Consider the following 72,089-nt stretch of genomic DNA (forward strand, 5'->3'; position numbering starts at 1 on the left):
CCTCCAAAATATGGAAATGTAAGATATATTTTTTGGGAGGGAGAAAGTAGAATCTTTTGGTAATGTGTCACTTTGTGTCGGACAAATAGTCTTTAACAATATTGAGACTTGAGAGAAACATTATGTTAGACACATTATGTGTAACTACTGTTTCGTTTAATTCATGTTAGAATTATTTGTTTTGTAAGTTTAGTAAGGCTTTAGCATCCTTCCATGGGAAAGGAGAAGAGGGGGAAAGAGCATGGGAGAAGGAGACCATGGTGGATGAGGAGGAAGAGAAGGAGGGGGAGGAGGAGCCGATGGCAGTAGAGGAATGATGGAGGACGGGGTTGTTGGGATGAAGAGGAGGCGGCGAAAGAGGTGGCAGTAGGGAGAAGAGGCGCGTGGAAATATGCGCCCGTAGAAGGGTGGACAAAATAACTAAAAATCAAACATCCGATCCAAATCAAACAAATATAAAATTTGGTTCGGTTTAAACTTTTGGCTAATTTTGGTTTTTCAATTGGGCCGGATGAAAAAATGAAAACTTAATTTATTTTTAATATTATGTACTCTTTCAGTTCCATGTTAACAGAGTCATTTTTCTATTATGTGAAGTTTCAACATAATCGAGTCATTTTATTTTTGGCAAAAAGTAACTCTCTCGTTCATTTTATTCTCTCTTCATCTCTTACTTTATTCACTATTTATTTAACACACTATTCTTAAATTTCGCGTCGAAAAAATCCTCTATTAACAAGGAATAAATGCAGTATATATTATACTCGTATAATACTCCTAAAACTCCCTAAAAACATTGATTTTTGTCATAATTGTAGTTGTTTGTATATGTTAATGGGTTGATTTGATATAATTTTTGTGTATAGAAAATAAATTTTTGGATTTTGGTTTGATTTTTTGGATATATTGTGCAATAGTTGGTTTTCGGGATCGGTTTTTGTAGTTTGGATTCCAATTTTTCGGTTTTTTTAATATATTTATAAAATTTTGGTTTTTACAGTTCGGATTTCGACTTTACGGTTCAATTCAGTTTGACAAAAAACAAAGTGTAAACCGAATGCTCGGCCCCTAGCACAGTGCCATATTATGATGTGTGTCGCGTGCGTCTAAGGTTTTGTAACTTTTGTTTCAAAAGTGTGCAATGTGGTTTTGTGATGCATAAGAGCATCTCCAATAGAAATAGCCCAGTCATAGCCCAGCCATAGCCTAGCCACAAACTCCTCATACCACATCAGCATCACTAAAAACTCCTCCTGCCACATCATCAGGACAAGCAACTGGACAACCAATAGGCCAGCCATAGCCTAGCCACAATAAACAAAATTAGAAAAATAAATAATTAACAATCACACAAAATACGGAATTAAATTTACAACACAGATACGGGAAAACTCAATAATAATATTGAAATTTTAAAATTTACATTAATAAAAAAAGTACATTAATTAAAAAAAATTACATTAATCTAAAAAAAAATCCCCCGCCACACACGAGCCCCCCGCCTCCGTCTCACTCCTCGCCGTCGTCGCCGCCTCCGTTGTCGCCGCTATCCGGGACCCCCAAATCTGCGGCTCTGAGCCCCCCACTCTGTGCGCGGCGGGAATTTCAATCGGCCGCAATCACGAGCATTGCGTGAAGAAACTCTTCTCCTCGGGTAGTTGCGCCTCTCATATCAGCTAAGATCTTGTTATCTGATGCTCCTGCGTTAGTTTTGACGCGTCGAAGAAGAGGAGCTGCGACTGTCGACGCGCCAGACAGGGGGGATGCCGACTAGACTCCTGGGGGCTGGGAGCCGTTGGCCCACGCTTTGACGCAACCGGGCGTGCGGCGAGCAAACGCGGGAGGGGACGGGAATCCTGTACGTCTCGGAGATGTGGGAACGCGCTTGGCTGCGCGTGTATAAATCACCGATATAAGTTTCAGGCGCTGCTTCTTTGGAGCAGATGACACCTACCCGAACTTCTCGGAGTCATCAGCAGCCCCATAGAAGTTCCAGTAGGTGACTCTTATAAAGCCCGGGCAGGGGAAAGTTTCTCCGTATCACCTGCATGTCGTCCTAGTTTGGCAACTGGTCTCCATTGGGAGGGCGTTGGTGTACAAGCGAATTTCGAAGACCCAGCCTGATCGGTCCCACCCTCCGGCACTCCCCCGCTGCGTTTGGTTTTCGATTCAAGAAGGTATAACTAAATCTTTTCCTCATCTTCTCCATTGAAATCTTGTTCTTGATTCATTCATTCATATAGTGAGTGTAGGAATCACAGATCGCAAAATTAATCGGTGGGAATTTGTGTTTGTATGAGAAAAACTGTGAATATGCGATTGTGAATGAATATGTGTAAAGTTTGAATGATTCATTGGTGAATGATGTGTGGTTATATGTGTTTGAATGATTCATTGGTGAATGATTGTGAGAACCTTTTGAAGCATGTTTGTGTGTGGGAAGCCTGAAAATTGTGTTTGGTTGAATGAGGAAGAAACCCTAATATCGAAATTTTGAGACCTGAAAACTGTGGTGTTCGGATAGTGGATTCCGACGTGTGTTTGACTGACCAAAGGATCTTATTTTGGTTCGAATATTAACTGAGTAAACTTCAAGGTGTTTTCTGTGTGGTGTGTAAATTTCAGTCCCTTTTGACGAAAGATAAATGTTTAATAAATTTTGAAGTCGACTGCGCAATTCTGCCAGAAACTTGTATTCTCGCCCAGAAAGTTTCGTTTTCTATTTGACCGACCAAATGGCCTCATTTTGATGTGAATTTGAACTGGATGAAATTTGAAGTGTCTTCTGTGTTTTTGAAAATTTCAGCCTCATTGGGCATCGGATGAATGTTTGGTGAATTTTTCAAATGAACTGCGCAGTGCTGCCAGAATTTTTATGTTCCGACTAGAGAGTTGCATTAATGTTTTGACTGACAATCGACATGATTTGAGTGAGAAATTTTAACTGGATGAACTTGAATGTGTCTACTGTGTTGTGTCCAAAATTTTAGCTTCATATGAGGTCGGATGGATATTTGGTGATTTTTACAAACAAACCGCGCAGTTCTGCCAGATTTGTTGTTATGTGGAAATATCACTTGTTGCCAAGTTTTAAAGAATTATATGATGCATGTATGATTTGGGAAGGTATCCTGTGACGTGATTATGTGTGACACGTTGAGAAATATTATGGCATGTTTTCCATAGGTTGATGAATGTTGGGATGGGTAAATTAAGGGAATGATAAAAGGAACAATAGGACATGCATGGTAATGTGAATTATGGAAGGCTGATTTGTGTTGTGATGATTGGCAAGGGTTATTGTGTGTACGTGAGCACAAGGAACGAGGGTTGCCTTAAGTGGATATTGAATTGATTAAACCAACGAGGTGGGCTTCTTTACAAATCTTTTTATTTTCCGAAAATATGATGTGTTGTTATAAGGGTGGTTTAACATGTTATGTCATGCCATGGATTGTTTTGATTGAGATTGTGTGCCTGATGCCTAGTTCGTCTGAGTTTACTCCGTTAGGCTATATGGCTGTATTGTGAAACGAATTCGGGTCTGAGTAGGGCCGCAAACCCTATCAGGCTGTGTACACTAGTGAGATCGGGAGCCGTCCTTGCTAGTCGGCCGGTCTCGTAGGCGAATAATGTGGCCACACTTTCGTCGCACTGTGGATGATGATTGTGATTGATGATTGTTGAGAAAATGGAGAGATTATTTGACTGGCCAGTCTATAAACGTTTTTGTGTTCTCGATGATATTTCTTTACTACGTATAAAACTCGAGATCACTGGTATGGATGACATAACTGTATAAATGTTTCGGCATGAGCCCATTGAGTACAACAAGTACTCAGCTCTGCATATGTTTTTCCCTATGTGCAGGTTGAGCGGGATGTTGCGGTGGATGGTTGGTTGCCTAGGAACTTTGGATGCGTTGTGTCTTCATACATAGACGTCATCCTTGACTCTCTTTAAACCTTATTTCCGCTGCTATATTTTTGAACTATGCCTCAAGACTTTATTCTGTTTCGTACTGTGTTTGAGCATGTTTGATTGTGTTAGGCGTTAATCTGATGTTTACCCTGTTACTCTGAAATGGTTTTTCGTGAACTTAACCAAATGTTTTCTTTTGGAAGTTAATTGGATTTTAATATTTATTTTCTCCGCTGTTTCTTTTGAAAAAAATCCTTTGCCATAAGTCGTTGCTAATTAATAATAAATTTATAACTTTAAGTATCTTTAAACTACAAATTTATTGTCTAAACTTTTAATGAACTAAAATATTATTCCTTTAAGCTAATTAAGTTTTCATATAAAATGTTATCCTTAAATGTTGTCTTTAATGTTATCCCGTGGTCACGATCGCCTCGTTTGTAGTACCCCTAGTTTGGGCGGTCGTGACAGAGTGGTATCAGAGCTTTGTTCTTTCGCTCTGGTCCGAGAGTCTTCTTTCACTTTAAGTCTAGATTAGTGAACCCTTATTGACTAGAAGTGTCACGAAGGCTCAACATCCAAGCATCACGCTCAACCAAGGAAAGTGAGGTATGTTTTAAGTTGTTGATGAAATATGAGAACGATGTATAAGATTGATGATATGATGAGGATGGTTTGGGCAAAAGAATGCATGAGCATGTAATTACGTGATGATGTGATGTGATTCTAAATTCGTGAACAAATGATGTGAAAAGGACGTAAATGTGAGAATGATTTGCGTGATGATCAAACACGTGTTATATGTGTGAAAACGATGTTGTGATAGTGTGATTATGTGGAATATGAGCATGATTGGCAATATGATCTAAGCACGTGTTGTATTGTGAATATGATATTGTTATGGTATGATTATGTGGGACATGAGCAAGATTGGCATGATGACCTAAGTATGTGTTATATGTGTGAAAGTGATGATGTAAGCATGTGAACATAGGAAGATGGAGTGTTTTATACGAAAGATGAAGATTGATGAGTTGTTTTGAGAATGTTATAACTTTTTTTAAAAAATGTTTGTTTCAAACATATAGGTGAAGTGCATGGTGTCTGATTATGTGAAAAAAAACTTTGAGGTTGATGTTTTACAATGGTAAGGACTAGTTGTTCATAGTGGAATTTGATTGACAAAACCTATAACATGTTATGGGAAATTGTTGAAAATTTTGGAAAATCTTTGAACCTTGAACGAAAGCATGTTAGTTCGTTTCTTTTGGGAAAATTTAGATATGGAAGTGAATGAGGAATATGACGTAGTTATGCATGGCGATATACGTTTATGCATGTTGAATCTTTTGGTATGTGAATCATGTTTTAAGTGATGAATTATGAACGTAAAAGTGTGAGAAGAAAGTATATATAAAACTTTGTTGCAAACCTAGAATGCCCAATGATGTCTGTTTGAAACGAAATACCGAACTTAGTTGTTACAACTACAATATCACTTTTCTGAGGGATAAGATAAATGGAAATATGTAGTGTGAATTTGAACTCCATTAGATGATTACAAATTCACTATCGTTTTTCCTGAACGATAAGAATAAAGAGAATACGAAGAGACATTACGTACAAAAAGAACTTCAAGAGGAGATGCTAAATGATTTAATCCTAAGATCATACTTGTGATCTAATATGTAAACTCATTCTTGCGTCAAAAGTGGTGGTGCGACGAAGATGACTGTTATAACACGTTGGGAGTGCGAGTAAAATTGCGATGTTTTAAGAGAATGGTTTTTATGAGGTGAAAAGAATATTATGAAGATATGGATTCCGACGAATTATTAGTGGCAACGATACGAAGAATCTCAGCGTGGAACCCACAACTCCTAGAGCGATGTTACAGTTTCGGCGCGAAAGATGAATGAGGAGGTGCGATTTTAAAAGCTAGAACGAACTTTTTAATCAACAGTTCTTACTTGGATTCTAAGAAGTTGTCTTTCAGGACCTTTCAAATAATCGTGAGCCCCTGTCTATTTAACATCTTGTTTCACTCACTCTTTGCAAGTAACGCTTATTATTTCTTTTCATCCATTTAGTCATAACGCACTTTCAGTTCTTGGAAAGTGGTGTTGCCTTCATAACTTGGACACTTGGATTGATTGTAGTCTTCCTTGACCTATTAATTACGAACAATATTTTGACCTTCTGAGCCTTTGCTATTAAACTTCATTTCTAAGCTGCTTGCAGTTATGTCCTTCAACATGTTCACGTTTCGCAGACATGTTTTCTATGGGATATTCTTCTTCGAACTTTTTTTTTCAGCCTTTCATTCTGTAACCATGTCTGTTCAAGATCTTTCTTACAGAGTGGAATTCTTTTGGTTCTGTTCCACTATACGTATCATTTCCATATTATAACTTTTCTTTTTACAAAACAAAGTTAAGGCCTACATTTTGTATCTTGCCTTAACGAATTCAATCCACTAGATTTTCTTTCAAAAGTTCCTTGACCTTCGTAGCCTACTACGAGATTTGAGATTTAATTCGATTCCACCCTATATTCATGATCTATCTTATGTTCTTTCAAGCTCCGTGGAGATGATCAAAACCAATTGTTGCAAGTTAGTGAGACCTGGAAGAGTCGAGCTAGAGATGTTTTTTATTCTTGATTAATTCTGTAGCCTTTCTGCTTAAGACACTTTCAGCAGTGTAGCTACAATTTTGAAATCAGTTCATATCCAAGTAAGACTGCTTGATCATTTTTCGAGTTCTTAATGCTACACTTGGAGGAATGGGTGAGGTTGAGCTTTTCGAATGCACTTTATGCGGACGTGTTTGTAGACGGGTTGAATTGGGTTTGAGGTTGTCTTCACCGGTTGGAGGTTTGATTGATTTTGTGCGAACTTGCTCGAACATAGAGTTTGTGTTTGGAGAACGTAGACATAATTTTGGGAATGGATTGGCTTACCGAGAACCATGCAACGATTTACTGTAAAGAGAGACAGATTTCTTTTAAAGCCCTGGGCAAAGAGCCGACTACCTTATATGGGATCTCCATGAACCGACGAACCTCCATAATCTCCGCATTGCAAGAAACAACAGTGATAAGAAAAGGGCGTCCGGCGTATCTTGTGTACTTGAACAGAGAGGTAAAGAAGGATTTGAAAGTGGGAGACAAGGCAGTAGTACGAGATTTTCCCGATGTGTTTCCTGAAGCTTTGCCTGGACCGCCACCCGACAGACAGGTAGAGTTCACTATTGATTAGGAACCAGGGTCTGCGCCAGTATCAAAGGCGCCATACCGAATGACCCCTAAAGAGTTGGCAGAGTTGAAGATCCAGTTGCAAGAACTGTTAGACTTGGGTTTTATTCGACCTAGTGTGTTACCGTGTGGAGCGCCAGTGTTGTTCGTTAAGAAGAAGGATGGAACAATGAGAATGTGCATCGACTGTCGTGAGCTTAACAAGATGACCTTGAAGAACAAGTACCCACTGCGGATTGACGATTTGTTTGACCAACTTCGAGGAGCGGGCGTATTTTTGAATGGACTTGAGATCGGGATATCATCAACTAAAGGTCCGACGGGAGGATGTGCCTAAGACTGCTTTTCACACTCGTTATGGCCATTATGAATTCGTCGTGATGCCATTTGGGCTGACCAACGCCCTGGCCTTCATGGACTTGATGAACCGAGTATTCCACGAGTACCTTGACAAGTTGTGTTAGTCTTCATCGACGACGTTTTAGTACACTCGGAGAATGAGGAGGAACATGGATGGCACCTGCAAACTGTGTGGGTACGTTACAAAAGAGAAGCTTTATGCCAAGTTCAGTAAGAGTGAGTTTGGTTGACTCGAGTGAACTTTCTTGGTCCTATCGTGACGGCTAATGGAATTCAAGAGGACCCAGTGAAGGTCGAGGCTGTGCAAAATCGGAAGTCGCCGAAATGCCGAGTGAAATCTGTAGTTTCTTGGGATTGGCGGGATACTACCGACGTTTCATCGAGGGATTCTCTAAAATCGCGAGACCAATGACACAACTGTTGAAGAAAGGAATCAAAGTGGTTTGGACGCCGGAGTGCGAGGCGAGTTTCCAACTGTTGAAAGAGAAGTTGACTACACACCTGTTCTAGCTGTACCGACAGCCGACAAGGACTTCGCCGTCTATACTGATGCATCGAAAGTAGGACCTGGATGCGTGTTGATGCAAGATGGGAAAGTGATAGCATACGCTTCCCGACAGTTGAGACCGAATGAATTGAATTTTCCGACTCACGACTTGGAACTACCAGCAGTAGTGCATGCACTGAAAATTTGGAGACATCATCTGTATGGAGTGAGATGCGAAATATATACAGATCACAAGAGTCTCAAGTATTTCTTCGAGCAAAAGGAGCTAAACATGCGGCAGCGACGTTGGTTAGAGATCGTGAAAGATTACGACTGTGGTATTCACTATCATCCGGGCAAGGCAAACGTAGTAGCCGATGCTTTGAGTAGGAAGAACCAACCGCAGTTGGCTTATTTCCTAACGCAAGAGGAAGCGTTGATTCGCGAACTCGACAGAATGAGATTTAGTGAACGCGCCCGAGACAGTAGGAGGAAGAATCGCGACACTAGTGATTGAGCCAGATTTGAGAACCAAGCTCATAGAAGCCCAACGATGTGATGAGAAGTTGGAAGAACGTGTAAAGGTGAGAGTCGAGAAGCTTGATCACTACCGTGAGGAGGCGGATAATGCTTTGACGTACGATGAACGATTGTGTGTGCAGAGCGATGAGGTGCTAAAAGATGAGATTTTGAGTGAAGCGCACGACACGCCTTACACAGCTCACCCCGAAAACACGAAGATGTATCGAGTTTTGAAGCAACATTTTTGGTGGAATGTAATGAAAGGGGACGTAGCGTCGTATGTGGAGCGATGTCTAGCATGTCAACAAGTGAAGGCGTTACACCAACGGCCATATGGGAAATTGCAACCACTTGAAATTCCTGAGTGGAAGTGGGAGCATCTAGCTATAGATTTCGTGACGGGTTTGCCAAAGTCACAAAAGGGCAACACTGCGATATGGGTAATTATCGATCGACTTACTAAAAGCGCGCACTTCTTACCCATTAAGATTATTTATGGAGCGGACAAGTTAGCTAAACTCTACGTGAGTGAGATTTACGTTTGCATGGAGTGCCAAAGACCATTGTATCCGACCGCGATACGAAGTTCACATCGAAATTTTGGATGAGTTTGCAACGGGAATTGGGCACACAATTGAACTCCAGCACTGCTTATCACCCGCAATCACGGGCAGTCAGAGAGGACGATTCAAACACTTGAGGATATGCTGCGAGCCGTTGTCATAGATCGAAGGGAAAGTTGGGAAACTGTTCTACCATTGGTTGAATTCGCCTACAACAATAGCTATCAAGCGACGATCGATATGGCTCCATATGAAACTTTGTATGGCAGGAAGTGTCAATCCCCACTCTATTGTATGGCTCGCACTCGATATGGCTCCATATGAAGCTTTGTATGGCTCCAATAGAGCGAGGCGAGAGGAAGATATTAGGACCCGACGCTATAAGGGAAATGACAAAATTGTACATCAATCCGCGTAAGAATCAAAGAAGCTCAAGCTAGGCAGAAGTCGTATGCTGACGTGCGTCGAACGAAAATCAAATTGTAAACTGATATTTGTGTGGGCAAATCTCACCAGAATACTTGGACTTAAGTAAAGAAGACAGAAACTTGCTCACGGAGAGAGAACAAAAACGTTCCTCTCCTTAGACTAAGGGGGGACGAATTTTTTTTTTAAAAAAACAAGTGTATTTTCTGTCTTCTTTATTCTCCTATTATATTATTTATTGGCCCAGTCAGGATCCAAGGAAGAATTTTTCAAAAATTATGGTATTACTTGGAGAGAAATATATGTGGTCTAAAGAAGGAAGAGTCAAATTGTAACATCCCAAATTTTGTGACATTTATTTAAGATATGTCGATTGGAAATTTAATTTATGAAATTTAAATTGTTGCTACGTGATTGAGTTTGATTATGTGGAATAAATCGTCATGGGTAAATTGGAATGAAGTGCTAGTTATATTTAATGTGGGGAATCAATTTAAATAAAGATCATGCATCTTGTTCTAGCCAAATAAAGTGGCTATTGTCGGCCCCTCCAATTATTGGAAATTTTCTTGGATTTAATTAATTGTTTTGGGATATTCATCCAAATTAAATCCAAATCAAATTATCCCTAAATTGTGCTACATGAAACTCGAACTCTAACCTATTATTTTTGTGAGTTTCAGATATCCTCTACTTGAATTAAGAGGATGAATTAGTTTCTTTGATAAAATTGGTACCTTGTTGATTCCTTCATTTATTTTAAATCCAATTAAATCTTGCCACATTTTATTCCCTCACCCCAATTAAATTAAGAGTTGCATTATTTCCTTGTGGCTAATTAGGCCAATTTTCGGCCCCTCTATTTGTAGAGAAGAATATATTTGTTTCCTATTTTGTGGAATTCCCTTTATTCAATACCAAATTAATACCTAAGCCAAATTAATTGAGGATGTGAATATTTTGCTTCTATCGTGTCTCCATCCCACACTTTTTTTAGCTTAATTTCCTTGAGGGAAATCTATTTTATTGCTGCCTATTTTATGAGAGTCTTTTCCTATAAAGAAATTACCAAATTTAAATCCTATTCTATTTAATTGAGGATTTAAATAATTTCCTTGTGCACACCATCAAGATTTTCGCCCCTTACCTCATTATTTCCTACTTGGAGATTTAATTTATTTTGTTCCCTTGTTTATGGAATATTCATTGACTTATTTCCTAAATTGTGAATATATTTCTCTCCAAGTAAATACCAAATAAATTCCTTATTTAATTTATTAACCTAATTTTCGAAATTTTGCCTTCTTTTTAATTGTGGGATTATATTTATTGGCCTCTATTTTATTCCTCCACAATTAATTAATTAATTAATTTATGGGGATTAAACCTAGGACTATATAATCACCTAAACTAAACTGATAAGGTTCCTTGTGAGGGAATCCTTCCATGTGCCCAAGAAATACCCAAAGTAGTGTTTGATCTCACTTTTTAGTTAAGATAAACAAAGATAAGTTGAGCTAGCCACAAAAACTAGGCTCAAAATGGATTTTGATGGAGAGAAAAGAAGGTGAGAAGAAAGTGTAAAGAAGGAGGAATCCTCTTTGAGGACCTATGACCTCCCACAAGAAGATGTGGGCAACCCTAGGCTACTTTCACTCAAAGCAAATACTCCATTGGCTCCACATTCATGACTACACAACCATAAATGCATACCTATACTTGATTTAGCCAAGTGAACATAAAACAAGCAACCTACAATGTAGGAATTTGGATAGAAATCTCACATGGGAGATGCTCTCAAAGGAGTCTTCATAATAACATTCATCAAAAGTCCCCCAAATAAATGTCTCACAAATGGTATTTATAGTTAGGGTTGGAAACATAAGAAAATGGCCCAAAATAAGTGAAAAATTGGCAAAAACAGTGCCGACGCCCGACCGGGCGTTTAGAAAACGGAAAATCGCCCGACCGGGCGAATTTTCTGCCTAAATTCTTAAAATCGGACACAAACGCCCGACCGGGCGTTTTGCATAAGGGAAAACGCCCGCCCGCGCGTTTTGTTCTGTATTGCGCGGCTTTCTTCAAACGGCCATATCTCTCTCATCCGAACTCCGTTCGAGGCGTGAAACATACTCACGCGACCCTCTTTTGAAGACGAAGACATCGGTTGCCTTGGAAGAGAATTTGGAAGTCATTTGATTTGTCAGATCACTGCTTGAATCAGACCCCAGCTACATCTTAGCTCCTTGTCATGGCCTTTTCATCGTTCTTGGACCCCAATCTACCCAAGGCTCATGGAGTACGAGTGACTCTTGAGGCTCGGAACTTGTGGTCGTATCATCCTATCCTTCTTTGGAAGGATTTGTCCTCAAATCCGAGCGTTCTTCTTTCCTATCATCCTTGGGAGGCCATCATTGGACCCCAATCAACCCACGGCTCACGTCTTCGGAGTGACTCTTGATGCCCGGCATACGTGGTCATATCATCATCCTCTCCTTGAAAAGGATTTGTCCTCAAATCCCGCCCGCGCGTACCTACAAGAGTGAACATGAACCAATCAAGTATCATGGTACGATAAAAGGGATTAAGACCACCACAACATCCAAAATATGGTATCACACCAATAAGGTGGGTATAATCATGCACAAAACCAAACGGCAAACTAACATATTCATGCTTCATCAAATTCAAGACCATGTAACAAGAAGTATGAGAACATAAATTCATGAATTCTTTCATGTCCAAAGCACAACCATATGAAGAAAAGTCTTTAGCAAGGTTTCCATAAATTATTACCACTCCATTGATTGGGTTAATTGATGCATAATAGAAACCAAGCATAAGCCAATTCATCACATTCTCAATTCCCTTGTCGTGGATGATTCTAACATGCATAGCAATATGATCAAATGAACCAATCTCATTCAAGAATACATAACATCTATTCCGCTTACCAATCGACAAATGTAGGTTTTCATGCAAATAGACATTCTCAATAGTTAACATGTGACCAAGGATATTAGAACACTTCAAATAGCGATCACCATAACAAAATACATCAAGCTCATCAAGATATCCTTCATGCCAATACTTAAATAATTTCAAAATATCGGCACTAGATGTGGGTGCACATAAGCCTATACATTCTTTAACAATGAAATCCCAAACAAGACCACTAGAAACAAAGTGTTTGATAAAAGGACCATAAAACATCCCAATTACGTTGAAAGGCTTGATTGACATGCAATAAAAACAACTAACATGCCAAAACACACATACCCCAAGCACTTTGTTTCTATTTGCTCAATCATCCCTACACTATCTATGCCCAAATTCTTGAATATCTTTACAAAAGATTTGACATTCACATTAGGGATAAAGGTACATAGTCGAATATCACCAAGAAAAACCTAAGCACAAAATCTCTAACCTCAAGATCATACAAGGGAAGACCATCAATAATCATTAACACATCATTCTTGCTCAAATAAGGAATACTCTTCCTCAAATTGACAAACTCTTGTCCAACACATAAAGTAGGTTCATGACAATTCACATCAAGCTTGCAAGAAGATATGTCAATCAACAAACCAATTTTATCAAAAAGGATTTCACTCAATTGCCCCAACAATCTCAAAGCATGAGCACAAATATGAGAACGATACATTGTTATGCCATTAATCACAACACAATCTACAAGAGACATATGAGAGGAAAAATCCTTCACAAAACGGCCATAGAACACTCCAATCCCATTGAAGGGTCTAACCACCTTGCATTGAAAACATAGCCAATACCAAGTTCTAAAGTCACTATCCATGTCACTTCTCTTCGTCCTACTATTCTCATCTACATACTCATGAAGCTCAAAGTTACCAACAAATGAAAGCTTAGGCATCTTGGCACGAAAGGAAGTCACTCCAACATTCAAGGTAGATTTCACAAGAGAGTAGTCATGTCTATCAATGCTAGTATTTAACCCGAAAGGATCAACATGTGAGGCAAAAATAGATTTAACATCCAAAGATACAAGCTCATGAGCCCACTTTTTACATAAATCATCATTAACAAATCTATCAACACAAAGGGACTTTTCTAATGTAATCACACTCAATGAATCATCACAAGTAGATAAAGATAGTGCACTTGAACCTTGGGCAAGGAGTTCATCCACTTGCCCTCGTTCCTCTTGATCCTTTTCCGGGGGCATAGTTTCCAAGCCATGTGCAACTTGATACTTCACTTCCATGTCTTCAACTTTACTCACTACAAAGTCATCAACACAAGAAGACATACAAGTAGTGTTAGTAGGTAAAAACTTATTTTCCTCACCAAGGGGAAGAGGCAAAGGTTCATTTGGTGCCCACCCAAGGTTGGCCTTAGAATCTAACAAACACCCTTTACTCACTAGTGCTTGTGGTTTTTCTCTCATTTGATATTTTTCTTTTCTCTCACCCCAACCACTCTCTCTTGACTTTTTCACCTCACACTCTTGTCTTTTATCATGCTCTCTTGGCTTTTTAGACTCACTTTCACTCTCAAGCCTTTTTTCTCTCTCTCAGTTCTTTCTTCTATCACTTTGGATTAAAATCGATGAAGATGAGGCATCCAAACACAAACCATGAGGCACCTTCGGGGTATGGAACGAAGAGGATGTGCCCTTACAACTTAATGAGGTGAATGTTTGGTTTATGTCCCCACCACCATGTCGATCAAAAGGACCAATCCGTACACTACATGGAACTTTTCTTTCAATTTCCCTCTCAAGCCCCGGAATTCTACAAAACTCTCCATTTTTGCTTCTACGAGGAGGCTCTTCATAACGCCTTGAGACTCGTTCCCTTCTAATCCCTCTATTAATTACATTATCATGCCCCCTTGACACATAATCACCTCTACCATGCCTCTCTCGACTATATCCTCTATAGCACTTATAATCTTGATGAGGTCTTTCTTCATATTCCAACTCTTGCTCTCCTCGATCCCAATTATCACAAGCTATCCTCCTTTCACTCCTCAATGAGTTAAGTTGCTAATCACGGACCTTAGTGTAAACATCCATAAAGGTGTACCTACACAAATAACAAACAATACACTAGGAGCTAGTCCAAGTGTGGTTAGCAAAAACACAACTCACCCACACAACAAGAGGAGATTTTAGTAAGAGCTCACTTCCCAAATGATAATCCCACCCCCAATTCACTCACCAATGTCACTCGGAACAAGGCTTAGAATATAGTGATGGCTAGGTTCACTCACTCTCAATATCCAACTTCCAAAATGCAAGTGCTAAGACAAATCAATCAAGGTATACACATAGGCAATATAACCAAGCAAGTAAAGCCAATCAAGCATGTGAAAGTAAGGTTCAATGCCTAAGGAAGCTAACAAACAAACTTAGTTAAGATGAAAATTTATGTAACTCTTGGCTGATCTTTAGGAATTTTTTTGATATGGCTACCCAACCCCAAAATTGATGAAACTTAGTAGATAACAAGATTAAAGGGTTTAGAATGAGGGAAAAATATCCCCAATATAGCAAGTTTTCGAGAAGACCCTCGATTTTACGTTTTCCCCAAATATGTCAAACTAGGGCACAAAACAGGGCAGCAACTTCTCACATTAATTTGACCTATCAAATGATGGAATTTTTGGCTGAGATTTTGCAGGAAAATAGTTCATATATCAAGGTTCACGCACACCAAAAATCAGCTCAATCCTACAACAATTGACCAATAAACAAGCAAAGGTCAAAACAAAAGAAATAAGGAAAAAAAACAAGGAAAATGAAATTTCATAGAGGTTTAAAATCAAACACTTGGTAGGCACCTAGGCTCTGATACCAAATGATAAGGTTCCTTGTGAGGGAATCCTTCCATGTGCCCAAGAAATACCCAAAGTAGTGTTTGATCTCACTTTTTAGTTAAGATAAACAAAGATAAGTTGAGCTAGCCACAAAAACTAGGCTCAAAATGGATTTTGATGGAGAGAAAAGAAGGTGAGAAGAAAGTGTAAAGAAGGAGGAATCCTCTTTGAGGACCTATGACCTCCCACAAGAAGATGTGGGCAACCCTAGGCTACTTTCACTCAAAGCAAATACTCCATTGGCTCCACATTCATGACTACACAACCATAAATGCATACCTATACTTGATTTAGCCAAATGAACATAAAACAAGCAACCTACAATGTAGGAATTTGGATAAAAATCTCACATGGGAGATGCTCTCAAAGGACTCTTCATAATAACATTCATCAAAAGTCCCCCAAATAAATGTCTCACAAATGGTATTATAGCTAGGGTTGGAAACATAAGAAAATGGCCCAAAATAAGTGAAAAATTGGCAAAAACAGTGCCGACGCCCGACCGGGCGTTTAGAAAACGGAAAATCGCCCGACCGGGCGAATTTTCTGCCTAAATTCTTAAAATCGGACACAAACGCCCGACCGGGCGTTTTGCATAAGGGAAAACGCCCGCCCGCGCGTTTTGTTCTGTATTGCGCGGCTTTCTTCAAACGGCCATATCTCTCTCATCCGAACTCCGTTCGAGGCGTGAAACATACTCACGCGACCCTCTTTTGAAGACGAAGACATCGGTTGCCTTGGAAGAGAATTTGGAAGTCATTTGATTTGTCAGATCACTGCTTGAATCAGACCCCAGCTACATCTTAGCTCCTTGTCATGGCCTTTTCATCGTTCTTGGACCCCAATCTACCCAAGGCTCATGGAGTACGAGTGACTCTTGAGGCTCGGAACTTGTGGTCGTATCATAAACCCTAGCCCCCATTCTCCCTCATAATTTGCGTGCCTCACCTCTCCTCCCTCTCTTCAACCACTCCAAAATTTCTTCCATCCTTGTTCTTACATCCATTGAAGTTTTATTTTTCAAGAGATCCCGAGGAATCGCATCAATCTTTGCTTCTACCGTTTGGTTTTCGATTCAAGAAGGTATAACTAAATCTTTTCCTCATCTTCTCCATTGAAACCTTGTTCTTGATTCATTCATTCATATAGTGAGTGTAGGAATCACAGATCGCAAAATTAATCGGTGGGAATTTGTGTTTGTATGAAAAAAAACTGTGAATATGCGATTGTGAATAAATATGTGTAAAGTTTGAATGATTCATTGGTGAATGATGTGTGGTTATATGTGAACATGATTGTGAGAACCTTTTGAAGCATGTTTGTGTGTGGGAAGCATGAAAAATTGTGTTTGGTTGAATGAGGAAGAAACCCTAATATCAAAATTTTGAGACCTGAAAACTGTGGTGTTCGGATAGTGGATTCCGACGTGTGTTTGACTGACCAAAGGATCTTATTTTAGTTCGAATTTTTAACTGAGTAAACTTCAAGGTGTTTTCTGTGTGGTGTGTAAATTTCAGTCCCTTTTGACGAAAGATGAATGTTTAATAAATTTTTGAAGTCGACTGCGCAATTCTGGCAGAAACTTGTATTCTCGCCCAGAAAGTTTCGTTTTCTATTTGACCGACCAAATGGCCTCATTTTGATGTGAATTTGAACTGGATGAAATTCGAAGTGTCTTCTGTGTTTTGTGAAAATTTCAGCCTCATTGGGCATCGGATGAATGTTTGGAGAATTTTTCAAATGAACTGCGCAGTGCTGCCAGAATTTTTATGTTCCGACTAGAGAGTTGCATTAATGTTTTGACTGACCAATCGACATGATTTGAGTGAGAAATTTTAACTGGATGAACTTGAATGTGTCTACTGTGTTGTGACCAAATTTTAGCTTAATATGAGGTCGGATGGATATTTGGTGATTTTTACAAACAAACCGCGCAGTTCTGCCAGATTTGTTGTTATGTGGAAATATCACTTGTTGCCAAGTTTTAAAGAATTATATGATGCATGTATGATTTGGGAAGGTATCCTGTGACGTGATTATGTGTGACACGTTGAGAAATATTATGGCATGTTGTTCCATAGGTTGATGAATGTTGGGATGGGTAAATTAAGGGAATGATAAAAGGAACACTAGGACATGCATGGTAATGTGAATTTATGGAAGGCTGATTTGTGTTGTGATGATTGGCAAGGGTTATTGTGTGTACGTGAGCACAAGGAACGAGGGTTGCCTTAAGTGGATATTGAATTGATTAAACCAACGAGGTGGGCTTTCTTTACAAATCTTTTTATTTTCTGAAAATATGATGTGGTGTTATAAGGGTGGTTTAACTTGTTATGTCATGCCATGGATTGTTTTGATTGAGATTGTGTGCCTGATGCCTAGTTCGTCTGAGTTTACTCCGTTAGGCTATATGGCTGTGTTGTGAAACGAATTCGGGTCTGAGTAGGGCCGCAAACCCTATCAGGCTGTGTACACTAGTGAGATCGGGAGCCGTCCTTGCTAGTCGGCCGGTCTCGTGGGCGAATAGTGTGGCCACACTTTCGTCGCACTGTGGATTGATGATTGTGATTGATGGATTGTTGAGAAAATGGGGAGATTATTTGACTGGCCAGTCTATAAACGTTTTTGTGTTCTCGATGATATTTCTTTACTACGTATAAAACTCGAGATCACTGGTATGGATGACATAACTGTATAAATGTTTTCGGCATGAGCCCATTGAGTACAACAGGTGTTCAGCCCTGCATATGTTTTTCCCTATGTGCAGGTTGAGCGGGATGTTGCGGTGGATGTTGAGTTGGCCTAGGAACTTTGGATGCGTTGTGTCTTCATACATAGACGTCATCCTTGACTCTCTTTAAACCTTATTTCCGCTGCTATATTTTTGAACTATGCCTCAAGACTTTATTCTGTTTCGTACTGTGTTTGAGCATGTTTGATTGTGTTAGGCGTTAATCTGATGTTTACCGTGTTACTCTGAAATGGTTTTTCGTGAACTAAACCAAATATTTTCTTTTGGAAGTTAATTGGATTTTAATATTTATTTTTTCCGCTGTTTCTTTTGAAAAAAATCATTTGCCATAAGTCGTTGCTAATTAATAATAAATTTATAACTTTAAGTATCTTTAAACTAAAAATTTATTATCTAAACTTTTAATGAACTAAAATATTATTCCTTTAAGCTAATTAAGTTTTCATATAAAATGTTATCCTTAAATGTTGTCTTTAATGTTATCCCGTGGTCACGATCGCCTCGTTGGTAGTACCCCTAGTTTGGGCGGTCGTGACACAAATCCTAATTAAAATAGGATATGGAGAGATTTAATTGGATTTTTAATTCAATGAAGGAAATAAGTAAGGTACCAATTAAATCTACAAAATAATTTATCCTCCTAATTAATAGGAGATTCTGAAAAAAACCAAGAAATGGGTAAGGGGTCGGAAATTATGTAGAATAACATAGGGATAATTTGGTTTGGATTTAATTTGGATATTTATCCCAAAATAATTAATTAAATCCAATAAAGAAAATACTATTTCAAATAATTAGGAGGACCGAAAAATATCAAATAAAATGGCTAGAAAAATATGCATGATCCCATTTAATTTAATTCACATATTGGAACATAATTCGTATTATTCCACATAACTCACAATAACTAATTCCACATAATTAACTCAATCCAATAGAAAATCAATTTCCATAAAAGAAATTCCCATTCAACATCCGCATTGTCGCAAATTTTTCGGGGTGCTACATCCTTCCCCTCTTAACAGAAATTTCGTCCCGAAATTTGGTCGTCTCACAAAAACAATTCGGGGTACTTTTCTTTCATTCTATCTTTTAACTCCCACGTGGCTTCCTCGGGACCATGGTGTTTCCACAACACCTTCTCGGATGCTATTGACTTGTTTCGCAACTCTTACACCTTTCCATCTAAGATTGCTTCGGGGCTCTCCTCGTAGCTCATATCGGGGGTCAGGACAACCTCTTCTTGATGAATCACATGCTTGGGATCAAACACATACTTGCACAACTGCGACACATGGAACACGTTGTGCACATTCCCAAAACTAGGAAGTAACGCCAGGCGATACGCTACAGGACCTACTTCATCAATAATCTCGTACGGCCCTACAAAACGCAGTTTCAATTCGCCCTTCACTCCAAACCTCACAACTCCTCTCGTCGGGGATACTTTCAAGAAGACTTTGTCACCAACATCAAATTTGATTTCTGTTCGGCGCACGTCAGCATACGACTTCTGCCTATCTTGAGCTTCTTTGATCCTGCACGGACTTGATGCACAATTTCGGTCATCTCCTTGATAGCGTCGGGTCCTAACAACCTCATCCCAATAGAGTGGGGATCGACATTTCCTACCATACAGGGCTTCATACGGCGCCATATCGATCGTTGCTTGATAGCTATTGTTGTAGGAGAATTCAACCAATGGCAGAACAGTTTCCCAACTTTATCCTCGGTCTAGGACAACGGCTCACAGCATATCTTCAAGTGTTTGAATCGTCCTTTCCGATTGCCCGTCAGATTGCGGGTGATAAGCAGTGCTAATGTTCAATTTCGTGCCTAGCTTTCCGATACAATGGTCTTTGGCACTCCATGCAAACGTACAATCTCACTCACGTAGAGCTTAGTTAACTTGTCTGAACAATAGGTAATCCTAATCGGTAAAGAAGTGCGCGCTTTTAGTGGGTCGATCGATGATCACCCAAATCGCAGTATTCCCCTTTTGTGACTTTGGTAATCTTGTTACGAAGTCCATGGCTAAATGCTCTCACTTCCATTTGGGAATTTCGAGCGGTTGCAATTTCCCATACGGTCGTTGGTGTAAGGCCTTCACTTGTTGACATGCTAGACATCGTTCCACAAACGATGCTACATCACCTTTCATTCCATTCCACCAAAAATGTTGCTTCAAGTCTCGATACATCTTCGTGCTTCTAGGGTGAGCAGTGTAAGGAGTGTCGTGTGCTTCACTCAAAATCTCATCTTTTAGCGCCTCATCGTTTGGCACACACAAACGTCCATCGAACGTCAAAGCATTGTCCGCCTCCTCACGAAAGTGGTCTTGTTTCTCGGTTCTCACCTTCGCACGTGTCTCTTCCAACTTCTCATCACATCGTTGAGCTTCTATGATCTTGGTTCTTAAGTCTGGCTCAATTACTAGCGTCGCTATTCTTCCTCCTACTGTCTCGGGCACTTTCACTATTACCAAATGCATCCTATCGAACTCACGGATCAACGTTTCATCTTAAGTTAGGAGAGAAGCTAGTTGCGGTTGGTTCTTCCTACTCAAAGCATCGGCTACCACGTTCGCCTTGCATGGATGGTAGTGAATACCGCAGTCATAATCCTTCACGATCTCCAGCCAAACGTCGTTGTCGCATGTTCAGCTCCTTCTGCTCGAAGAAGTACTTGAGACTCTTGTGATCCGTATAAATCTCACATCTCACTCCATAGAGATGATGTCTCCAAATCATTAGTGCGTGCACTACTGCTGCTAGTTCCAAGTCATGAGTCGGAAAGTTTAGTTCATTTGGTCTCAATTGCCGGGAAGCATACGCTATCACCTTCCCATCTTGCATCAACACGCATCCAAGTCCTACTTTCGACGCGTCAGTGTAGACGGCGAAGTCCTTGTCAGTTTTCGGCACCGCTAGGACATGTGCTGTAGTCAACTTCTCTTTCAAGAGTTGGAAACTCACCTCGCATTCCGGCGTCCAAACTACTTTGATTCTCTTCTTCAACAGTTGCGTCATCGGTCTCGCAATTTTAGAGAATCCCTCGATGAAACGTCGGTAATATCCCCCCAATCCCAAGAAACTGCGAATTTCACTCGATGTTTTCGGCGATTTCCAGTTTTGCACGGCCTCAACCTTTGCTGGGTCCACTTGGATTCCATCCGCCATCACTATATGACCAAGAAAGTTCACTTTATCCAAACAAAACTCACACTTACTAAACTTGGCGTAAAGCTGTTCCTTCCGCAATGTTTCCAACACGGTTCGCAGGTGCCATCCATGCTCCTCATTGTTCTTCGAATAACAACACATCATCAACGAAGACTAGCACAAATTTGTCAAGATACTCGTGGAAAACTCGGTTCATCAAGTCCATAAAAACTGCCGGGGCGTTAGTCAGTCCAAACGGCATCATGATGAACTCGTAATGGCCATAACGAGTGCGAAAAACAGTCTTAGGCACATCCTCTCGTCGGACCTTTAGTTGATGATATCCCGACCTCAAGTCCATTTTCGAAAACACGCCAGCTCCTTGAAGTTGGTCAAATAAATCATCAATCCTTGGTAGAGGGTACTTATTCTTCAAGGTCAACATATTGAGTTCACGATAGTCAATGCACATCCTCATCGTCCATCCTTCATCTTCACGAATAAAACAGGCGCTCCCCACGGTGACACACTAGGTCGAATGAAGCCCAAATCTAGTAGTTCTTGCAACTGAATCTTTAATTCGGCCAACTCCTTGGGGGCCATTCGGTATGGTGCTTTCGATAGTGGCTCAGATCCAGGTTACAAGTCAGTGGTCTTAGCAAGAAGCGCTTATTTATTATTCATAGAGTAATCAAACTCCAACTAGCTAGGTTCCGAATAATAAAACCTTATTTCGAGCTCCTCTTGTGGATGTTATCAAACGAGACTCACCTCGCGCATGATTCATATAATATAAATCCTAGCACCGCTAGATATTAATCGCCATTACCCAAGATACCAGGATCGTTGGGTTACGAAAAACCCGCACCTATTGGTAAGTCAAAGTAGTAGATAATCAATATCGTATGCTCAATGCTAACGTACATTGATTAAGAAATAATTATCAAGACCTCGTCTTTCAGTAGATAGCATAAAGACTCGTCTTGCCGTTTAGATCCATTTCAGTGCTATACCACACCAACGTCATCTTATTTCAATAAGGCTTAGAAATATGCGGACTGACATTGCAACCTTTCACGATAGGTACTCTAGGCCTATCTAGGTTGTGAAATTCTTATTTTTCTTTTTCAGAACTGACCGTGTTACCTTAAAGTGGACTACGCCCACAACCGGTGTACTAAAACAAAGACTTAGACTTTGTTACGTTCGCTTATACATTTAAATATACAATAAACATCCATTAATTGTAAAACATAACAACATTATGACAAAAAATAATCTTTCATTCATTGGAAAAGAATATATATAGTTTACAGTATTCACTCACTCGAAAGGTGATTTCTAGTATACAAAACTCTAACAAAACGAGCTTCCATTTCAGCCCTATAAGAGAGCTAAATTCTTGAGAGAGGACGACGAGCAATTGAAGAACCGGTTTGATAAGCTTGAGAGAGCATTCAGTTCAGTGATTGAGTCAAGCCATCTACAAGTTCCCTCAATCGAACCCCATTTCCAAACTGATCAAGTGAGTCATCGCCTGAATACGGGAGTGATTTTGAGTTCAAATAGGAGTTGGAAATCCTGGGGGCAAGCAGAGGAATGCCGACATATATACCTCTACTATGGAGGACAAGAGAGCAGCCAAGCCCCACCTCAATGGAGCTGGTCTGAGGAAAATACTCATCTCCCACGTATTAGTCAGAAGCATATCCGATTGCCACCCAAATGCCCAAATGGGAAATTGGATATCCAAACCACCAACCTCACCCTGATTCTCACGTCTATGAGCCTAGTCAACAGACTTATCAAGCACACTACCCCAGCCACTATCCATCTTTCCAAGATCAACCCCATAGCCCATGGTTCCCAGATGCAGAGGATTATATCCCAACATGGCAGGGTGAGGATTGGCAAACTCAAGATCCCCAGTGTTACCAGAACCAAGCTTGTCCTGATCAACATCAATATCAACCTCAGCTTCAACAGAGTCTTGAACCACCCTTGATGAGAATCATTATGGAGACTATACAAAAGAAAGGATCGGAGGATTGAACGTATCCTAGCAGAGCATGAGGCGTTGCTTAAAATCAAATGATGAGCTTACCCTGGAAACGCAGCAGACGTATGATGAGAAAAAATTCAGCATGGATGAAATGATTAAGCAAGTCGCCCTGCTAGCTGATATCATGAAGGGGATACAAGAGGACTGATCAGAAGCTAGGGTGAACGAGAAGAGGGTAGAAGAAGAAGGTGTAAGTAAACCTGAAGAAAAGGATCCATCAGAGGCTGAGCAAAAGTCGGAGGGATTACTGGAAAAGCAAGAAGGAACATGGGCCGTTGAAGCCGAACCAACAAAGGAGAAGTCTTAGCAGAAGAAGAAGCGATCGCTGCACCTCTCATGTACGACATGACACTTGAAACTCCAGAGGAGGTGAAAGATGAGCCTCAAGGGAATAAAGAAGATGACATCATACGCTGCAAGGAACTCGGCACTACAGTATTCTACCTCCAGACGAGAAGTGTAACATCCCAAATTTTTTTGTGTGGCTCTTCTTATATGTTATTCGAATTTTGGATTCTTGGAATTATGAAACTTTCGTTTCTATGTGATTAAGTGTTTTGCGTGAAATAAATTTTCGTGGTTAATGTGGAATGATGAACTTGATGTTTTATATTTTCCAATGTGGGGAAATAATTAATAGGATCATGCATTTATATTTTTCGAGCCAATTCATTGGAATTTTCGGCCCTTCCTAATTATTGAAATAGTATTTCATTTCTTGGATTTAATTAATTGTATTGGGATACTTATCCAAATTAAATCCAAACCAAATGACCCCTAAATGGTACTACATGGAATTCGAACTCCATTTTTATTTCCTTGGAGTTTTCGAAAATCTCCTATAGGAGAAAGAATTATTTTCATTTGATTTAATTGGTGCTTTATTGACTCTCTTCCTTTGAATCTAATCCAATTAAATCATGTTATAATTTATTTCTTCACCTAAAATAAATAGAGAGTTGGGACATTCCTTGGTTAGCAATTTTCGGCCCCTCCACTAAATTTTGGAGGATATTTTATTTGTTTCCTAATTGGTGGAATCCCTTTTTATTCAAATAAATTCCTATGTCTAAATTATTGGGGATGTGAATATTTTTCTCCTACTTTTCTTCCATATCACACGCCCCCCCTATGCAATATTTTCGCTTGTGGGAATTTAATTAATTGTTGCCTATTTTATGGGAGCCTTTTTCCTATAAATAAATTGCCTAATTTAATTCCTATTCTTTTAATTGGGGATTTAAATAATTTCCTTGTGCAAATTCCTTATGGAAATTTTTTGGCCCCCACCATTATTTTCATACATGGAGATTTAATTTATTTTGTTCCCTTGTTTATGAAATATTCACTTTTATATCCTTAGTTGTGAATATTTCTCTCCAAGTAAATACCAAATAAATTCCTTGCTATTCCTACATGGAATTTTCGAAAATTTCCTCCCCTTCCCACATGCTTATTTTATTCTTTTAATTGTGGGATTTATTTAATTGTAATTTTTCCCACAATTAATTAATTAATTGATTTTAAACCTAACCCTAATCCTATAAAAACACCTAAACTAAACCCTAACCCCCATTCTCCCTCAATTTTCGTGCCTACCTCCTCCCTCTCCACATTCTCTCCAAAAAACTTCTTCCACCATTGTTTCTTGCATCCATTGAAGTTTATTTTCAAGAATCTCCGACGAATCACCTCGTTTCTTGGTTCTACCGATTCGTTTTTGTCAAAGAAGGTATATTGAACCATGTTCTTGAATCCTACATGCATGTAGTGGGTGTAGGAATCGTAGATCGCAAGTTTAATCGGGGGAAAAGTGAGTTTGCTTGAAAACCTTGATAAATATGCGTTTCAATTGAATTGTGTGAAGTTTGATTGGAATCTTTGGTGAATGATGTGAGTTTATGTGCAAACATGTTTAAGAGAGTCTTATCAGGCATGATTGTGTGTTTGGATGATTGAGAAGGAAACCCTAATTTAGAAATTGTGCATCTGTTATCTGTGATGTTCGACCAGTAGCTTCTGATGAGTAATTGACCTATCAAACGGCCGAATTTTGATATGAAAATTTTACTTAGTAAACTTCAAGGTGTTACCTGTGTCTCGCGTGAATTTCAGCCTTTTTATCAAAATATGAATGTTTAATAAATTTTTGAAGTTGACTGCGCAAATCTGCCAGAAACTCGTGTTCTCGCCAAGAATGTTTCGTTTTCTATTTGACTGACCAAATGACCTTCGATTGATGTGATTCTTGAACTAGATGAATATTTGAAGAGTCTTCTGAGTCGTGTTAAATTTTCAGCCTTTTTGGGCATTGGATGAATTTATGGTAAATTTTTCAAATAAACTGCACAGTGCTGTCAGAAATTGTATGTTCCGACCAGAGAGTTTAATATATGATATGACTGACTAAATGACGTGATTTCGGTGTAAAAATTTTCATGCATGAACTTGAATGTGTCCTCTATATTGTGACCAAAATTTAGCTTTATATGAGGTCGGGTAAATTTATAGTGATTTTTACAAAACGGTCGCGCAGTTCTGCCAGTTTTCTGCCTTGTTAAAATGACACCTAGTTTCAAGTTTAAAAGTATTATACGATGCATGTATGTCCAAGGAACGTGTTTAATGTTGAAATCACTTGTGATAAGTTGGAATGTGTTACGTGTGTCTTTACACCTTTGTGACGTATGTTGGGTTGGGAATTTGAGAAAAACGATGAGAGAGAAAACTATAGGACATGCATAGTAAAATGTTGTTGTGGAAGGTTGACTTGTGTTGTCATTGACAAGGGTGTTGTGTACTCGTGAACTCGAGGATCGAGAGTTGCTATAAGTTGGGTTGTGAATTTGCTAAGCGATCGAGGTGGGCTTTCTTTTCAAACCTCTTTATTTTTCCGAAAATATGATGTGGTGATATAAGGGTGGTTTAAAGTGTTATGTCATTCCGTGATTGTTTTGATGTTGAGATTTTTGCCTGATGCCTAGTTCGTTTGAGCTTGCTCCATTATGCTATAACTTGCATCTGCTTGAGATGTGAATTGATGCATCTAGTTCGTTTTTGAGTTCGTTATCCTCCATAGGACTCTATGCTGGCTATGATAAACAATTCGTGTCTGAGTTAGGCTATTAGCGTCCTGCACCGCCTATCAGGCTGTGTACACAGAGGGGAATCGTGAGCCGTCTTTCTAGTCGGCCGTTCTCGTGGCGAATAGTGTGGCCACATTAGCCGTCTTCACTATGGTAAAGGATGTGATTGATTGATTGATGTGGAAATGAGGAGATAAATTGTCTGGCTATACTTGGATTTTTGTGTTCTCGTGATATTTCTTACTATATAAAACCTCTAGAGCACTGGTATTGATGACATAACTTATTAAAATGTTTTCTGCATGAGCCCATTTGAGTACCCAACTAGTCCTCAGCCCTGTCATTTTATTTCAGTAAGGCTTAGAAATATGCTGAATAACATTGCAACATTCATGATAGGTAGTCTAGGCCTATCTGGCTTGTGAAAAATCTTCTTTTTCTTTATTCAGACTGACCGTATTACCTTAAAGTGGACGAGGCCCACAACCAGTCTACTAAAACAAAGATTTAGACTTTGTTAATTTTCTTATACATTTAAATATGTAATAAAACAACCATTAAATGTAAACATAACAACATTATGACAAAAAATAATCTGTTTTATTCATTGAAAAATAAAATAAGAGTTTTTACAGTATTAAATCACTCGAAGGGTGATTTATAGTATAAACTCTAACAGAGGGTTCAAAATCATCATTGAACGGTTAAATAAGAAAAGATGAATTAAATACCTTTTTCTTCATAAAAAAAACAATCGATAGAATCAAGGATTAACAATTGTTTTTCAACAAATCTTAAATCTTCACTTCAAAGAATACAAAGTGATGAAGAATTCTTGGTGAATAATGGAAGAAAATTGAGAGACAGAGAGGAGTGTGGTATGGTGATAGGGTTAGGGTTTTGAGAGTGTCATATTTATAGAGATATCTCAAAAATGAATGTCACAGTTAAATAAGGTGGGCCAGTTTTTGTATTTTTAATTAGCACAGAATTAATTTGATATGTACTTGTAGAGAAAGATACTCATAAAATAGGTATAAAGATATTGAGAATCCACAATTAGGCAACAAGGTCAATCAATTATTTCCATGTATAGAGGGGAGAAATTATTGGAGTAAAGAATGAAAATTTAAATCCTCTATTAATAGGAATATGATTTAAATTTGATAATCTTTTTAGGAAAAGACTCCAACAAAATAGGTAACAAATAAATTAATTCACAAGGAATTAATGCATATAGGGGATGAAAATCCTCATACAATTTTAAAAAGTCAAATCCTAATTTATATAGGATATGGAAAGATTTAGTAAGATATGGTGGATTTAATTAAGAAAAATATGCACAATATATTAATTAAATCCACAAAATAATTCCCTCTCTAAGAGGGTTTTAAGAATCACGAGCCAAAAAAGATAGGGTCGATAATTATGGATATTCCACAAGGAAAGATTTGATATGGATTTAATTTATGGAAAGAACACAATTAGGTATCAATTAAACCACAAAATATCATGACAAATAAATAGAGGGGTCGAAAATTCCCTTGAAAATAATAGAAAATTAAATTTGGATAAATATCCAAGGAAAAATATTAATCCAATAATAAATAAAATCATCTCCAACAAGAGGGGTTGGTCAAAAATTACCATAACATAGGCTAGAATAATTTTGCATGATCCCAATTAAATAAAAGCACTCTTAGGAAATTAAATGTACTTTAATTTCCTCCCAATAAATATATTCAAGCCACGGTAATCAAATAAACACAATTTCCAATAAATGCAAAAATTACGTACAATAAATAAATTGCCACGAATCAAGAAAATTAGGTCACAAAAATTTGGGTGGTGCTACACCAAAAAAGCATGACCAACCTCTCATACAACCCACGTTCTTTTTGCTTATCACAGTTACTTAATGCTTTTAACGTTTGTTTGATTTTTCCAAGTAGTGAATTACTCACTCCGTCCATGAAATATTGACCAAGTTTAACTCAATACGAGTTTTAAGAAATGTGAAGAAAAGTGAGTTGAAAAAGTTAGCGGAATGAGAATCTCTCATTTATATATTAGTTTTATATAGAATGTGAGCCGTAAAGAGTTAGTGGAAAGTGGGGAGAATTTACTAAAAACAAAAAAAACAAAGTGGACAACTTTTCACAGACGGACCAAAATAGCAAAACTGGACAACATTTCACAGACGGGGGGAGTATCTTACTATAGTTCTAAACCTGAAAAATAGAACAAAAAGCATATTTATGGCTAGGGTGGGGAATTATACTGAAATATACCGAATACTGGACTTACCGTACCGAAAATACCGATTTTTCGGTATACCGTAGTTTTCGATACGGTATTATACCGCACCGAAAGATTTGGTACGGTAATGGTATTAGATTTCCTATACCGCGGTATACCGTGGTATACCGAATCTTCGGTATACCTGTATATACCGTCATACCGAATCGTCGATATATACCTACACTTCGGTATACTGTGGTATACCAGTATACCAATTGATATTATATATATAAACATACAATATAGTACTCCCTCCGTCCCGGCCTAAGCGAGATGTTTCAATTTTGGCACAAGAATTTAGGTAGTGGTGTTTATTGAATTAATTAATAGTAAAGTAAGAGAGAGAGTAAAGTAAGAAAGATAAAAAGAGAAAATAGTAAGAGAGAGGATAAAGTAAGAAAGAGAAAGAGAGAATAAAGTAAAAGAGATGATACAGTAGGAGAGGTAAGATGATAAAGTAGGAGAGAGGAGTGACTTGACTATTACAAAAAAGGAAACGTCTCACTTAGGTTGGGACGTACCAAAAGGAAAACGTCCCACTTAGGCTGGGATGGAGGGAGTATATATTTTATGTTATATTTATACTAAAATTAAAAAATATAATTCTCTGTTATACGAAAATAAGAAATAGAATTATTTTTTTAAATTTTTGGGTGTAATAGATTTTTTCGTGTATAACATGTAAGACGGTATGTTGTATCGCAGTTCGGTATACCGAAAACACGGTATGGTAACGGTATAAGAAACTACCTTTCCGCTTCCGAACTTCTAGTATACCGAAAAATTCGGTACGCTATCAGTATGGTGTTTTGTCATACCGTAACTTTCGGTACGGTATACGGTATGACTCTCATGGTACGGTATACTCTACCAAACCACCCCTATTTATGGCCTATGGGACCATGATTACTAATTTAAGGGGAAAACGAAATAACTTTATTGGTGAAACTAAAATGTGCTAATGACATTTATGCTCGACTTTTTCAAGACAAATAAACAATTTAAATTTTGGCCATTTTGCCGAAAAGAAATACTCCCTCCGTCCCACCTCAAGTGATCAACTTTCCATTTTGGATTGTCACATCTCAAGTGATTGATTTCCTTTTTAAGCTAAAAACAAAACTTTAACCATCTCTTACTTTATTATCTCTCTTACTTTATTATCTCTTTCTTATTTTATTCTCTATTTATCTCTCTTACTTTTTTTCTTCTCTCATATTTTACTCTCTCCACTTTAACTCAATACATATCATTTTCTTAATTCTCGTGCCGAAAAGAAATCAATCACATGAGATGGGATGGAGGGAGTTTATGCCAAGCTTTAGGGCCCTAGCTATATCTCCATACTTCTAATCTTGACTAAACATATAATCATGGGCCATTATGTCCCAGCAACAATATCGAACGTAACTCTATTAAAATCTATTACTCTTTCCTCTGATACGACGTAGACTATAAATAATGTTTACGTATTGCTTTGGTAACTTTACATTATTAGGTGAAAATGTCATTGCTGTATCGATAGCGTGCATTGCTAAAGTGAGAACCATATTTCAATAAATTCTATAAGTATAATAAATGTATAATGATATTCCCTCGATTTTATAGATATTAATTAACTATAACTAGTAACATGTCGTATATTAATTTACAAACAAACATGTATTAGATAAATATTACTCCCCGTGACCTTCATCCTACCACAAGAGACTCGTATTGTTTTTATAACGTCCACTTGAATATTTGAAATGAGTTATTTTTTTTTTTTACAATATAACATAATTACCCAGTTCTACTCATTAAATATTCAATTACTCTTCATATTGTTCTTGAATACACCCTTGGGTAATTATACGAAATTTTAGAAAATATTGTTTTGTGTGCTAAGTGGAGAGATGAAATAATACTCAATCCGTCCCACAATAGGAGTCACTCTTGTTTTGGGTACGAGTTTTAAGGAATGTAAGAATAGTGGGTTAGAAAGTTAGTGGAATACATGACCCTCTTTTTTATATTTATTTTATAATAAATGTGAGTGATGTGAGTTAGTGGAATGTGAGACTTACTTACTATTTATGGGTAATAATGAAGTATGATTTTATTGTGGGACGAACCAAAATGACAAAGTCTGGCTCTTTTTTTGGGACAGAGGGAGTATATTGTATTAATGTGATCGATTTTTTTTCCAAAATAGGAAATGTGACATTTTTTGTGAGACAAGCTACGAAGATAAATGTGATACTCCCTCCGTCCCTCATTATGTGTCCCAGTTTCCATTTTGATCAGGCTCATATTAATTGTCGCACTTCATTTTTACCATATTTGGTAGTGAACCTCACATTCTACTAACTCATTTCCACTCACATTTCATTATAAAATTAATATAAATTAATATTCTCTTCTATAAATGAAACATTTCTTTTGTACATGTTGTAGAAAAATAATATAATTAAAGTGAAGAATAAGTAAAATAAGATATATATTGGAAATATGGGAAGTATATAAAAATAAGACTCTTATTCTACTAATTTTTCTAACTCATACCGTCAAAGTGAGAATATATTAGGAACAGAGGGAGTACATATTTGAGTGCTGGTTTGTCACGAAAATAGGAATAAATGCGCCTCGTGGTTTTCTAAAATAGCGGCTTAATATTGAGTGTCTTAAATTAATAGTAACACATAGGTTGAATCTCAGATCTGAAATCTTATACTACTAACTTTTATGTTGCGAATACTATATCAATAAATATTCTAGACATGTCGATTTTTTATCAGTCTAGCTGATATATACAACATCTTTATCAAGCAAGCTTATTTTGGACCCGCTGTGACATTCTCAAATCCATGTTTTCCATAAAACAGAATAAAATCAAATAGTTTTTAAAAGATTTTTTGCACTCAATTATCTGATTGTATATGCCATGATATGCCCTCACATGTGTAATGTACAATGTCAGAAAGCATGTGATACACACAATTCGTTTTTAACCCCACATTTTGTGACATATTGAAGCACATATCTTCAAATAAAGTTTGTACCTATATGATAATAGGGTCATATTTATTTTCTGCAATATACTAATAAGTTGAAGAAAAATGCAGGGTGCATAATTTTTGTAAAAACATCATGCTTTTGTAGTAGTGGAGTTGTGGGACCAATGAATTAATAGTCAGATAAATCTCAAATAATTGGGGTGGAAAATCTTTTCCAATCATATACTCCCTCCGTACAAATAAAGTTTGTACCTATATGATAATAGGGTCATATTTATTTTTCTGCAATATACTATAAGTTGAAGAAAAATGCGGGGTCCATAATTTTAGTAAAAACATCATGCTTTTGTAGTAGTGGAGTTGTGGACCAATGAATTAATAGTCAGATAAATCTCAATAATTGGGGTGAAAATCTTTTCCAATCCTATACTTCCTCTCTCATCTCATGTGATGAATTTCTTTTCGACATAGGAATTAAGAAAATGATATATATTAAGTTAAAGTGAAGAGAGTAAAGTATGAGAGAGTAAAAAGTATGAGAGATAAAGAGATAATAAAATAAAAAAAGAGAATAAAGTAAGATAGAAAATAATGTAAGACATAATTAAATTTTTATTTTTAGCTAAAAAATAAAATCAATCATTTAAGGTGAGACTGTCCAAAAAAATAAAGTTAATCACTTGAAATATAAGGGAGGGAGGGAGGGAAGGAGTAATACTTTTTTATTTTAGCCAGCTTGGAATTGAAATACAGTTAGATGAATTATTGTGGTCAATTATTTTCGAGAATTCATAAAATATTATGGGATTAAATTAAACAGACCACGTGTGACCATCAAGATTTAAAATGGTACGAATCATTGCTTGACAGGACGCTTCACCTCTGAATCTATGACAAGAGCCATAGCAATATAAGTGGGACTGTGTATCTTACTTCTCTATTTACTTTTTTATTTCACATTTTCTTTATGAAAATAGAGACATTTAAGATGAAATGGGAATAATATATAATTAGTCAAGTAAAAAAGATGAGAATAAAGGTAGTTAATCGGGAGTCACAATATTATTATTGTTTAATGTACTATAAAAAAACCGCTAGATAGTGACGGAAAGTAATGACGGCGGCTGCTAGTTCAACAACTAGTGACGGAAAAGCGTCAGTCATGAAATAGTAACAGATTATTCCGTCACTAAAGCGAAGCAGCCATCTATATTTTCCGTCATTTCGTTGGATTAATAGCTTTAGTAACGGACAAATCCGTCACTAATATTTTTTATTGACAAGTTTTTAGTGACATAGTAAGTTTGGCGGATCTGTCATTAAAAAACTTGTCAATAAAAAATATTAGTGACAGATTTGTTCGTCACTATATCTATTAATCCCACCAAATGACGAAAAATATAGATGGCTGCTTCGCTTTAGTGACAGAATATTCTGTCACTATTTAGCGATAGACGTTTTTCAGTCATTTTCCGTCACTAATTGTTGAGCTAGCAGCTGCCGTCACTAATTTCCGTCACTATACAGCGCTTTTTTGTAATGATGGTGGATCCCAGTGCTGGGGTTTGAATCCCCTTGCACAGCAGAAGACTTGTACAAAACAAATAAATCAGACGTAGGATCTATTTGACGGATTATGGGATTAATCTATTCACATGATAACACAGAATTGCATGCTAGAACGCAAATAATTCATGCTCAAAGAATATAAATCCTATACATGAATACTACGGTTTAGAGTTACCGATTTGATTCTCCAAAGAATCATCGATTGCTTGCTCCTTCTCTACGATGATCTTCAATACTAGACCACGGATCTTCTAACTGGTTCCCGAACTGTATTCCGAAATCAGTGTAGGCTGATCTTATCAGAACACTAGGACTCGAATAAAGAAGACAGAAATTCCTCACGGTGGAGAACTGAGAAATTTTCGTCATCTACTCTGTATAAGAGTGGACGAATTTTTCCTCTTCATTAATCGTATTTTCTGTATCCTTTATTCTCCTATTTATATTAAGTTCATATTGGGTCCAGTCAAGGATCTATGGAAGGTTTTGGATATGGGCTCACCCCAATTAACTTTTTACTAATTAAATTGAACCCACAATTTAATACAAGCTTATATTGGAATATTACAAGCAGACACTACAGAAGTAATATTAACCTCCCCATAATCCGAAATTACAAGTAATCCGGGTTTCCGTTTTGTTTATTATTTATTTCCAGCGCTTAAGATATAAATGTCCATTAATTAATTAAAGTCTGCTATGGACTTAATTAATTAACATCTTATTAATTACAAGAGTGGACTTAGCAAGAAACACTTATTTATTATTCATGGAATAATTAAATTTCAACTGACCAGTTTCCGAATAATAAAACCTTGTCCAAGCTCCTCTTGAGAACATTATGCGCACGATTCAACATAATAGCAATCCTAGCACCGCTAGATATTAATCATCACTAGCCAATATATTAGGATTATTGGGTTGCGAAAAATCCGCACCTTTTGATAAGTCAAAGTAGTGCATAATCAATACCGTATGCTCAATGCTAACGTGTGTAGATTAAGAAATAGTATTTTATCAGAACCTAGTCTTTCAGTAGATAGCATAAAGACACGTCTTGTTGTTAGATCCATTCAGTGTTATACCACACCAACGTCATCTTATTTCACAAAGGCTTAGAAATAATCGGACTGACATTGCAACCTTTCACGATAGGTAGTCTAAGCCTATCTGGGTTGTGAAATTCTTCTTTTTCTTTTGCAAAGCATTGCATAGAACCGACTGTGTTACCTTAAAGTGGACGATGCCCACAACCAGTCTACTAAGCAAAGGACTTAGACTTTGTTTGCTTCTTATACATTTAAATGTTTATATAACATCTTATAAATGCACAAGCAAACACAATGTAATAATATACTGATCCTATTCGTGCGATACTGCTCGAATAATACTAAATCGGGTTAAAAGTGGATTGTAGAGTTTTCCGTATACAAGCAAAATTATATTCGCGCGAACTTGCTCGCAACATGTTTTTCACTATACCAAACCTAACACCTAGTGGTATAAGTTGTACTAATAAATTAATATATAGTGTATATATATATATGAGTATTGAGTTATGGAGAACTTTCCATAAATGGAAATGGACTATTTTTATGGACGGGATACTATGAGACTGAGGGATGATGATTTCAATATATTTAGAGAGGGAAAGCGCATAAATGCAATGGCGGGTGTCTAACATGGAGTACCACATATATGTATTCCTTGTGCTCCCGCTCATGGTTTAAAGAGTCATTTTCAATCGGTATAGGGTTTAACAATTTGTTTAACTTCATGGTAAAATTGTGTGAAACACTACAAAAAAAGAGGAATTAGTGACGGAAATTAGTGACGGTCACTGAAATTTCAAGAATTAATGACGGAAAATGAATGAAAAACGTCAGTCACTAATTCGTGATAGAATATTCTGTCACTAATCTGAACTTACCAAGGCAGCTGCATTTCATTTCCGTCATTGTAATTTTAGTGACGGACATATTTTTTGTCATTAAAATTCTCGTCTCTAAAAAATATTTGTGACAGATTCGTCCGTCACTAAAATTACAATGACGGATGAAATGCTGCTGCCTTGGTAAGTTCAGATTAGGCCATCCATAATAGGAATAGCCCAGCAATAGCCCAGCCATAGCCTAGCCACTGCCACATCATCAGCACTAAAAATCCTCCTGCCACATCATGAATAGCCCAGCCATAGCCTAGCCACATCATAAATAGCCCAGCCACATCAATAGCCACATCACTAATAACAATTATATAAAATGACATAATTAACAATCACACAATATACGGAATTTAATTTACGAGACATATACGGGAAACATTAATAATACTATCCACATCACTATTAACAAATATATACAAAATTAAATAATTAACAATCACACAATATACAGAATTAAATTTACGCCACAAAAACGAGAAAATTCACTAATATTAATAAAATTTAAAAAGTATATTAATTAAAAAAAATTACATAATTAATGAGTTTGTCCCACATCGAAAGTGGAACATAAAACATTCAATGATGTCTCTATAAAAGAGAAACAACCAAGGATGAGTTTGTCCCACATTGAAAGTGGAACATAAAACATTCAAGGATGTCTCTATAAAAGAGAAACAACCAAGGATGAGTTTGTCCCACATCGAAAGTGGAACATAAAACATTCAAGGATGTCTCTATAAAAGAGAAACAACCAAGAATGAGTTTGTCCCACATCGAAAGTGGAACATAAAACATTCACGGATGTCTCTATAAAAGAGAAACAACCAAGAATGAGTTTGTCCCACATCGAAAGTGGAACATAAAACATTCATGGATGTCTCTATAAAAGAGAAACAACCAAGAATGAGTTTGTCCCACATCGAAAGTGGAACATAAAACATTCAAGGATGTCTCTATAAAAGAGAAACAACCAAGAATGAGTTTGTCCCACATCGAAAGTGGAACATAAAACATTCACGGATGTCTCTATAAAAGAGAAACAACCAAGAATGAGTTTGTCCCACATCGAAAGTGGAACATAAAACATTCAAGGATTTCTCTATAAAAGAGAAACAACCAAGAATGAGTTTGTCCCACATCGAAAGTGGAACATAAAACATTCAAGGATGTCTCTATAAAAGAGAAACAACCAAGAATGAGTTTGTCCCACATCGAAAGTGGAACATAAAACATTCAAGGATGTCTCTATAAAAGAGAAACAACCAAGAATGAGTTTGTCCCACATCGAAATTGGAACATAAAACATTCAAGGATGTCTCTATAAAAGAGAAACAACCAAGAATGAGTTTGTCCCACATCGAAAGTGGAACATAAAACATTCAAGGATGTCTCTATAAAAGAGAAACAACCAAGAATGAGTTTGTCCCACATCGAAATTGGAACATAAAACATTCACGGATGTCTCTATAAATGAGAAACAACCAAGAATGAGTTTCACAAAAAAAAACATTAAATAAAAAAAAATTAAAAAATCCGCTGGGCGATGCGCTCGGCGATCCGGAGCGCTGCAATAGCGCCGAGCGGATCGCCCAGCGCACCGCCTAGCGCCACGGAACCGCCGAGCGCTAGGCGGTTTTTAATTCCGGATATGGCTGGGCGGCGCTCGGCTAGGCGGTGCGCTAGGCGTTATTGTGGATGCTCTTAATGACAGAATATTCTGTCACGAATTAGTGACTGACGTTTTTCATTCATTTTTCGTCATTAATTCTTGAAATTTCAGTGGCCGTCACTAATTCCTCTTTTTGTAGTGAAAATAGTTAGTGTTTTATTTTTAATATTGATTTTAAAGTGAATTGTGTATAAAAAATAGTGAAATGTGGGGTTCGCTTATTAAAAATAATAAAAAAGGGAAATGGTCTTTAATTTGTGAACATCCCAAAGTGATAAAATAGATTTTAAATCGTAGACAAATGAAGTATATTAGTAATAGCAAAGAATGAACACTAACAATTTAATTTCAGTTTTATTTATATTGGCATCGCAATACTTAAAAACTACAAATAACATCAAAAAATTATATAAGACGTTTTTCATTTTTTAGATTGGATTCGGTTTTGAGGGAAGTGTGTGATGTGGTCTATTACATAGAATTGATGGTAAAAGAATAGAAATTCCCTACACACGTAAATGAAACTAAATTTGACATAACTAGTGGTTGCCGTACGAAGAGGATGATCATTGCATACAAATGAATGTGTTGATGCATGACAACTGGTTATGAAATTTTTGAGTACTTTCATCAAAAAAATTCTAAATTTTTTAATCTGTTAATTTTATCCTAACCATTACTCCTTTCGTCCCTCAAGAATATGCACTCTTTCTTTTATAGTCCGTCCCACAAAAATATACATTTTCTAATTTTGAAAAGGCATTTCTCTCTACTGAGATGAGACTCATTCTTCACTAACAATACTTTATTTACTTTTTCTCTCTACATCTCTCTTACTTTACCAAATTTACATTAAAACCCGTGCCGATCCCAAAGTGCATATTCTTTGGGGACGGAGGGAGTATATTTTATCATTCTGTCACAATTTTTTAAACTTATCAATTGTATCAAAATCTCTGTAAATGTTGTAGTGTTAATTTTATCAAACATATCTTAGCAAATTTATATAAACATTCCTTTAATAATGGTACAGAGAGTGTAGCAATCTTATATCATTTGTCCAGGAAAAAAGAAAAGCCTTAAATGCTAATTTCCTCACATTTTACGTTACCTTTGTGCAACACATTTTAAGTTAACATACAAATTATAAATATTTATTCGATTATTAATTTAATTTCCCAGTCTTATAATCCAGTGAATATAACACTGCAAAAACTAATTGAGCCGAACCTAACATATTTTTAGCTAAAATGGCCTGATTAATTTGATTATGTTGATTACTTCGGTCTAGTTTCCCAATAAATTTTGGTTTATCTTAATTCTTACTACTATTAGTATTAGTCATAGTAAAAGTTTCTAACGAATCAAGAAATTTACGAATATAAAAAATGAGGTAAGTCTCTTCAATCTCTAAATGTGTGTCCGCAACTCGTACTAGGAAAATTTATACTATGAAATAAAAAAATTCTTAACTACGTAGTTTCAATTGATAATAATCATGTGCTCTATTCAAGAAAGAAGAAGAAATCATCGAGCACCTTTTCTTCAGTTGCAGGATCGTCTCTCCTATAGTACTTTTGTTGTGAACGGTTAAAAATTTGTCTTTGCCTTCTCAAACAACCGTTAGCTTGCTTTTTTTTTTGCCTCGGAAGCCCCATTAGAAGGTTCGACGAGAAAATGTGGATTTTCATGCTCTACGTTATGGTGTGATCTATTTTTGGGATATAGCGGATGGTTTTTCAATTTTTGAAGCAATCTAAATAGTAAAAAAGAAATGTCTTTTTTGGTATCTTGGCGCGTGGATTAGATGATGGTGCCTCGAATTCTCTTTTGCACCTGGACAATTGTTGGAAAGGTGGAATGATGTTAGACAGTAGGAGGGATCAGACATTCTACAAAATAAGGTCACGGTAGTTAAGTGGAGGTGAGATGCTTTGTGCTTTTGTGTTCGACTGTATTGACTCCTACCGTTGTTGTATGCTCTTAAGTTGCTAGTTGGCCTTGGGTTTTTCTAGGTGAAGAATTTTCTTGGCATAGAACTTGGTGACCGTTTTTTCTTCACGACCAAAAACTGTCAAAACGCCCGGTCGGGCGTTGTCCCCTTGCAAAATCGCTCGCCCGCGCGTTTCGTTCTGTATTGCACGGCTTTCTTAAAACGATCATAACTTCCTCATCCGGGTTCCGATTGAGGCATGCAAGATACCCCCGAGAAGCTCTTTCGACGATGAAGACAATGATGGTCTGAGGAGTAGATTTGGATTTTATCTTTACAGTAAAATTCCAGTTTGAATCAGACCTCTGAATTTGGCTTGGCACCTTGACATGTCTCCACCCTCTTCTCGGACCCCAATCAACCCATGGCCCACTACATCGTTGTATTCTATGATTGTGAATACCCAGATTCACATCATCCTCTCCTTCTTTATGAAAGGATTTGTCCTCAAATCCGGTTCTTTGATTTTTCTTTGGGACACCCGGATTCACATCATCCTCTCCTTCTTTTGAAGGATTTGTCCTCAAATCCCAATCAAGTATACTTGAAACTTGGGCTATGAGTGATTCATCCTGATATGACTTCCATGAGCTTATTACCGGTAAGAAGTTACTCGGTACATCCACGACTCCGGGTTCACATTCTAATCCTCCCAATTCTTGTCTCATAAAGTCATCAAAGAGAAAAGACAAGTCATAAGAGTTGGTGAAATAAGGTGCATTCTCCTCACCAAGGGCAAAAATAATAGGGTGATTTAGAGCCCTCCCAAGGTTGATCTTAAAATCTAACAAGCAACTTTTTTTTCCTCACATGCTTGTAGTTTTTCTCTCTTGGTTTCTTTGATTCACACTCACCCCCACTCTCTCTTGGCTTTTGCGTCTCACATTTTCGCCTTTTCTCACACTCTATTGGCTTTTGAAGCATACTCTCACTCTCTAGCTTTTTCTCTTTCTCTAGATTCTCTCCCAAGTGCTTGTTTCTATTAGCAACCTCATGTGGCTTTGGTTCAGTGTTCAAGATTTGAAGGGCATTAAATGGCTCACATTCGTCCTCGGCTTCCACTATGCTAGACACGCCATCATTGAAAGTTGGGTGTCCGTCTTCTTCATGTGTGGCTGTGGACTCCTTTTCATCCTCAAGTAGCTCTTCATCATCATCTCTCACCCTCCTAGAGTGAGGCTCTCCATGAAACTTCGGAACTCGTTCCCTTCTAGTGAGATGCCGACATGCATCGTCTAGCGAATCCTCTACATGTTTATAATCATGTTTGCTTCGGTGATTGGAGTATGCAGCTTCACTCCACTTCGTATTGTTTTGTCCCCCTCTACTTCCCATTCGGTCACTAGGTGGTGTGGAAAGATTATGTGCAACTCGGTCTCTTAAAAGGACTACATCATCTCGGAATGCCGTAAAGCCCCTTTTCATAGTATTCATTCATCCTCGTACCTCGTGCAACTCTTTCATGATTGAGGAAAACATCTCTTCGATAGTTTCATCGGATGATGAGGTGACTTGCCTTGTAGGCGAGTTATGCCTATAGTTCTCCATTTCAAGTACCTACAAAACAAATTGCACAAGACTAGGGACAAGTCCCTTTTTGTTAGTAACACAAACAACACACACACCCGGGAATGGAGAATTTAGTGAGGAGCTCACTTCCCATAATATGTACCCCTTTCCCCAAAACTCACACCCAATGTCGCTCGGAAGGCTTAGAAATTTTGGTGGCTAGGATACTCTCCCTCACTTGCTCTCAAAGATGTTAATCCACAAGGGTAACACAATTCACAAACAAGATATGCAACTAGACAAGTAATTACTAGTTCTAAAAGCCAAAAGATAAGTGAAAGTAAGGTGCTAGGCCAATGGGACAAATCAACAAACACTTTGTGTACACAATTTCACCCAACAACAATAGACCCAACAATTGATACAATTTTGGTCTACAACTTTGGAATAATCAATTTGACATACCCAACAATATATATACCGATTTATAGCTAAAGCCCATGGATATATTTTGAAGTATCTTTTTTTTTCTTTTTTTTTGATAATTTTCTAACAATTACAAGAACAAGAACCAATGACTCTTGATACCAAATAATGTGAATCTTAAGGATTCAAGAAACATATGTTGCCCGGATTTGTTCTTGCAATAATATCCAATAACCCAAACAAGAAATATGACAATAAAATGATGGAAAAGAAGAAGAAGATGATAAGTGTTATGATTTAGATTCAAGCTCAAGAAAGAAAACCCAATGGCTACTTTCACAAACAAAAACTTAATGGCTCCACCAACAAACAACACAAGAACTAGCAAGCATACCTTAACAAATAATCTAAGCCCGGCAATAGATTAAATGCAACCACAAGGGATTTTGGATAAATCTTCAATGATGAAGATGGGTGCTCACAATGGCGTCTTTGTTCTTCAATAATGTTCAAAGTCTGCCCACAAAAACCCTAGACATGGGTATTTATACAAGAGAAAAAAAGTGTTAAATAAAAGACACAAAAAAGTCCAAAAACGCAAGTCGCGCAAAAACCCCGGTCGGGCGTTTTTCCTCATGCAAAACGCCCGATCGGGCGAACTCTGTGGAGTTCGCGACCAAAAACTGTCAAAACGCCCGGTCGGGCGTTTTCCCCCTGCACAATCGCCCGCCTCGCGTTTCGTTCTGCATTGCGCGGCTTTCTTAAAATGATCATAACTTCCTCGTCCGGGTTCCGATTGAGGCATGCAAGATACCCCCGCGAAGCTCTTTCGACGATGAAGACAATGATGGTCTGAGGAGTGGATTTGGATTTTATCTTCACAGTGAAATTCCAGTTTGAATCAGACCTCTGAATTTGGCTTGACACCTTGACATGTCTGCACCCTCTTCTCGGACCCCAATCAACCCATGACCCTCGACATCGTTGTATTCTATGATTGTTAATACCCGGATTCACATCACTTTTATTATGGTTTGATCAAGATATATAAAAATAAAAAATAGATAACATGATAAATTGACGTTAGAGATTGAAAAAAAGTCGTGACTGGTGTTCGATATAATGGATTATTGGAGGATGGAATGTAGTGGTGATCAATTATATTCGTATTCTTATTTCAATTTCATTCATTTATACTAAGTAGGAGTATTTTTTAAAAACACTATTTCATTTAAAATTACCACTCCCTTCATCCAATATTTCCTTTTTTCAATCAGTTTGACATCTTTCATTTCCCTTGATTTTTTTTAACATGTTAAACAATTTTCGACGGAGGAAGTACTAGAAAATAGAGTCATTTTTACTGTCTAACTCACAAAAATAGGTAGGTATTTCAAAAGGATAAATTGCCAAAAAGAAAATGATTCGATTATATTATAAGTTCGGCAATTTCTCCATTTGAATAATATGAGTACTTCCCTATAATTTATTTACCACTTATCATAGCCTAGCAATTACTACTAGCAAGTACGTACGTGAGAATCGTGGGAAGAAGGTGGAGTCGTAGGTTCGTCGTCCTCTTCCGTGGTAAAACTCATAAACACAAAAGGACAATCTCATTACTTCCTTTTTAGAATTTATACTTTCCTCTTCTCAGTATCAAAATTTGGTGTATTTCATCACCATTTATACCCCCCCTTTTAGCATCCTTTTTTCCAATATTCTCACACCTCCTCCCATGGTTTCCCTCACACTTCCAATATGCCCCTTTCCGACATTCCAAACCCCCCTCTCTCCTCACCAAGGCATCTCTCTCTCTACAATCTCTCATACTCATACTCATATATAGTATTATTACATAAACACTTGGTAATTGAATTACAAGTATTACTCTTCAATGCAGGTGGTTTGGATCAATGGATTTGCACAGCAGAGACGGTGGGGAGTGCTACGCATGCACACAGGTGGGAGTTCCGGTTTTCCACTCGACCAGCTGCGACCGCGCCAGCCAGCCCGAGTGGGAGGCATCCGCCGGTTCCTCCCTGCTTCCCATAAGGGACCGCACGGGCGCCCGTAAACCGGATCTCCCACCTGCGGCCCGGGTGCTCGACCCGCGGAGCAAGCGCGTGCAGCGCTGGAACCGCGCCTTCCTGCTGGCGCGTGGCTTGGCGCTCGCGGTCGACCCACTCTTCTTCTACTCTCTTTCGATTGGACGCGGCGGCTCGCCCTGCTTGTATCTGGACGGCGGCCTCGCGGCGGCGGTCACGGTGCTACGGACGTGCGTCGACGCTGTGCACCTCTGCCACCTGTGGATGCAATTCCGCCTCGCTTACGTGTCCAGGGAATCGCTGGTTATTGGGTGTGGGAAGCTCGTGTGGGACGCACGTGCCATCGCCCGTCACTATCTCCGGTCGCTCAGGGGCTTCTGGTTTGACGTATTTGTGATCCTCCCAGTTCCACAGGTTAGTTTCCGGCGTACATTAAGCCTAGCTTAACTAACTGTATAATTTTTTATACTCCCTCATTTCTCCTTTCTTAAAAAAAATAGACTAGTTTTACCATCGTCGTCCCAAAATTAGACAAAGTCTAAATATATAAATTTTTCAACAAATAATAATTCTACGCATTATTTATAATGTGGATCCCACAACTTTTTTCCCTCTTTGTTACTTTTTCTCATCTCTTTTGTTTATCAAATTGCACATTAAAATTCGTTTTATTTACAAGTTGGTCAATTTTTTGGGATAGAGTGAGTATATTACTACTAATAATTATATACAGTTGTGTAGTATGTAAAATTTTAAATTTTTATGATAATGAAAATGCTAGTAAATTTGAATTACGCCCTACATTCAAAATGAAACGTTAGACAACGTTCAAAATGAAACGTTAGACAACAGAGGTTCAGGTCCACACTCCATTACCAGCTTTTGCATTGGAATTGTATTCTTGTACAAAAATAGGTAATGAGTTTGTTACAACTGTACACCTTCGTCCCAATATAAATCTCATACTCTTGTCCACCAATTCAAGGTTAAGTTTGATAGGTTACAAGTTTTAAGAAATATAATAGTAAAAGTTATAAGAAAAAAGATAGTAAAAGATGGGGTAGTTTTATAGTGAAGTTTAAATAAAATAAGGATTGTGGAAGTTGGAGTGTATTACCAAAGGTAGTAAAAAAAGTAAATGAAATATTTACTGATGGATAGACAAAAATGATAAAATGGGACAATTATTGGTGGATGGAGGGAGTACTATGTTCTTTTTGTGTTAATGAAGAGAGAGTATATTTTTATATACCCTCCATCCTATAAAAATACATCATTTAGGAGAAAAAAATTGTTATAAATGAATATGGAATATTTCAAGATAAAAAAAATATATAACTTATTTCTATGGGATGAAACGAATACTGGAGTAGTGATTTGAGAGAGAACTTCTTTTACAAAATAATGCGAGAACTTTACGCTAAAACTTAAAAAGAAAATAACATATAACAACATAACCATTCTTCTTTTGTAAAAAATACACTAATTAATACACTCAACTTCTTTTTTTTACTCTCTGCATTATTACTTCATTTTCTCTTTCCATTCTCTCCATTAATATATGTACTTATTATTTCTCTCTTTATTTAATATGCTAAATTGCATTTCCCGAAATTTAATATCATCGTCTACCTCATCATAAAGAAAGTATAATTAGTCAGTAAAGTATGCAGTAACTTAATTCACTGCCAATTAGTGCAGAGTAATCTATCAACATCCCACGTTGACACGTGTAAAAATCTTATTGGACTTTTTCCTGTTAGCATTGCATTATTAAAGTATTTTGGTTATGCCCTCTTTTATTTCAGCTTCATATAAATGGAAAAGAAACATACCCTTTTACTTAGGTTTATCTGTCAGTTAGCACAGTATAGGTACTAAATTCTGTAATGATTAACTTGATTCTTTGAGCTATATTTAAATTCTTATTATGTCCTTCAGATTTTCTATTTTACTTTATAATGCCTAATTCTTGTATCATTTACATTTTTTATATAAAAAATTCTCCAATTGAATATCTTGAATTTTACATTATTCTGTACTCCCTTGTTTGATTTTAAACAAAATACTTCTTTTTTAGCACAAGATTTTATAGTGTTATTTTATAAATTAAATTAAGAGATAATAAAGTTTGTAAAAGAATAGAGGAAAGAGATTAATATTTTTATTTTATAATTATTACATATAATAAAAAAATTGATAAAACAAAAAAATATATAAATAATATTAATAATATTTGTACTATCGTTAGCTGACAATGACTCATATTATTAGACAAATCACAAAAGAAAGAAAACTAATAAAAAATGATGTTGTTGTGCAATAATACATTTACAGGCAGTGTTCTGGTTGGTAGTGCCGAGATTGATAAAAGAGAATGAAATACGTGAGATAATCAGGATTATGCTGCTCATCTTCCTCTTCCAGTTTCTACCTAAAGTCTATCATAGCATCACTTTAATGCGAAGAATGGCCAAGGTCACTGGCTACATTTTCGGCACCATTTGGTGGGGTTTCGCCCTTAATCTCATCGCCTACTTCATCGCTTCTCACGTACTAACCTTCCTATTCCTTCCATGCCTTCATTCCAATATTATTACAAAATTAATACTGTATTAAAATGTATTTACAGGTAGCCGGCGGCTGCTGGTACGTCCTCTCTATCCAACGCGTGGCCATGTGCCTCAACCAGCATTGCCATGCCAGTCGACCACTCTCCTGCTCTGCTTCTCACTGTCGACCTTATGCTAACGCCACTGCATCTTCTTCTTTGTGTTTGGATGTTGATGGACCTTTTCAGTATGGAATTTACAAATGGGCCCTTCCAGTTGTTTCTAGCACCTCCATCGCCGTCAAAATTCTTTATCCTATTTTCTGGGGATTGATGACTTTGAGGTACAGTGTTACAGACTCAATGTCAAACAAACATTTGGTGTGAAAATAATAAACTAGTCTTTTGGAATGGTTCTTCTATCTAACATTTTTTGGTATTGGTTGTAGCACTTTTGGGAATGACTTGGAGCCGACGAGCCAGTGGCTGGAGGTGATGTTCAGCATCAGCGCAGTTCTGAGCGGTTTGATGCTCTTCACTCTGCTGATCGGTAATATCCAGGTGATTCTAGAATGTTCGAGAAATATGGGATGCTGTTTAAGTTGAAAACGATGTTTGATTGAGAGAATTTGGGAATAGGTGTTTCTGCACGCTGTGATGGCGAAGAAGAGGAAGATGCAGATAAGGTGCCGCGACATGGAGTGGTGGATGAAGCGGCGCCAGCTTCCGTCGCAGCTGAGGAAGAGGGTCCGCCGCTACGAGCGACACTGCTGGTCAGCCGTCTGGGGAGACGACGAGATGGAGATCGTCAAGGACCTGCCAGAGGGGCTCCGCCGCGACATCAAGCGCTTCCTCTGCCTCAACCTCATAAAACAGGTGCCGCTGTTCCACAGCCTGGATGATTTGATCCTCGACAACATATGCGACCGTGTGAAGCCCATTCTCATCTCCAAAGGCGAGAAGGTGTCATTTCTCTCTCGCTCGCTCAATAAATTCTTATTGTGCAATCAACATACATTCTGACCTAAATTTAAAACTAGATTATACGAGAGGGAGATCCCGTGCTGCGAATGGTGTTCCTGGTTCGCGGTCGAGTGAAGAGTAGCCAAAGCCTGAGTAGGGGAATTGTGGCGACCAGCTTAATTGAAGCGGGGGGTTTCTTCGGGGACGAGCTTATGTCGTGGTGCCTTCGCCGCCCGTTTTTGGATAGGCTGCCGCCGTCGTCTGCGACTTTTACTTGTGTCGAGTCAACGGAGGCGTTTGGCCTTGATGCGAACAACCTTAAGTATATTACCGATCACTTTCGATATAAGTTTGCGAATGAGAGGCTGACACGTACGGCTAGATATTATTCGTCGAATTGGAGGACTTGGGCTGCGGTCCACATTCAGTTAGGCTGGCGGCGCTACTTGCAACGGACACATCGTACTTTGGCGTACACCTCGGCTAACGGGGACAGCCAACGTCGTCTCAGGCAGTGCGCAGCGATCTTCCTAGGCATTCGGCCTCATGACCATCTTGAATGAAATCGAAGAGATGGCCCTCTTGATTGTGAGTATATTTGAGAGATCAATGATCAAACCAATTGTAAGGAGGGTGAGAGAGAGAGAGTGTTTGTGCGTGTATGTTATGATTCTTATATAACAACTCAAGTCGGTCAATCCAGAGTCAAAAGATCATCATTCATTGGATGTAAACTTGAATTAAACTTGAATTTTGACATCTATATGGCAATTGTGATAGTTGATTTCTTGAATGCAAACTTTAAAAAAACATGTCTTCATCATTATGCAATTTTAATTTAACTAGTCTTCAAGTCAATTTTAACACTTACAAACTTGAGATGCTACATTCATGCAATCATTTTATTGTAAAGTTTAGAGCATCCGCAGCGGTGAGCAGCGGGTCGTCCGTCCGTGCCAGCGGCGCGGCACCGCCTGATCACCGCTGAGCTCTTGCCGCTGGCGCGGCGCTGATCTTAGCTAAGAGCACGTCCGTGCCAGCGAGCAGCAGACGTGGCGGCTCCTGATTGGTAAACGGCATTTCCGTTGGAAATTCATTTTTTTAAATCGAAAATAATACCAAAAATTAAAAAAATTATATTTTCAGATTCCCAAAAAATGGCATTATTTTACCGTTTTTCTGGTATTTTTTTGATTTTTTTTATTCTCAAAATCATCTATAAATACACACATTCATCATTCATTATCACATCAAATCATCTCCCATTCATCTCTCATTCATATTTTTTCATACAACTTATCTACATCTTCCTCTCTCACTCAAACCCTCTCAAATGGATTTCACCCATCTCATTGTTGAAGCGGAGCGCGAAGAACAAGAATACTATGAACAATATCGTGCCGCCTATGAAGCCTATGTCACCGCGAATACCCCCGCCCCTCCTCCTCGACCAACTAGATCAACTCGCCGCTACATCCACCGTAACTGGGAGGGAGCCAACGAAAGACTCGTTGCCGACTATTTTTCCGACCAGCTGCGGTTTCCGGAAGATTACTTTCGGCGCCGTTTTCGCATGTCAAAACGCTTGTTTATGCGTATTGTCAACACATTGTCCGCCCGTGTTGAATACTTTCAAACAAGTACAGACGCAACCGGTCGGGAAAAGTCTCTCCGACAACTTGTGCCAGAAGTGTACGTGTGCCATCCGACAACTTGCTACTGGGCAAACGACTGACCTCTTCGACGAGTATTTGCATGTCGGTGAGTCAACTGGAATCCTTTGTCTTAAAAATTTTTGCGACGGCGTTCGTTCAGCTTTCGGTGAGGAATTCCTTCGGGCACCCACCACCGATGATTGCCAACGGTTGCTTCGTCTTCACGAAACAATCCATAGTTTTCCCGGTATGCTTGGCAACATTGACTGCATGCATTGGAGGTGGAAGAATTTCCCGACTGCTTGGAGGGGGCAACACTTAAACGGCCACAGAGGCGGCGGCCCAACACTTATCCTTGAAGCGGTTGCCGACTACCGCCTATGGATTTGACATGCATATTTTGGTATTACCGGATCCAACAACGACTTGAATGTGCTCTATTCTTCACCATTGTTCAATGATGTTTTGAATGGTGTAGCACTGGCGATCGACTTCGCCGTCAACAGAAATGCATACCACATGGGTTACTATCTCGCTGATGGTATCTACCCAAGGTGGTCGACTTTCGTGAAAACGCTCAGCAACCCGCAAGACCCGAGACGGGTTCTTTTTGAGCAGCGTCAAGAGTCCGCTTGGAAAGACGTCGAAAGAGCTTTTGAGGTCCTTCAAGCCCGATTCAACATTGTGAAGGCCCCGTCTCGGCTGTGGTAGGTGAAAAATATCTCTGACATCATGTACACGTGTACTATCTTGCACAACATGATTATAGTTGACGAATGACCGATGACGGCTAGCTTTTACGGCGAGGATGAAGCCGGAAGCTCAACCGCGAGGTCTCCCCCACGCCGAGGTGTGCATACGACGGCGGGCAAGGGGAGCAAAACAAGGAACACAATGCGCGATACCCGAGCCCACATTGACCTACAAGAAGACCTAATCAAACACATTTGGGCGAAATTCGGCCACGAGTAGTGGGTTTTTTAATTTTATGAATTTAATTATGTAATTTTTAATTTTTAGGACTTTAATTATGTACTTTTTAATTTTTAGGATTTTAATTATGTAATTTTTAATTTTTTTGTAATTTGTAAAAGTATTCCGGATATTTTTAATGCATTTTAATTTTGTGGAAATGTTTTTATTTAAATTGAATAATAGAATGGTGGGACCCTTGAGCTTGTCTTTGCGGAAGAGCACGGATGTGGGTGTTGTGCTCTTACCTAAGAGCAGGGAGTAAAAGTGGGTCCGGGCCCACATCCGTGCTCGTTGACAAGAGCACGGATGGGAATGCTCTTAGGGACACTACAGTTGGGCAGAATTACGGGTAATGGAACCAAATCCAGCAACTCCATGTAGCACAAGTTACAAATGACAAGGCACTTATAAAATATAATGTCATGCCATAGAAATCCAGCCTCATAGTAAAAACATAAAATGGACAGGAATAGGGGAAATTAAATAGAAAATATAATCATAGGACCAAGAAAGAAAATTTTATGGAATAAACCTGATCTTTTCTGCCGTCTCAAAAATATTGGTGATTAATCTTGTAGTCTATTTCAGAAAATTATGAGAAAACTCTAATATACCCAAAATTAGGACAAAGAAGTCACAAACAAACTAGATTCACCATATCAAATTCATAAGCAAGATTTGTAAACTGACCAAGTGAACTCTCTCTTTGTGCATAGAGACAGCCCCACTAATAGAGATAGAGTTGCAAGTGTGCTGGACCTGGATAGCTTATTCCTGCACTTTTCATTTTCAATCCAATAAAAACAATCACATTGTCTTGTGTGACAGCGATCGTTTAAACTTGAATCTTTCATTTTAAATCCAATAAAACAATCGCATTGTCTTGTCTGAAAACGATCGAATAGACTTGAATCTTTCATTTTCAATCTAATAAAACAATCACATTGTCTTATCTGAAAACAACTAACTGATGTTTTCCTCATGCCTTGATAATGGTATGTTATCTATCTCCCTACTCCTCCTAACTCTATTCTCTTCGGCTACTTTCTTTCCACTGTCAGAGGCTTATTCAATCTCTTTTTTTCTTTCAAATAATTTATAAGTACTAATCTCTCTAATAACTGGTATGATAAGGATAAATTCATAAAATTATTATTGATATAGTGAGTATGTTTTTAGTGTAAGGGCCATGAGTTTCCATTAATATTGTTGAAACATCACATGCATGTTTCATTAATGTTATTCCAGACTAGGAAGATGCATGTTACATGTTAATATGGTGTTCTGTACGATTGGAATTTAGAAAGGGCGAAATGGACCTGTATATGGTCTGTTCCGTTGTACTTAATGGCTCCACATAGATCTTCATCGTCACGACCAACTCTCTTTCGTTGATATCCAATGCCTTGTGCTCAGCTGATATATAGTTGCCTATACAAGAGAATTTCCAATAATAGGAGTATATGAACTGAAGGCACCTCTTTCTTAGGGAGCAAGCATCATATAATATTCAAAGCAGCATCTTCTACCTTCCTTTTATCTACAATACTTAATGTCAGATTCAGTATGCTTGGAGACTCTAGTTCAAAAGTGAGATCCTCAGTATGCTTATTCTCAATTTTTAATGGACTTCCCAATGATACACATTCCATTTTCAATAAAAGCCACTCTAATTCACTATCATACCACTTATGGCTTCAAACAATGAAACAGAGATCAAGATGTAATTTACAGAAAATACAACTGAATACACCATTATCATATGCAAACAACTCTACTTTTAATAATTCACAAAAGCAACGCTGCACATTCTTCTCTAACAAGGAATACTGGAATAGCCATAAACTGAAATCAGAAATTTTGCATCACGAATACCCTAAATCAAACTCTATAGCAGAAGAACTAATTCATTTCTAGTAAAATATGATGTTGATAATCAGTAAGTAAAAACGAAAGATAAATTTACCCATGATCAGCAGAGAGTGGATCCAGCAGAGGTAGAATGAATTTTGGGTGATATTTTATTGATTTCTCTACAAAAAAAAAAATCCATATCTTCCGTAGAAATAGAGAAGCGAAAATGCGGCATCATCAACTATGTAAGAAGCAAACTTACCGAAAAATAATTTCACAGCCACTTGCGGAGCCAGCATAGAACAAGGGGGTACAACTGTACCCCCAAGTTATTGTGTATGTAGTATAGTATTGATATTATAATTACAAAAGCCATTGGTGGTGCAGTCAGTGGCGGATCCAGACATTTTAAATTAGGGGTACAAATCAGATGTTAAATACACATACAACATATAAAAAAATAATATTTTAAAATATAAACTTAATATTCAAAGTTAACATAATTAGTATACAATATAGAAAAGGTAAATAAGTATTAAAAAGTAGGGAACATATAATTATAAACTATAAATGAAAAAACAAGTGAGGTAAATAAGTATACAAAAGTAGGGAACATAAAATTATAAATTACAAATGGAAAACAACTAAGGAAAATAGAAAAAGTAAATAAGTACACAAAAGAAGGAATATAGAATTATAAACTACAAATGAAAAAAACAGGTGAGCTAAGGAGGTATCAAACTCGGGTCTCTACTAAGAGAAAGTAACACGCCAACCACTGCACCACCAATGACTTTTGTAATCCTAATATCAATACTATACTACATACACAATAAGTAGTGGTTGGCGTGTTACTTTGTCTAAGTAGAGACCCGAGTTCGATACCTTCTTAGCTCACCTATTTTTTCCATTTATAGTTTATAATTCTATGTTTAGGTGTGTCACGACCGCACTTGCTAGGGGTGTTACAAACGAGGCGATCGTGACCAAGGGACAAACATTAAGAATAATATTTAAGGATAACAGTTCATAAGAAAGCCTCAATTAGCTTAAAGAATAATATTTTAGTTCAAAAATATAGCAGCGGAAATAAGGTTTCAAAGAGAGTCAAGGATGACGCCTGTGTGTGAAGACACAACGCATCCATATTCCCTATGCCGACTCAACATCCACCGCAACATCCCGCTCAACCTGCACATAGAGAAAACACATGCAGGGCTGAGTACTTGTTGTACTCAATGGGCTCATGCCGAAAACATTTTCATAAAAACAGTTATGTCATCCATACCAGTGATCTCGAGTTTTATGAAGTTAAGAAATATCACGAGAACACAAAAATATTTCAAAGTCTGGCCAGACAATCAATCTCCCCACTTTCTCATCAATCATTCAATCACATTCTCTTTCCATAGTGCGACGAAAGTGTGGCCACACTATTCGCCCACGAGACCGGCCGACTAGCAAGGACGGCTCACGATCCCACTTGTGTACACAGCCTGATAGGGTTTGCGGCCCTACTCAGACCCGAATTCGTTTCATTCATTCATTACAGCCATATAGCCTAACGGAGCAAGCTCAGACGAACTAGGCATCAGGCAACAATCTCATAAACAAAACATCATGGCATGACATAACACTTTAAACCACCCTTATTTCTCCATAATCATACTTTTGAAAGCGTAAAAGAGTTTTATAAAAGAAAGCCCACCTCGTTCTCTTAGCAATTCACACCCCAACTTAGCAACTCTCGATCCTCGAGTTCACGAGTACACAACACCCTTGTCAATGACAACACAAGTCAGCCTCACACAACATCATCTTACTATGCATGTCCTATCGCTTCTCTCTCATCGTTTTCCTCAATTTCCCAAACCCAACATACGTCACAAAGGTGTAAGACACGCGTAACACATTTCAACTGATCACAAGTGATTTCAACGTTTAAACACGTTTCTTGGACATACATGCATCATATAACACTTTTAAATCTTGAAACTAGGTGTCATTTTAATAAGGCAGAAAACTGGCAGAATTGCACAGTTAACTTAAAAAATTCACCAAAATTTCATCCTTCCTCATATGACGCTAAAATTTGGTCACAACACATTAGACACATTCAAGTTCACCCAGTTAAAATTTCACACCGAAATCATATCATTTGGTCAGTCAAAACATTTATGCAACTCTCTGATCGGAACATAAAATTCTAGCAGCACTGCGCAGTTCATTTGAAAAATTCACCGTAAATTCATACGATGTCCAATAAGGCTGAAATTTTCACAAGACTCAGAAAACACTTCAAATTTTCATCTAGTTTAAGAATCACATCAAACGGAGGTCATTTGGTCTGTCAAACAGATTTCGAAATATTCTGGCCGAGAACACACGTTACTGGCAGAATTGCGCAGTCGACTTCAAACATTTTTCAAAAATTCATTTTTTGACAAAAAGGGCTGAAATTTATACGAGACACAGAAATCACCTTGAAATTTACTCAGTAAAATTTTCGTATCAAAATTCGACCGTTTGGTCATTCAAGTACACGTCGGAATCCACTGTCCGAGCATCACAAATTTCATACTCAAAATTTCGAAATTTGTGTTTCTTCCACAATCATCCAAACAAAATTTTCTCATGCTTATAACACACAATCATGCTTGATAAGACTTTCTTAAACATGTTTGCACATAAACTTAGATCATTCACCAAGGATTCAAATCAAACTTCACACAACTTAATCAACAATCGCATAACTATCAAAGTTCTCAAGCAAACTCACTTTCCCACCGATTAACTTTGCGATCTATGATTCCTACACCCTCTATATGCATGTAGGATTCAAGAATAAAGTTTCAATGAAGGAGATGAGAAGAAAATCTTAGTTATACCTTCTTGAATCAAGAAAACGAACGGTAGAAACAAACGTTGACACGATTCGTCCCTCTCCCTTCACCTCTGCCGCCGCTGCCACGAATCCGCCGTCGCGGATCCGCCGCCATCGGCTCCTCCTCTCTCTTCTCTCTCTCGGATTCTCGATTGCGAAAGAAATGAAATGAAATGAAAGGAGGTTGTATTTATAGAAAAATTTTTTCATAAAAGACAAAAATTCACGTCTTTTCGTTTCGATGTGACGCGTAATTAATGCGGCGTTGAAAAACGTGCCTGATGCGACGTGGTTCTTATCCACTTGGAAAACGTGCCTGATGTGACGCGGTTCTTATCCAACTTTTCGTCTCGATTTGTTGTCGAAAGTGTATTTGATACGTGGTTTATTCTTTCGTGTAGGTAACGATTTAGCGGGTCGTTACAAGGTGTGCACAAACCGAACCGGCCCGGCGTTTAACCGCCGGTTCATAAATCGGAACCGGCGGTTTGAACCGTCCGGCGGGTTGCCAGTTCCAACGGGCCGGTTCAGGGTAGAAGGATGCGTGAACCGTGAACCGGCGGTTCAACGGTTCAAACCACCGGTTCAACCGAATTTTTAAAAAAAAAATTATTTATAAAAATTGATTTTAATATTTAAAATCAATTTTTACAAATAAATGAATACAAGAAATTCGTAATTGCCCATATATATTTGATGGGCTTGCGAATTTATGAAACCATTCTTGGTTGTTTCTCTTTTATAGAGACATCCTTGAATATTTTATGTTCCACTTTCAAAGTGGGACAAACTCATTCTTGGTTGTTTCTCTTTTATAGAGACATCCTTGAATGTTTTATGTTCCACTTTCGATGTGGGACAAAATCATTCTTGGTTGTTTCTCTTTTATAGAGACATCCTTGAATGTTTTATGTTCCACTTTCGATGTGGGACAAAATCATTCTTGGTTGTTTCTCTTTTATAGAGACATCCTTGAATGTTTAATGTTCCACTTTCGATGTGGGACAAAATATGTTGAAGTACTTTCTTTTATAACTACATGTTTAGAGCATTCATTCATCTTTTTCCAATGTGGGATACAAAACTTTCTTTTGTCTTATACTTTTCTTCATGTTTTGTATGATATATATAAACAAAATTATTATTCAAATATATTCTTGATTGATAAAAATAAAGAATTATTGAGAAATATGATTTGTATATAGAAAATATTTATTTGTGTAATAATTATTGTTAGGTTTATACAATTTGTATAAGAATTATTCTTTCAATGTGTATAATATTATTTATTAGTTAACATATACATAAATTTATAAACATAAGCAAATCATTAATGATAAATAAAATATTAAGTAATGTTTATTAATTTTGTAAATAAAATATATTCATTATAAGTTGAAATACACTCTCTATAATTCAATACACTCTCTATAATTCAAGTAGTGTTTCCCTATAATTCAATACACTCTCTTCCAATTTAAATGCTCAAGTCCAATATTAAGTATTGATATTTTAAAAATCAAAAGGTTTAACTTTAAGTAGTGTTTATTAATTTTTGTAAATAAAATATATTCATTATAAGTTGTAATTTTTAGTCTAATTCAAATTTATTATCAATAAAATTGTAATTTTCACCTTATTGTTTGAAATTTGTTTAAGCACATTTTATACATAATAAAGACTAAAAAGTCAAAAAATAAAACTCCATACTTAAAGTTGGATTTGATTTTTAAAATGCCAATACTTGGATGATAGTATATTGGATTTTATTTAATTTAGAAGATAGTATATTGAATTATTCTCTTTTATAGTTACACAATTTGGATGTGTTACTCTTTATTTCAATGTGAGATAAAAGTCTTTATTTATAAGTATATTATAGATCGTCCATCATTCTTCGTCTATATTAATACTCTATCTTCTATTATTATAATTTAACAACAAATATTATTACATAAACTATTATTCATTAGTTCTTTATCATTAATGATTTGCTTAGGTTTATAAATTTATGTATATGTTAACTAATAAATAATATTATACACATTGAAAGAATAATTCTTATACAAATTATATAAATCTAACAATAATTATTATACAAATAAATATTTTCTATATACAAATCATATTTCTCAATAATTCTTTATTTTTATCAATCAAGAATATATTTGAATAATAATTTTGTTTATATATATTATACAAAACATGAAGAAAAGTAGAAGATAAAAGAAAGTTTTGTATCCCACATTGGAAAAACATGAATGAATGTTCTAAACATGTAGTTATAAAAGAAAATACTTCAACATATTTTGTCCCACATCGAAAGTGAAACATAAAACATTCAAGGATGTCTCTATAAAAGAGAAACAACCAATAATGATTTTGTCCCACATCGAAAGTGAAACATAAAACATTCAAGGATATCTCTATAAAAGAGAAACAACTAAGAATGATTTTGTCCCACATCGAAAGTGAAACATACAATATTCAATGATGTCTCTATAAAAGAGAAACAACCAAGAATTGTTTCATAAATTCACAAGCCCATCAAATATCTATGGGCTATTATGAATTTCTTGTATTCATTTATTTGTAAAAATTGTTTTTAAGTATAAAAATCTATTTTTATAAATAAAAAGTATATTTTTTTAAATTTTCGGTTGAACCGCCGGTTCATGCCAAAAACCGGCGGTTTTGAACCGCCCGTGAACCGGCGGTTTTTTGAACCGGAACCGGAACCGCCGGGACCCTTGGCTGGCCGGTTCCGGTTCATGCATATGATGAACCGTGAACCGCCGGTTCATGAACCGGAACCGGCGGTTCGGAACCGTTGTGCATGCCTATCTATGTTCCTTCTTTTGTATACTTATTTACTTTTTCTATTTTCCTCAGCTGTTTTCCATTTGTAATTTATAATTCTATGTTCCCTACTTTTGTATACTTATTTACCTCACTTGTTTTTCCATTTATAGTTTATAATTATATGTTCCCTACTTTTGTATACTTATTTACCTTTTCTATATTGTATTCTAATTATGTTAACTTTGAATATTAAGTTTTTTATGTTCGTTCTTTTTAATATTTTGTGGTATTTTATATATACATGTATATAATTTATTTTACCTTGTTTATATTTTAAAATATTATTTTTTTATATGTTGTATATTTATTTAACATCTGATTTGTACCCCAATTTAAAATGTCTGGATTTGCCACTGTTCACAGCGGCTACGATGTGTAGTGTTCTGCATTACCTACTTGTTTGAGGTAGAAAATGTAAAACGCATTTTTGAGAGCTTTGATAAAAAGTCTTTTTCTCTAATGCTGTACATATTAGAATAGACGGTTGGTACTTAATGTAAAATAAAAAAGTCCATTGCTCTTATGCAGTACATATGTCGTGCACTCTAGTGACCCAAGCCAGGAGTTTTTGCCTGTAGCCCAAATTTTTTTGCTTTGAGGCCACAAAAACTATTTATAGTTGCGAGTTATTTTTGACTTCGGTATTAATGTCCCCGTAAATAGCTGCAACATGAGTGGCAACAACAGTGAGAAATAGATAGTGACAGGACTAGAAAATTATATAAGTCGGGGCTAAAATTTATTAAAAAAAAAAAATACTAAAATATTTATTTTTACATGTAATGCATCTTCAACTTTTAAGACACACTAGATGATAATTGTTTTCGACGAGTCGCTATCTTTTGAAATAGCCGAAAAATAGTCTCATTTCCAATTTTTTGCTCTAATGCTATAAATATATCTCCCTCTGTCCCACTGCAAGTGAAGCGTTTCTTTTCGGCCGTTATTTTGCAAAGATGATAATAAATACTAGTTAGAGTTGAGAGAAGTAAAGTAAGAGAGAATAATATAGAAGAGTCTTATATACATTATTCTCTTACTTATTTTATTTTCTCACAATTCTAACCACTACTATTAATTATCAATTTTACAAAACAACGTCTGAATTAGAACGCCTCACTCGTAATGAAACGAATGGAGATATATTTATCTATTCTGTCTCTCACTCCATTGCACAAATATGTTTTAATAAGTTTCATTGAAACACTTGGGGTTGAATCATTCCTACGCGTAACTATAATCATTAACAACAAGATTTCTTAGTGTTAGATTATATTTTCATACACGAATAATTTTACTAACTATTACTTGCACAATACAGTTAATTTTTTATTAATTCTATTTCATTTTAAAAATTATCAAGTGGTTCAAACTTCAAATCCAAATACCAATTAAATGAATTCTAATTTATGTACTGCAATACGCTATTGCTGCAAATAAAATTATTTTTACAATTCTATATCAAATAGTGAAATACATACTCCCTCCGTCCTCTAAATTTTGTCACAGTTTGACCGGAAATGAATTTTAAAAAATATAATGGAAAGTGGGTTGAAAAGTTGGTAGGATGATACGAGCATATTCCTAAATTATCTCCATATCTTATTATTCATTTAGAATTGATTTATCTTATCTTTTCTATAGTTAGTTATTGATTCTCCATATCTTTTGCTTAGGATATTATTATATTTGATTTACTAGATTTTGGTAGGATATTATTGTATCCCCACATATTATAAATATGTGTAGGAGACCTTCATATTATTCAGTCAAGAAATATCAATTCAGTTTATCCTTTATCGTTACTTTATCTTTTATTGTACTTTATTTTCTGCAAGTTCATCTCGTCAAACCCTAATTGACCGAGAACCTTAGGCTGCTCGACGGGAGGATCCCGCGAACGAACCTAACCCTTCTCCGGCGACTTCGCGCTGCCGGAACCGATACGAGTACCTCGTATCATCTGGTGCTTTCATTGTGATCTCATCCTCCGTATTGCCGCCATCATGTCATACATCTACACTTACTACGTCCATCGCCAGTTCAATAGACCGTTCCTCTCGCCACAGCCCATGCCGAGCCCCACATCGTGTTGGTACCTCAAGAGCCAGAACGTGCAATTTGGATACTCCTATCCAGACCCGGCGCGCGGCATGCACAATCCGGCCCGGCCCGCCGGTTAACCACCGGTTCGGGCCCGCCGGTTCATGAACCGGAACCGGGCCCGGAACCGGCGGGTTGAACCGGCTGAAGGGTCGGAGGGTCATAAGGGCCGGTTCAGGTTCGGGCATAACTTGAACCGTGAACCGGCGGTTCAAAACCGGCGGTTCGGCGGTTCGAACCGCCGGTTCAAAGGGTCGAACGGCTAGGGTTCGTAGGGGTTCGTAGGGGTTCAAAGTAGGGATAGGTATGAACCGGCGGTTCGCCGGTTTTGGGCGAAAACCGCCGGTTTTGGAGGAAAACCGCCGGTTTGAACCAGCGGTTCCGACCGGTTTCCGCCGGTTCCGGAAGCTTTTCAGGCGTAGGGGGCTAGGTGAGGTCAGAAACCGGCGGTTTGTGTCGGAAAACCGTGGACCAACCCGCCGGTTTCGTGGAAAAACCGCTGGTTTTGAGGTTGAACCGCCGGTTCAGGCGGTAAACCGGCGGTTCGGCCGAAAATTTGAAAGTTTGAAATTTGAATTTTTTTTTTTATTTCTTCCAATTTTACTCCTATAAATACCTCACTTCTCCTTCATATTTCCTTACCCCATTCTTGTGTTAACAAGGATTTCATTCTCAATCTCCATTTCTCTATTCTCTCATCATTCTCTCTAATTGCGCAAGTTTAATTCTACACTTTCTACTCACTACTATATTTGTTGTGCTCATAATTTACCACTTCTTTTATACTTCATACATATTTTATTCCAAGTCCATATTACTTTTCATTTATCAATATATTCAATATGTCTTCTTCTCGTGGTGGATCGGGACGTGGTGATCGGGGCAAGGGAATAGCCCAAGATCAAAGCACTACGCGTCCCTCAAAATCTCGACGACCTAGTCGTCGAGATGTTATGGACGAGGTTTCCCGATTGGCAGCCGAACGCATGCAAGTAAGTAATGAAAAATTTGTTTTCCAATTCACATGCACAAAATTTCATTAATTTTTTTTTGCGTTCATACTTTTAACTTCTACGTACATAATATTTGTAGATGGAAGAAGATCATAGGACCGCCATGCTACTTGCTGAAATGCAACAAGGCGGGGGTAGGGGAGATGAGGAGTTCGACGTTACTATATCGTCGGACTCGGACAACAACGAGGATAGATCGCATTCTCGTATTCCTTCTAGCACCGGCGGAAATGAGGAGATGCCTCCCCCTGCACCCACTAACACGGCAAAACCTTTGAAATCGGACATTTTTATCAAACACTACAAGAAGGTGGCGGTGGTGATTCCAAGTCCTCACGATCCGAACTCTCAAGAAGAGACTTCGGACTTTCATGTTTATTGCAACTATTGCGATAAAGTGTACAAATGGTCCGCCGGTGGTGGATATGGCACCCTCCGTCGCCATTTAGTGGCAAAGCATCCGGTAGAATGCGGCACTGCCTCTACCCAAAGCCAACTAAACTTTCAACCCGCCGGCGCCGGCTCGGGTTCGTCAGGTGCGCCTCTATTTAAATATGATAAAAAGAATTTTGATGATACAATGACTAGATGGGCGGCTATGAAGCATATACCCTTTAATGTTTTTGATGACAAAAGTTTTGAGGTTACTATGCAAAGTGGGTTGAATGTAGCAATCAAAAGAATAGGTCGAATGACCGTGCAACGATCTACCGTTCGGCAGTGCTTGGAGAAAAAGGTAGAATTATCACGTTATTTAGTTAACATGGGCCACAGGGTGAACATTTGCTCAGATGTTTGGACGGATTGTTTTAACCGTCATTCATACATGGGTATTACGGTTCACTTTGTGGACAACAGTTGGACTTTGAACAAGCGTTTAATTGGTTTTAGAGAATTTGAAAGTCCACACACTGCACCAGAAATTGCTTCTTTGATTATACAAGTGTTGAATGAGTTTCAGCTATGCAACAAGATATTTTCTATTGGTTTTGATAATGCAACTGCCAACACCGCAAGTATTGCCGATTTGATTGCGGCTTGTACACCGGTAATTGGAGGTAAGTATTTTCATCAAAGATGCATTTGCCATATTTTAAATTTATGTGTACAGGATGCGCTTGAATTATGGCAAAAGCATGTCTCTCCTATTAGAAATGCAGTTAGATTAATCCATCAAAAGCCAGCTATTGGCAAAGCATGGAAGAAATATTGCCATCAAAAGAATGTCAGGTACACGAATTTTACTATGGATGTGTCTCATAGATGGAATTCGACATATGATTGTCTGAATTCTACCTTGACACATAAAGATGCTTTATGTGATTTTTATAGAACTAACCCCTACCGTGATTTATATCTTTCGCATGTTGTTGGGATAACAGTTTGGCTTTATTTAAATTGTTCAAATATTTCAAAAATGCTACTGTTGAATTGTCGGGTGTTTATTATTGCACTGCTGTTCGTGTTTTGGAGCATTGCATGTACATATCCCTTGGTTTTAAAACTTCAATGAAAAATGCTTCCTCTTCTCCCGAGTTAATGTGCGTTTTGTATTATATGATTGAAAAATGGCTCAAGTATTTCAGTGAGATTCCTAACGTGTTTTTGATTGCAAAGGTATTGGATCCAAAATGGAAATTAGCAGGTACCTCTAGAATTTTAGATTTTTATTATAACAATTTGAGTTCAATTGATCTTGGTCCCCTTCAAGCAATCCAATCCGATACCAGTGACGAATTTGGAGTCGACCTCTCAGAAACCTTTCAAATAAACCTCCCGGACCGGTCAGTTGTGCAACAAAACCTCGAGTATAACTTGCGCTCTCTCTACACCGAATATGAAACCAAGTATAACACCACTCACCAAGTCAGAAGACTCCCTCCTCCACAACATAACTATGGCTTTGCATTTCAAGCCGATTATGATGACCCCGACGCGCAATCCCAACTAGCCGACCTATACAACTACAGCACCGGTGGAAGGTCCTCAGGTATGGTCAGTGAATTAGATTTATATTTTGAATCACTCTTTTCCTTTGGTGATGAAGGTCCTACTCCTCCCGCCCAAATCGACGTCCTCGATTGGTGGGGAACCCACGAGAAAGATTTTCCCATCCTTGCTTCAATGGCCAAGGAGATTTTTTCTGTTCCGGCTTCCACCGTCGCCGTCGAGTCCGCTTTTAGTGTTGGCTCGCGCGTTTTGGATGAATCAAGAAGTAAGCTCTCGGCGAAAAATATGGAAGCCGTGATGTTACTTGATGATTGGGCCAAAGCTGACGTCCGAGAACAAGAAAATGATTGGAATGATCGTCAAGAGGGATCACAAGATGAATTCACCGGGGATGAAGATTAGGCCAACCGTCAACCGCCGCCGGCCAAGCCAAATAGGTATGTAAGGTAAGAGAACTACGTGGACTTTGATTCCCTAATGCAAATGAGCAATTGGGATACGTAGGCACCTCAACTTAAATTTTTAATTTAAGTTGAGCTCAAGTCCTTTTTCTTTTATTTCTTTTTTTTTCCCATTAATTCCTACTTTAAAAATATGCAAATACAATTGCATAATTGTATTTGTATATACTCTAGTCGATGAAGTATATTTCTCTATACGGCTTAATGAGGGAAACTTTTGACAATTCTACTATAATTGTTGATTGTTAGACGAAACTCAACATTTAAAGAATTGCTAAAGGTGTCCTTAATTTAGTTATGTAGAAAGATCTTCTTCGCCGGTTAAGAGTATATATATAATACACTTATACGTTTAAGAACTTCAACGTCGTTTCTTGTCATTTGTAATTAGTTCTTCACTAGTAGTCTCATTTGTATTTAAATTTTGTTTAAGACTTCAAGACCGCCATATGTTTTCAATTTGTAATTGTTGTAACTTGTAACGTGTAATTTGTAAATATGCAATTTCAATAAAATTGCAACTTTAGCCGTATTTTTTTCAATTTTATTTACTCACATTGCATACAAAAGCAAACTTGAAAAGTGTAATGTAATTTGATTAAAATTGAAAAGTTGAAAAATGCAAAAAAAAAAAAAAAAAAAAAAATCGTCAACGCCGGTTCGGGCCCGGAACCGGCGGTTCGAGCCGAAAACTGCCGGTTTTGAACCGGCGCGTAACCCGCCGGTTTTTTGAACCTGAACCGGAACCGCCGGGAGCTAGGCGGGCCGGTTCAGGTTCGCGAATTTTCCGACCCTTGACCCGCCGGTTCGGGCCCGGAACCGGCGGGTTCCGACCCTTGTGCAAGCCTGGGCGCGCCCGATTCCAGCGCCTCCCATTAGTCTGCAAAGGCCCTCTTCGGTGTCCTACCCGCGACCCGAACCTGACCCACCAGACGGGCCTCTGCTATACACCGCTGCACAGACTCCTTACCAGCCCCTCCAGCCACCATCGCCTCCCTACCAACCGCCTCACAACAGTGTCGGCCATATGGAGCTTCTCGGCATGGCACGTGATCCGGTGACGCCGAATTTGGAACCGAACCTACAGTGCGCTGCCTTGGTTTCACAGCTTGAGCACTTGACTACAACTGTCGAGCAATTGGTTTCTCGGATGGATGCAAACAAACGTCGCTTGAGCGATTCACACGCTGCAATGCGTCCTCCACCAGACCCAGCGTTCAGCGTCCACCAGCCCCTTCGTTCAGCGTCGCACTACTCAGCTGCACCCTACACCGTGCAACCTCACATCAACTCCGATATCGCAGGCAGCCTGCAGCAGCCACCAACGCAAAACTCCCCGCTAGCTCCTCCGTGCAGCCCCAATATCAATGGAGATGAGGGCGACGACGATGACCCACTCCCACTAGCTGTGATCTCTTAGTCGAGCGACTCCAATACTATTCCAATATCGGTCACTCATTTTGTATTTCTTGTTTTCCCTGGTTCTATAAAATTGAGGATTTCAAAGGGTGTGAAACGCGACTACATTAGTTGTTCTCTCGGCAAGAGTAGAGTTCCACAGATATTTCACAATTTGGATGATATAGGTTTTAATTGAGCATTCTAGGACGCGTGGACAAGCTTCCCATTTTAACGTTGAATTTTGGCAACCACAATGGTCATCCTTTGATGATTTTTGATGGAGGTGATGAAGGGAGATGCTCTACTGTTCGGTGTGCGTTTGATCCGGGAGTAGATACCTCGCCAAAGCTTCTGGTCACGACACTCTTCGTTTTGTCGTGGTTTTCACCTTGAGGACAAGGTGAATTTTAACCGTGAGGGAGTTGATACGAGAATATTCCTAAATTATCTCCATATCTTATTATTCATTTACAATTGATTTATCTTATCTTTTCCATAGTTAGTTATTGATTCTGCATATCTTTTGCTTAGGATATTATTATATTTGATTACCTAGATTTTGGTAGGATATTATTGTATCCCCACATATTATAAATATGTGTAGGAGACCTTCATATTATTCAGTCAAGAAATAACATTTCAGTTTATCCTTTATCGTTACTTTATCTTTTATTGTACTTTATTTTCCGCAAGTTCATCTCGTCAAACCCTAATTGACCGAGAACCTTAGGCTGTTCGACGGGAGGATCCCGCGAACGAACCTAACCATTCTCCGGTGACTTCGCGCTGTCGGAACCGATACGAGTACCCTCGTATCATAGGATGTGGGTCCTACTTTTAAAGTATTAGTTTTATAATAAAATGTGATTGACAATAAATTAGTGGAATGTGGGGTCCATTACCAAAAATGGTAAAAAAGTGAAATGTGACAAATTTTATGGTACAGACGGAAATAGAAAAATATAATAAAATTTTAGGGACGAAGGGAGTACTACGGACGTACAACAACTGTGCGTTGTGCTTAGGGCAATAATATTAGTTTTATCATAGCCCAAAAGGAAAAAAAGAACCCAACAATAAAATATTTGGCCGAAAACTAATAAGTTTTCTTCTCCGTCCTAAATCCTAATTCAATTTTCAATTCAAGAACAGTGGCGCTGCAGCTGGAGTGTGGATTCTGGACGGTTGGATTGCGGGCTGCTCTGGGGCGGATACCGATCGGAGGAAGGCCGTATAAGGGTGGGTCGTGGTCTGGAGCCGGCCAAGCCCCAGCTGGCGCGAGAATTGGCCCTATGTGGTTCCGTCGATGGAAATAAAGATGGTAATGAGATAAATTGTAGGGTTAGAAACTAGAGATATATACTACAACTTTAGTAAAAATACATCCCGAAATCAAAATTGCACAATATCATGAAAATGACCGTATCTGCATCTTAAATGCTACTCCCTCCGTCCATGAAATATTGTCCAAGTTTGACTTGGCACGTGTTTTAAAAAATGTGAAGAACAATGAGTGAAAAAAGTTAGTGGAATGTAGGTCCCATATTTATATAATTTTTTATAATAGAATTTGAGTGTAATGAGTTAGTTGAAAGAAGGGTCCATTTATTAAAATAGAAAAAAAGCAAAATGAACAATATTTCAGGGACATACTGAAATGACAAAACTGAGCAATATTCCATGGATGGAGGGAGTACTATTGATAACATTTCTCTTTAACAATTGTAACATCAAATAAAGCATATAATATCATTTTTCACTCATTCATTATTCGAAAGCTCTCCGTATTTTTTTCACTTTATATTTTAATATAATCAAAGATTTGTGATTTAAAAATAGACTAGCAATGTATTTATGTTTTAAATTAATTACATAATTATCATTCAAGATAAATTAAAAAATAAACTATAATAATAAATAATTATCATAATTAAAGTATTAAAAAAACCGTAGACAGACTATACTATAAATAAAGTACTAAATTTAAAAATAGACTGTAAATAAAGTATAGTCGAACAGCTGACAGTAGGACGGGCGGATCATCAGAGCAACTCAGTTGACAAACATGCTTGTACATCTTAGGAATACATGCAATATATAGTACTATCTCCGTCCTACATTAAGTGTCATATTTAGTGTGGCCGCGAATTTTAAGAAATTTTAAAAATAATGGGTTGAATAAGTTAGTGAATTATGGGTCCCACTTATATGAATTAGTTTTATAATTTATTGTGAGCAGAATTGGTTGGTGAAATATGGGTCTATTTACAATGTATTAATGTTTTAAAAATAATAGACTAGCAATGTATTTATGTTTTAAATTAATTACATAATTATCATTCAAGATAAATTAAAAAATAGGCTAGAATAATAAATAATTATCATAATAAAAGTATTAAAAAAACCTAGCCAGACTATACTATAAATAAAGTACTAAATTTGAAAATAGACTATAAATAAAGTATAGTAGAACAACTGACTTCAAGTAGGACAGGCGGAACATCAGACCAACTCGGTTGACAAACATGCTTGAACGTCTTAGGAATATATGCAATATATAGTACTATCTCCGTCGTACAGTAAGTGTCATATTTAGTGTGACTGCTGATTTTAAGAAATTTTAAAAATAATGGATTGAATAAATTAGTGGATTATGAGTCCTACTTATATATATTAGTTTTATAATTTATTGTAAGTAGAATTGGTTGGTGAAATGTGAGTCTACTTACAATGTATTTATGTTTTAAAATTAATAGACTAGCAATGTATTTATGTTAAATTAATTACATAATTATCATTCAAGATAAATTAAAAAATAGACTAGAATAATAAATAATTATCATAATTAAAGCATTAAAAAAATGTAGCCCGACTATACTATAAATAAAGTACTAAATTTTAAAATAGACTATAAATAAAGTATAGTCGAACAACTGACTTCAAGTAGGACATGAGGAACATCTGACCAACTCGGTTGACAAACATGCTTTTAAGTCTTATGAATACATGCAATATATAGTACTATCTCCGTCCTACATTAAGTGTCATATTTAGTGTGGCCGCAGATTTTAAGAAAAATTTAAAAATAATAGGTTGAATAAGTTAGTGGATTATGAGTCACACTTATATGTATTAGTTTTATAATAAAATGTGAGTAGAATTGGTTGGTGAAATGTGTGTCTACTTACCATTTATGGTAAAAGTGAAATGTGACTCTTATTATGGGACGGACCGAAATCGCAAAATGTGACACTTAATTTGGGACAGAAGTAGTAATAATTTCAATAGCTGGGGGCCCAGTGACCCTCAGGCCTCAGTGTGGCTTCGTCGCTGCCTTCATCTTTTTGAAAATGACATACTTTCCTTTTTAGTTTACTAGTGTTATCACCCGTGTTATGCACGGGACAAAAGATTTTCAAGTAATGAAGATATATGAACAACTAAATATATTAAAAAAAGAATATAGAATAAATAATATGAATATATAGGGTCATATTCGGTTGAGATTTTTGGGGCTAATTGAGAACTAAGATGCATTTTCAGCCACTCATTCACAATTTTCGCGCGATGTCAACTACAGAGACATTATGTCAAACTAGGGGGCATAATTGTCATTTTCGCGCGATGTCAACTACAGAGACATTATGTCAACAACAAACGTTATTTATGTCAACAACAAACGTTATTTATGTCAACTATTATGTCAACATAGCAGTTTGTAATGTATATCAAATGTCAATCAACTCAACAACTTGTATTAAAATATCAATAACTTGTATAAAATGTCAACAACTCAAAAATAATTCTTGCAATTAAAAACTAACAACTATTTTATCTTAATTTTTTTATTTACACAAGTTCTGGCATCATGATCATACAACACATGTTAACAACCTGCATATCAAATGTCAACAGCTTATAGCAAAATGTCAACCGCTTGTATATCAAATGTCAACAGCTTGTCAACAACTTAAAAACAATACTTGTAATTAAAAAATAATAACTATTTTATCTTAATTTTTTACTGGGCACAAGTTCTGGCATCATGATCATACAACACATGTCAATAGCCTGCATATCAAATGTCAACAACTTATAGCAAAATGTCAACAGCTTGTCAACAACTTGTATAAAGTGTCAAGAACTCAAAAACAATTCTTGTAATTAAAAAATAACAACTATTTTAACTTAATTTTTTTATTTAACTCAAGTTCTGGCATCATGATCATACAACACATGTCAATAGTCTGCATATCAAATGTCAACAACTTCGTCAGAGATCCAAACAGCCACCACCTCCTTCGTCGGAGGTTGGACGTCAGGATCATGCGATCAAATCCAATTCCTCCCGACTACCATCACCAAATCACATTAAAATCTTATCATTGATGGAATAAACGTTAGATATAACGAGATACACCTTAAAGAAACTATCAACATCGACACCTTCTACAAAACACGAGTTGTGGACTAGAGTGACTCTAGTCTAGCACATCTCAAGGTGTAATGTGTTAGGGTTTTGTGTACTAGAAATCACATTTCGAGTGATTGGATACTGTAAAACTCTACTTGTTATTTTCCAATGAATAAAACAGATTATTTTTGTCATAATGTTGTTATGTTTTACATTTAATGGTTGTTTATTGCATATTTAAATGTATAAGAACGTAACAAAATCTAAGTCTTTGTTCTAGTAGACCGGTTGTGGGCGTCGTCCACTTTAAGGTAACACGGTCAGTTCTGAACAAAGAAAAAGAAGAATTTCACAACCCAGATAGGCCTAGACTACCTATCGTGAAAGGCTGCAATGTCAGTTGGTTTATTTCTAAGCGTTATTGAAATAAGATGACGTTGGTGTGGTGTAGCACCGAATGGATTTAACAGCAAGACGAGTCATTATGCTATCTACTGAAAGACGAGGTCTTGATAATAATTTCTTAATCAATGTACGTTAGCATTGAGCATACGATATTGAGTATCTACTACTTTGACTTACCAAAGGTGCGGGTTTTCGTAACCCAACGATCCAGGTATATTGGGTAGTGGTGATCATTATCTAGTGGTGCTAGGATTGCTATTACGTTGAATCGTGTGCAAGGAGAGTCTCGTTTGATAACATCCACAAGATGAGCTCGAAACAAGGTTTTATTATTCGGAACCTAGCTAATTGGAGTTTGATTACTCTATGAATAATAAATAAGAGTTTCTTGCTAAGTCCACTCTTGGAGATTAAATATGTTGATTAACTAAGTCCATAACAGACATTAATTAATCAATGGATGTTTCTATCTTAAGCGCGGGAAATGAATTGAACACAAATAAAGGAAACCCGGAATACTTGTAATTTCAGATTTGGAAAGGCAGTGCAATATTACTTCTGTAGTGGCTGCTTGTAATATTCCAATATAAGCTTATATTAAATTGTGGGTTCAATTTAATTAGTAAAAAGCTAATTGGGTGAGGCCTGATGCAATTCTTCCTTAGATCCCTGACTGGGCCCAATTTGTGACTTAATATAAATAGGAGAATAAAGAAGATTGAAAACACCTTTTTCTACATAAAAATTTCGTCCCCCTCTAGAGAGAGAGAGTTCGAAATTTGTGCCTCATCCGTGAGCAGTTTCTGTCTTCCATTATTCGAGTCCTAGTACGTTGGTGAGATTTGCCCACACAAATATCAACGTATAGTCCGGGACACCAGTCAGAAGATCCGAGGTCTTGTATTGAAGATCTTCACTTGGAGACGGAGCAAGCCATCATCGATTCTTGATTGAATCAACGAGGTAAATTGGCTAATTCCGTAGTAAGCATGTTTTAGGGATTTTATATGCTAAAGCATGTTTTAATTTAAGTTATGAGCATGATACATGTGATAATTGCACGAATAGAATTTGTCTGAATAATCTGCTAAATAGATCAAATTCATGTGATAGGATATTTATGCACGCTTCCGCTGCCAACCCCTTAAATTGGTATCAGGGCCAGTCTTTGGCTCTGATTATTTGGATTTAAATTTCTCGAAATTCATGTATGCATGTCCAATTTGATTGCGAAGAATGTTCTTGTGTTTTTGTTTAATTTTTTATGCATGTTGAACTCAAGAACTGTCGAATCAATGAACTTGAATTGCTCGAATGTACGAGACGTGCGATCCGTCAGTGCTCGCACCGAGACGGATCGCACCGCGCGCGATCGAGGTAGGGTTGTCGATTGAGTGGGAGCCGAGGGATCACGGTCATAAGGCGACGCGCAGACGAGCGTGGGCTCGTGCACGTCGCCAGCCGAGACCGCAAACCCAAGTGGAACCCGCGTCGAGATCGAAACGGTGGATGGAGTGGCACGACAGTTCGACCGAGAACGTGCTGAGGTGCCGAGACGCCAGGCCAAACCCTAGGCGGATAGTCCGGCGCCACCCGACGGAACACCTAGCCGAGAGCGTCGCGCCTGTTGGCGTGTCGCTGGTTGGGGCAGTGGGAAAAGCTGGAGTGAGATGGACCGAGATGGGCGGTCCGAGCTGGCCGAGAGCAGTCGCACCACCGTGCGCACTGCTGGCCGAGAGCTCGAGCCACCCGACGGAACACGGAGCCAAGACGGGCGCTCGCCGCTGGCCGAGAGGAGTCCCGCCTCCGAGCGCACTCCTAGCCGAGACGGAGGCGACACCCGACGAGCTGTTGGCCAAGATGCTGGCGCGCCACCTGCGTGCCGGTGGCCGAGACGCTGCATGCGTTGTGGTCCGACGAAGAACTCGTGAGATTTTCATCGTTCATCGTTCGTGCGAACCTCGTACGATGAGATACGATGAAGGATTATTTTAATGATTATTTAATTATTTTATTAAAAGATATCATTAAAATATTATTATTTAATGGAAATAAAATCTTCATGGATGATTTGCCTAGATTTTAGGAATATTTTTATTATTATCTATATCTATGGAAATAAATAATATTATTTTGATTGCTAGATGATATGGATGAGAATAATTTAATAGTTTCCTAATATTAGTCTAGATTTAAGGAATATTTTTATTATTTTCTATATCTATGGAAATAAATAATATTATTTTGATTCCTAGATGATTTGGATAAGAATAATTTAATAGTTTCCTAATATTTATATATCTAAGATCCTAATAAGGATAGATATGTATGAATACATTAAATAATAAAATATCTCTTCCTAATCTTGAACAAGGAAATAATTTGAATTTATTTTTCATGTCTTATTAAGGATTAAATAATTTGTTTATTTTAGATATACCTTATAGTAGACATGAATAAGAATTAAATTCTAGAACAACAATTTCCTAAAGGAAGATAACAACATTAATCTAAAGATTTAGTTATCCAACAAATTAAATACCAACAAAATTTAATCAAGCCTTTCTCTGCCCTAAGGCTAAGGATAATTAAAGAAAAATCATAACCCAAATATCTAAGCTATAATTACGAACTCAATGTTTGTATATGGTCTCCATCAATTGGTCTGCAATTTATGAAGCCTTTTTCTAATATTATCGCCACCTGCTCTGTGGGGACAATAATCCTAAGAAAATAGCAAGTTCATGAGGGCGGACTTCTCAAATATAAATAGTATGAACTAGAATATAATTTCCAATATTATCGCCACCTGCTCTGTGGGGACAATAATCCTAAGAAACTACGAGATTCACAAGTTCACACATGATTTATGAGATAGCTTGATCTTGTTAGCAACACATGAACATTGTTATAGGAGTGTGTTGTAGAAATGAGACTCTGTAATGCTAAAGAGATGGTCTTGCTTAGGCAACATTAGGCGGCCATGCCACTCTGTGGTCTCTGGACTATTCGTCGGTGTTGTGACCAGTAAAATTGAAAGATTTTAATGCGTATTGACTTCCTCTGGAGGGTACAAAATTTTAATTTTACAGTTGTAAGATTTTGAAAAGTTTTATGGTTAATCTAATCAAACTTCTTACATAAGTTTATCATAAATGGTAAATATTCTGTTTTGCAGTGCAAACCAAAGCGTCAATATGTCATTCAATCCTCTTTCTGCAATTCTCAAAGAAAACAAACTCGAGGGCCAAAATTACATAGAATGGAAGCAAAATTTGGACATCGGTCTTACAGCTGAAGAGTACAACTTTGTGCTCACAACCCCGCGACCTCCAGTGCCAGCGGCTAACGCTGCGGTAGGACTCAGAGATGCACATAGACGGTGGCATAAGGCGAATGAGATGGCTAAGTGCTACATGTTGGCATCTATGTCATCAGTACTCAAGCATCAGCATTCTGCCATGGAAACTGCCGACGAGATTATGCAGAATCTCAAGAATCTTTTTGGTACTCAAAATCGAACGGCTAAGTCTCAAGCCTTTCGGAGTATCATGTCAAAGACAATGAAGGAAGGCTCGTCTGTGAGGGACCATGTCCTCGAGATGATGGGCCACCTCAACCAGATGATCGATCCCGAGTCCCAGGTAACAATCATCCTTCAAAGTCTTCCCCCTAGCTT

The 72,089-nt window shown here is 37.6% G+C and overlaps 1 protein-coding gene across 1 annotated transcript; it reads left to right on the forward strand.

The window, feature by feature from the left end:
* The first annotated feature begins 42,567 nt into the window (after nucleotides 1–42,567).
* LOC121756580 (cyclic nucleotide-gated ion channel 2-like) lies at nucleotides 42,568–47,161 on the forward strand. The gene is made up of 7 exons (XM_042152159.1): nucleotides 42,568–42,676; nucleotides 42,775–43,333; nucleotides 45,257–45,472; nucleotides 45,552–45,814; nucleotides 45,920–46,031; nucleotides 46,110–46,433; nucleotides 46,511–47,161. Exons 1-7 carry the CDS (start codon nucleotides 42,633–42,635, stop codon nucleotides 46,994–46,996), a joined length of 2,004 nt encoding a protein of 667 aa, XP_042008093.1. The 5' UTR covers nucleotides 42,568–42,632; the 3' UTR covers nucleotides 46,997–47,161.
* The last annotated feature ends 24,928 nt before the right edge of the window (nucleotides 47,162–72,089 follow it).

This window comes from Salvia splendens, chromosome 11 (assembly GCF_004379255.2).
Source record: "Salvia splendens isolate huo1 chromosome 11, SspV2, whole genome shotgun sequence".
NCBI lineage: Eukaryota > Viridiplantae > Streptophyta > Magnoliopsida > Lamiales > Lamiaceae > Salvia > Salvia splendens.

Bases quoted from the DNA above. Each gene is read 5' to 3' on its own strand.
- LOC121756580 (XM_042152159.1), top strand. From the start codon at position 42,633: ATGCCCCTTTCCGACATTCCAAACCCCCCTCTCTCCTCACCAAG. The intron at 42,677-42,774 runs GCATCTCTCTCT...TCTTCAATGCAG, and splicing joins CCCCCTCTCTCCTCACCAAG to GTGGTTTGGATCAATGGATT. The intron at 46,434-46,510 runs GTGTCATTTCTC...ATTTAAAACTAG, and splicing joins TCATCTCCAAAGGCGAGAAG to ATTATACGAGAGGGAGATCC.